Source organism: Olea europaea, unplaced genomic scaffold (assembly GCF_002742605.1).
Source record: "Olea europaea var. sylvestris unplaced genomic scaffold, O_europaea_v1 scaffold307, whole genome shotgun sequence".
NCBI lineage: Eukaryota > Viridiplantae > Streptophyta > Magnoliopsida > Lamiales > Oleaceae > Olea > Olea europaea.
In genome coordinates this window covers 874015-937322 of record NW_019249416.1, presented here as the reverse complement: position 1 = coordinate 937322, position 63308 = coordinate 874015, and the positions used below count along the sequence as shown (strand labels likewise).

The 63308-nt window shown below is 34.9% G+C and overlaps 1 protein-coding gene and 1 pseudogene across 1 annotated transcript; both read left to right on the top strand.

Annotated features, from left to right (window-relative positions):
- Positions 1-7052: 7052 nt before the first annotated feature.
- LOC111385036 lies at positions 7053-8095 on the top strand (annotated as a pseudogene).
- An 8561-nt stretch (positions 8096-16656) lies between these two features.
- On the top strand, positions 16657-18770 carry LOC111385030 (adenine/guanine permease AZG2). The gene has a single exon (XM_023009394.1). The coding sequence runs from the start codon at positions 16911-16913 to the stop codon at positions 18531-18533; it is 1623 nt and encodes a 540-aa protein (XP_022865162.1). The 5' UTR covers positions 16657-16910; the 3' UTR covers positions 18534-18770.
- The last annotated feature ends 44538 nt before the right edge of the window (positions 18771-63308 follow it).

The following is a 63308-nucleotide window of genomic DNA, read 5'->3' as shown; positions in this document are numbered from 1 at the left end:
GCCAAGAAAATGAGGAAACATTTCATTCATATAGCATGGAAAAGGTTGCAAATTAAGAACAAGTTTAGAGCCGATTACATAGAATTTGAGGTCAACAACTACAACATCACTCATTGACTTGATCACATATTTGTATGAAATTCACGGAAGTTTTCCTTTTCCTTTCACGCTCTCCTCTGTAGTTCATTTTCCCTTGCGGATACTTATGTTGAGGGGTATCTCGACATATTCTTGTTCAATTATTTGAGCACATTTCTTCAATATACACGAAAAATTGTCAATCAGATCTTTAGGCTTTGATTTACCCGAACAAACACATCTCAATTGTCCAATAGACTCGCCTTCAAATTGCAAAGGCTCTTCTTCCGACGACGAATAATCATTCCACTTAAAAGATTACTTGGATTTTGTGATGATTACCAATATATTGGTGCTGATTATTGATTATTTTTCTTTCACACTTTTTTTTTTTTTTGATTAATGTGTTTTGATTTAAATGAACAAAAAGCTTTATTGTTTTATTGTATGTATATGTTTTTTGACTAATTATTATTTATTTTATACTCATTTTCTCCAAAAACAAAGTCAAGTATCAATTCAAAAAAATACTTCAAACTTCCACTTTTGACGGCCTAATCAAGTGTAAAATTACACTTTATCAAATAGCAAGGAGCAACTATTAGAAGTACTCATAATTTTTGGTAGAAATTTATAAATATGAATATTACACATATTTTTTCATAAGAGTACAATATTGTGTGCAAAAGGCAATATTCAATTTGAAGTAAATGGCCTTCTTAAATGGTTAAATACACACAATTATCTTACTTTTGACCACTTTTATCATAAAACAAACTAGTAGTAAGTACTTATACAGTTTGAAAATAGTGACGGTAATTGATATTGTTAAAGAAGAATTAAAATTATTAAAAAGAATATATATGAATAAAATTTTATAAAAAATACAGGATGAGGTGTGATCTGTGATCCCTCCAAGCGTCAATCCAATACTTGTTATGGACCATGGCCACCGCAGCTGTTTCGAGGGGCAGGGCTCAAGCACCTTCCTGAAGAAAAGAATTTATAATTTTTTCTTTTTATGCTTGATGGAGGCTACATGAAGTTATATATAATTAAGTACTTCAAATAAAAATGAAAAAATGTATAATTTTTTTTTCTTTTTATGCTTAATAGAGACTACATGAAGTTATTTTTTGATTAATTTTTGGAGTTATAATATAATTATTAACTAACCATTATGATAAATTCATAACTAAGGGCATTGTTGTCATGCATATATATATATATATATATATATATATATATATATACACACACACACACCACCACCACCACAATTTTTATTTGATACACTACATTTTAATTACAATTAAACTCCCCAATTTTTGCTCATTATAACAATAATTTTCTTAACTTTTTTTTTCCCGTCGAATTCTTATCTTCAACCGTTCATTACTTCTCGCTATCATCGTCACCTATCGCTTGTCGCTTCCACCGTAAACTCACCATCTTATCATGAATTTCATCACCCCAATCGTTCCGTAAAGAAATTATTCACCATACTGTAAACTATTCTCTTCTTCCTTCCAATACACGAGCGAGTGCATATGAGTGAGAGAAGATTGAAATAAAAAGGGTGGCAGATTTTGGTCCATTCCATGTTAATCCAACCCACCCTCTCCACATCATTTCTACGTAAACCACACTATTTTAATCGGTTTCTCTAGTGAGCGCCCTTTTCAACTTTATTTGATGTTTTCATCTAATTTCAACATAATTTTACTCAAGGATTTGTGGTTTGCATATTTATTTGCATGTGTTGGTTTTGAAAATTAAAATTTTCAATTGTTTTTGTTCGTGGGTTTAGAGATGGCGGAAAAAGATGAAGCTATGGAAGCTCTTTGAATAGGGAGGCTGGGGATTTGGTAATCAACTCTTTTACTTCATAAATTTTCTTTGTATTTTATACTTTTTGTGTTGGTTTCAACCCCCCACCCCCTTCCTTTTTCGATGCAGAAAAGTGATGAAAAAAAGGTTTCTTGTTGGGTTTGATAACGGTTTGTGATTTGGGGTGATGAAATTCATGATATGATGCCGATTTTGTGGTGGAGGCGGGAAGCGGCAACAAAGGTGGCAACTGTGCTGGTGTGTTAATTTGGGTTGGGTTGGGGGTGGTGGTGGATGAACAATACCTTTTTTAATTTGGATTTGGTAATCAACTCTTTTACTTCATAAATTTTCTTTGTATTTTATACTTTTTGTGTTGGTTTCAACCCCCCACCCCCTTCCTTTTTCGATGCAGAAAAGTGATGAAAAAAAGGTTTCTTGTTGGGTTTGATAACGGTTTGTGATTTGGGGTGATGAAATTCATGATATGATGCCGATTTTGTGGTGGAGGCGGGAAGCGGCAACAAAGGTGGCAACTGTGCTGGTGTGTTAATTTGGGTTGGGTTGGGGGTGGTGGTGGATGAACAATACCTTTTTTAATTTAAAAAAAAAAAATTTTGGGGAAGGGGGGGGGGGATGGCTTTTTTATTTTTGACCAAACCTTTTTTTTTTTTATAATTCAAATTACCAATTTTACCCTTTTAAAATTGATTGAAGTCAATTTTTTGAGTTAACTAACGGTCAAACTAACAAAAACCATTCATTTGGACTTTAGGTATGAGTTTTTGAATAGTTTGGTACTATGCTTGCCACAAATTAAATGTTTGGATATAGTTTGCATAAAAGTAAAAGATTTGACATTGTGATTACAATTTTTTCATAATTTTATTGGACACGAAATTTATTCACTGAACTCTAAATGAATTTTGAAATACTATTAATAATAACTTTAAAACTTCTTATTCTATTATGAAAACTTCACATACGAAGTCTTCAATTGAAAGATGACAAGGTAACTAATGTATCCTAGTCATTCTCTGAGTTCAAGACAGTGAAAGAAGAGTGAATCGAGAAAGTTTAAAATACTATTTTCGAAATCAACTTTCATGAATAATAACTTTAGAATTTCTTAATATATCATTAAAATTTCATTATGTGAATATAAATAAATTACTTTTATTCGATTGCTTTTCTATTCTTACTTCAATTTGGAGATTAAAAATCCAATTATGAAAAGCAGAAAGAAATAATGTCTTTGGAATTACATGAGAAGGCATATGTAGTTTCTTCTTATTCTATTAGGATACAAACAATTGATTGAAATTATAGTGAATTTATAGAATTGATTTCTCAATAATATCCAACAATAACATTTGAAGTTACCTATAAACATTCAAACAGATTTTTCCTTTTTATTATAATTCTTTTTTCAGGTGTTATACTCGTCTTTGCTTAGACTATGTCGAGCCATGAACCTTTACAACTCTACTTGTTTGATACCTTCATTAGAAAAAAAAAACCACGTAAAAAATTAAGCTTCCATTTGGTCCAGATTTTGATAAAATTACAACTTTTAAATCACATATTTCAACTACACATTTTACGAGATATACCTCATATTTTACCCCTTTTTTTAATCAAAATTATCAAAAAATATAATTTTTAACTCCATCAAACATGAGCTAAAGAGCATGTTTGTCTAATAAAAAGTAACACGTAGAGTTACTTTTAAATAACTATTTGTCTTTGAATATGATTGAGTGATTTATTTTATTCTAACAATTAAAAGATTTATTTTTTAAATAGTTACTCGAACCTTGTTTGCACCCATTAAAAAGAGCGTTTTTTATTTTTTTGGAAAAAATGAGTTTTGAAATAGTGATTTTTTTTAAGAATGTATGATTGAAAAATAAGAAAAAAATTTGGTTTACATACAATATATTTTATTGTGAGAATATGTCGTTGAAAATAAGTTTTAGCAAAAATATTATTTTTGAAGTATGATTGACTTATTCTGTTGTATGTCACTTGTCAGAGGAGGGACGATGACATAGTATTAGTCGTGACTATTGGTGTTGTCACCATCCTAACAACACATGCACACTAGACACAGCAGTGTTGGCCGCAAAGAAACACTTAAATTGGAGCAAAAGGAGCTCGGCAAACCTTAACCAAGAGAAGTGCATATAAAAACTGGAAAATCCTTTCTCATTTTTCCGATGTGGGAGCTGGGCTTTTACATAATAACAAGGATTCTTAAAATATATTTTATAAGCCAACAAGAAAAGGGAAAAGGATTCCTTCTCAAATAATTCAATTATTGCCTTCTGTTACGCCTCTATCTGAACCACTTCGGAATCTCTACCACCACACACTCTGATCTACTAGATACCCACCCGAAGTGGTTCCTAAGTGATCTCCCCAATGTTAACGATCTATTATCAAACTGCGAGACATAGACGATCCTGCTGAACTGACTGAAGCGCCCTCACTCATGACGCCGAGGCGAAGTGCACTCCGAGGATTTCTGTCAGAAGATACGCCACCAATTTCAGAAGGTCTTTGCCAAGATCTTTTCTGCCCCTAAGGTTTAAATTGATTTGACGTCTCCATGAGGCTAGTTGATGTGACTTATCAACTTTATGTCAACTCAACTTGTGAGAAGCAGTTACCCGCCCACTCTACAGACGTGGCTAATTGACGCCTATAAACAGACGCCTCATACCGTCAGATGTATACACGTGCTCCACATCCAACGGTTCATCTCACCTATAAATATCCAAGGGTTGACAAGAGGCAAGGGTAATGAAACTCTTACTAGATAGCACTCCATAACAAGCGTATCTATATTTTCTCCCCCCCTTTATTATTTTGTACAACCCATGTGTACTGTTCTGACCACCTGAACCTAACTTGACCGTCGGAGTGTATACGGCTGCCACCACCCCCTCTGGTCCCGGCCGTATGTGTCTGACCGTGCGTTGATTGTGCGCAGAGAAGAATACGTGAAGTAGCTTTCGATTGGCCACGTGGAAGGTCTAGTTTTCGAGGTCAACACCTTCAATCCTAACAGATTTCCAGCAGGGAAGATTGAATTGGTAACTTACCGTCACAAATTTTTGTGAGTATTATTATAAATAAATTGATAAATAATATAACCGATATTATCATGTTAATGAAGTATGAAAAGTAGAAGATAATACACACATATTATGCACATATATGGATGAATATTATCGAGTTAATCTTACAAAAGAATAGGAGGACAATATAAGTTTGGCCACCACAACTCGACGAGGGTCGTGTCATATCACGAGATATCACATCTATGGCTTCACACAAGAGCTAAAGAACGTTAACCAAAATATGTTCAAACCCGATTTCCTTCGAGAGCTAGCACAAGTCCATCAAAATTGATTCACAAGATATTTAGAGCCCGTTTGGCATAATTTTTGAGAAGTCAAAAAGTAATTTTTGTCGAGCATATAGTTCATTTTATAAAAGTATTTCTTTTAGTTATAAAAGTTTCTAGAGGAACCTAACTTAAAGTGGTTTCCTCTAGAAGAACTTTCAAAAGAGAAAATTCTTTAAGAGGTTAGTTTTCAAACATTAATTAAGGTAACTTTCGTAGAAAGTCCTTCTACAAGAAGTAGAAGCAAAAGTAGAAATCCTGACAAATGGACCCTTAATCAAATTTACTAGTTTGATGACTTCGATCCAAATTTATCTTGGTTTTTTCTTTGTTTCTCTACATAATACTTGCTTAAAATGTGCTGAGAAAATAATTAGGTCAATAATGGCTTGGCATATATTATTCCATAAAAAAAAAAAAAGTATTGCCATAAGAATAGAATATACAAACTGACAAATTCTTTCGGAATAATGCATACTTGTATTCTACTAACGTCAGATGATTTTCAAGCTTCTTAATCCTTATCATCAACTATTTTTAATTTGTGAAATTGTTATTAAAAAAAAAAAAACACCCATAAAAAGCAAATCTAAGCATAACCTTTTTTGCTAGAAGGAAAAATACCTCTCCACGAGAAGTACTTCAATACAACGATCCTATATGCATACATAGTAAGATCAATTGCTCAAATTACGATATCTTGAACTACTCAGATCATGATATCTCGTAGGTTGAGTGGGTAAGAGGTAGAAACAGAGGGGTGGGCAAGTTTGTTTGGCATTCGAGTTGTCGTAAATTGAGTCCCCACCCCATACGACGAAGTCCCCTTCTCCCCTACATCATCCTATTGTTCGGTTTCATTGCCCTTACACCCTACCACATGTTCATCCCACGACATGCCAAAAACAGTCCGGGTTGTGGATGCAGGGGAGACAAGTACAAATGAGATTATCCTTCGAATAACCTATATTGTGTTGGCTTGATATCTATCTAATCCGTACATTAGGGATTACAATTGCAAAGTAACCCGAGCAGGGACGGATTTAAGATTAATATTGGTAAACTTTGTATTTAGACAGTGAATCGGGTTAATCTAGAAAAATTCTGTAATGCAACATGTTCTTTGTCAAGGGTTAAGCCCACGAGCCAGATCTCTATTGGGTCTCGGTTAATTTCTTTTCCTTCTATAAATTCCAAAGAGCGAAGGCTGACCAATAATATCGATATGGTTTAATGACTAGACCCATGGGTTCCGTTGTCTCCCGCTCATATTGTATTTGGTTGATCATTGATAGACAAATATTTATCTGTAATAGAGACAAAGTCACAGGGACGGATTTAGAGAGGGACTAGCTAGGCAGTAGTCCTCCCCTGGCTGGTCCAATTAAAATTTTTTAGGGTAATTTTCTTTTTTTTTTATTATTTTTTTGTAAAAACAGATTTTTAATGAGTAAAATTTTTTTTTCTCGTATTAACCCGGCTTGAAATTTTTTTAGCCCAATCTTAAATTCAAACCTGGGTCCGTCCTTGAACCCAAGCAAGGTTTGGGGGGCTTGATAGAGATCAAACTGCAATAAACCAACATTGTCCAATAAACTTCCTCTAACACGTGTGCAATATATATAATTAAGTCAAGTTTTGACCTCTCTTTATTTCTTATGTGTATATTGTTCTGAACCTATAAAATATGCGAGTTTCTTCAGAGTTCTTCACTCCCCAAGGGCCAAAAGCCAACATTTTCCACGCTTTCAATGGCTAAGATTCATCCTCAGACATCGTCAAATTCTTCTTCAGATTTAGCTTCAGAAAGAGAAACATTTACTATATGGATGAAATCCCTTGTATTTCATGGAAATGGTTGCACTGTCTTTAATTCCAAAGGTCAAGTTGTTTTCCGAGTTGATAATTATCAGAAGAAATGGAGCAGTGAAGTTTTGCTCATGGATTCCTGTGGCCAAGTTTTGTGCTCCATAAACAGAAAGGTAAATTATCATTACAGTCAAACTCACTTATTTTCATGTAAGCGCTTAACGTCCAGAGGAAAAATCATTCATGCAAACGAACCCTAATTTGTTGTTCGAGTAAACATGTGAATCAAAATTACTTGTTTTTGCACAAGTAACATGACTAGTTCGTACAATGAAAAAGTATTTATATGTAATTTGCCGACCCTTAATTTATGGAGAACAAGTTTTATAATGAATCGCATCAGTGAAATTCATGTCTTTTTTTTTTTTTTTTTTGGGGGACAGAAACTACGAATTTTCCAAAGCTGGGAAAGCTATAAGTGATCGATTCTAAGGCAAAGGAGGGAAAACAATGGTTCGAAGTGCAAAGAAGTCCCAAAATTTTCAGCAGAGACATGACTCAGACAGACTTTTGGCTGAGGTTAGATGGAACTTATTTTGTTGAACATAAGTTACATTTTAAAGAAAAAGTAACTTTTAAGTACATCATGACATGCTAAATTTTTTCGACGCATTTGCAGGTGATGCAAAAGCAATCGACGGCCGGAGTTCCTTTGGGAGATGATGTATTAAGTTTAGTTGTGGAACCCCAAACTGATCAAATGCTTATAATGGCTATTGTAACAGTCTATGGTTTGATCAACGGTAGATTGTAAAGCACGTACATTGGTGTATATGTTCTACTGAAGTAGACAATACAACACAATGGCATACAAGATTTAAATTTTCTCGTTTTTAATGTTGTCGAGTGTTGTTCACTTTTCAAGGCTACACATGCATAAAAGCATATAAGATTTTCTTTTGTTTGATGATTGGTGCTAAATCTGCTCATATTTGATAGTTTTCCTTTCACCTTCTCTCTCTCTTCTTCTTCTTTCTTTTTCTATTTTTTTTTTGGTCGGATTTTGTTTATTGTGTTTTGATTTAAATGAACAACAAGCTTTATTGTTTTGTATGTATATGAATTTTGATTAATTATTAGTTATTTTACGCTCCTCTTCTTCAAAAGTCGTTCAACATCGAGTATCAATTCACTAAAGCACTTTCAAACTTTCACTTTTGACGACTTATCAAATAGTAAGGGGCAACAATTACAAGTGCTCATATTTTTTGGCATAAAATTATAAATATGAATATTACATTTTTTAAATTTTTTTTAAAAGAGTACATTATTGAAAGTGCAATAGGCAATATTCAATTTGCAGAATTGCAGATGAGGCTGATAAATAAGGGGAAAAAACCACTTATATTATAAGTTAAGCTATTATTTTCTAACGTGGGATAATAATTGAATATTTATTAGTTAACAGTTGAATGATTCATTTCTATGGCGTGTAAAATTCGAAATTAAAAAAAAAAAAAAAATAGTTAAGAATAGCACGTTATTTTATAGTAATATTTTTACGTTGTTGAATAATAAGTAATAATAGTTCAAGTCATAGTTGCGAAAATTTTGTCTCATCAAAACTTAAGTAATTTGTTAAAAGACATTTGGCTTTTAACATTATTGGCTTTGCGTTACGAGGAGAGTGGCATGCCATTCTTCTTCAAGGATAACTTAATAATTATAAAATATTAGTCACGATTTTCACATCCAAAAATATTTCTCAAACTTAGGATTTTTTGTATAGTATAGATACGAAAATAGATATTAAAAAAGTCGAGATTCAACATAGACTCCAGCGAGTTAAATTCGACCTAAAGAAACACATAAATGTTGGAGGAATGATATTATATGGTACAAGTTCAAACATAAAAAAATAAATCATATTCATTGTAGTGACATAGTTCAATCTAATTAATACCTAGTTCTAAAATGTTGGTAATCATCGCAAAAATCGAAGTAATCTTCTAAGTGGAATTTGATAAAATAAAGTCGAATTAAAGTGACAAACGTAGCAAAACAAAAATTCTTCTCATTACTAAACAAACTCTTTGGCGATAAATATGTATATGAATTTTTAAAAGAGAAAATACATCAATATATCCATTCCAACATTTCAACGGCTATAATAGAATTCGGCTACACTAACAGAAAATGGATGACATGCACTCTGACAAATCACTCACATTCCGGGTGGAGCCCACTTTTTTTAGAAATTTTTTATTCGCGCGGCCCCCACACACATGTGAGAGGGTGTCAACATTTCTGTTACCCATTTTTTGTTGCAGTAGTTTATTTCTCGATAATAATATATCTAAATTTAATTGAAATATGAAGAATAATCCCCCCCCGCCCCCAATTTCTATGTCATAATTTGGAAGTCCAACTCTGAGAAAATATAGATTAATTAATTAAAGCTAATAAATTATTTAGATATACTTATATTCAAAGGATCAAACAGATTGTTCTAACTGAATGACGAACTAATCAAGACTAGTGATTTATCTAACGCATAACTAAAATTATTGTAGTAACAGGAAATTAATTTAAACAGTGATTACACGATATAACGTGATAAATACAGAAACAAAATATCCATAATCCACATGCCATGGACAAATAGTTCCCTATATCGAAAAATGACACAATCATCTCAAGAAATTTTTAAATAAAAGATTTAAAATAAAATAAAATCAAAAACAATTAATAATTTCCCTCGTTTTTAGCTTTCTGATGTGTCGAGGAGTGGAACTAAACTAGCGATCTCATTCTACCAACACTTTTACGATCGCACCCGAACTTTTTTCATAAATCAAAATAAGAATTCTTTTGTTATTTTAACGACTTAATGCCATCTCTATGTGTGGAAAAAATTAAGCACTATGAACCAATCGTGCTTCTCTTTCTTTTCATAACGTATTTGACGTTTTTCTTCTAGTTCAAGGCATAAAATAATTTTCTTGAAGGCTTCTCTTAATTAAAGGAGAAGATTGAGTAATACTATTTATAGTGAAGACTACTGATTATCGTCATACGTGATATACACATGACAGATCGTTAATGTAGAGTGACTACCGATAGCTATCACTATGAATGGACATACCAGAAATATGAAGTTTACATCAATTCAAATAATAAATCTTGCAAAGATTTTTAAAAAGTAACATTTTTTAAATGCAAAGCCAAAAATTGACATGAAGTGCAATTTCCTCTATTTTTAATTTATAAGAAGACACAATCAAATGAAAAATATTCCTAAATAATATTTGAATTGATTCCAAAAAATCTCGAATTCTTTAAAGTTGTCTTTCCCAATAAAATGAAAATGATATTAGGAGATATAATATGTAATTAAAAGATATTTAAGAAAAAACTAATAAATAAAGGATTTTGCTAGTTGTTTCGGGATTAGATCCAGGGCTGAGATCGCGCCACCTCGACCCTGGATCTAATACATGTTTCCGTCCGTGTTTTTGCAGCAGAACCCATAAATAAATATGTCTCACACATATTTTCCCAATGTAATTGAAGCTCATACATAGGATCAAATCGATTAGATAGTCTTTTTGTTGTCCTCGTAAGGTCTAAATCGACACGTTACCCCTTCAACTCGTGACAAGTAATAAAATTTGTTTCTATTCTAAACAAAGCACATAGAGTTTAATCAAAAAATTACATATTTAAATACGTAAAATTACAAATACCAGAGGAGTTACTAATGCCAGGCTATTATCATAACAGTAGTATGCAAAATAACAGGTTGCAAATTTATTAATATTTGCTTTTTACTTTTTTTATTTATTAGTCATTAATGGGTAGGGATGTCAATTAGGCTCGTCAGCTAGGCTTGAGGCTCGGGTAGAGCCCCTTTTGGGATCAAGTCGAAAGCTCAGATCGAGCCTAGACTTTTTGGCTGAACAAAAGCTCAGCTCGATTCGGGCCCCAAAAGAAGCTAGCACTATTTTACTCGAGCTGAGCTCAATCCTTGAGTTTTAGCTCGCAAGCCTGCTTGATTCGGCTCGTCGACATCCATATTAATGGGCCTCTTTTAAGTTTGTAAATTTTAGAACCCATTAGCAATTTAGGTTCAGTTCTTAAAAGGGCAACTGAAAAATTACGTAATTGCGAGTTTTCTTTGTTTTTCCATCTAAATCGGTGTTCATACATGAATCAACAAGATTATAATTTAAAATCAATTTTTAATATTTTGTTAAAGCAACAATAATTAATCAATCAATTCGCAATGTTCTTAGGAATTAACAAATTTCAATCTCTTGTTTCTGCATTATTTCACGCTTCTATCTTCACAATTACGAGAAATCTTGATCTTGTAGCAATTCAATGAAAATAAGATGGATTTTGTACCAAAAATGACCTCTCTGATGGGGGCATTATTTACCTATGAGAGGATTGATTGCAAGTGAGTTTTATTAGTAAATTGACTATGGTATCTCGTTCTAAAACGCTTACCATCCATTAATGAAAATCATACCCACCAAGTTTTGAGGCAAAATAAATTTATTTTGTACTTGAGAAGGCGTGTTCTATTTTCACGTAGAATTTATGTGAGATTGAGATCTTACAAAAGAAAAAGTCAAAATCCGATCATTTATCGATGCCAAATTTTATAGTCTCGAATGTATTTTTCATAAGGCTAATGATGGGTTATGTTAAAAAAAAAAAAAAAAATTGAAAGTAAATTTGTTACATTTCATAAACTTGAGGGCAAAAAATGTAAATTTCCTAAATAATTGGTATAGAAGTATATTTATGATTTAACTAAAGTACATTAATTATGCTATATGTACATCCTGATGACGTTATGGATGATATTATATATGATGTGTGAAAATTTGTGTCATTGATTTGAACGAATGTTGTTAGAATCAATGGCTCAAACTCTATAGTGCTACAAAATTATGTTTCCTTCCAGTTAATGCTATTTGTGTTCTTTTTTAATTTCCCTCCAATTAATGCTATCAAACTTTATATTCTTGTTGCATGATTGTTCAAGATTTTCCTATAGAGTCTAGCATCGGGACTTTTATCTCTAATGCTTGACTAAGCTTAAAAACAAGAAAAAGAATCATACATGTTTAAATAAGCCTTTTTTTTTTTTTTTTTCAAACGAAAAGTTAGTTATTTCATAGTAACTATTACTTTACAGTCAAAATAAATACTATTTCTGATGAAGGTTTTTATTATGAAAATTATTAGTTTTCGATTAGAAGATACTACCTTTAAATTTAACTTATGGAAACTTCTCGTGACCAAATTTGGTTACTAAGACATGTACAAGTCGTCCTTGTTCAATTTAAAGCCTTAAACCTTCCACCTAGAGAATTAACTTTTTAAAAATTAATTATATTTCATTTTGATCAATTAAAAAATCTATTCATTTTATACGCGAACTTTTGAAGCTTAGTGAAACGAATCCTTGGTGACCAAAATTCTTCATATACTGAATGTGACATTGGATCTCTACATTTTTTTCATCCTAAATTTTTCATATATAAATGTAATTAATGTATCTCCTTCGTACATGATTTCCCCATAATGGCCACTTCAATTTATTTGGGCCGATAAATCTTCCAATATGCTAGTTTTGACAACAAATTTCATTGCTAGTTTCCGTCATTGTTAGTGCACTTTCTAGTGGTGACAAGTGATTCGAGGCTTCGAGCAGACCCCTTGGTGCTTGTGAGCAAGAAAAGATAAAGAAATCAATAGAAATTGAACTAAGCAAATGAAACATGAAGAAATTCAAACATTATTGTCTTAAAAGAATAACCCATTAAGGATCAAAAGTCACAACAACATTAGAAAAATGAAGCGATATACGCATGCAATAAAAAATTCCTCATAAAATATATTTATCAGATCAAAAAAGACATGTCTAAATTGTACATAATAGTCCCTATCAATTTTCAATTTTTCCTTGTATTTATAATCACTAACTTTTTACATATTTTAATAAGTTCACAGGGGCTGCCAAGTCCCTCACTGTAGAGGGCGGGTCCCACATGTAAGAAAAAAAAAACTACGGTAAGTCGTACTGTGTGTGTATCCTTATAGAGACCTGCACTTCAAGCATGATTGTTTTAATAAAGTCGTCATGTTGTCCTCATTAATTAAATTTCTTTTCTTCAATTCAATGAAAAAAGCAAGAATATTATATTAATCTGCATTCTATTAATAAATGATTAGAATCTTACAAGAAACAAGGAATTATGCAAATTTTTTGAAAACATCGATACGTGCTTTAAACTATATTATATTTTACATCTTGTAAATCATTTTGATAATATGTTTAGTACATTAATTTAGACCAAATATGATAGGATGAAATAATAGAAATTTTCAATTCCATGAGGTTCACCAATCTTGATTATTTTTGCTGGTCGTGCTCATGTACACAATGATTTACATATACACGATGTGATGAAATATGATTAAGTTAGAATTTAAAAAAAAAAAAAAGAGAGAAAAAAAAAGAAAAAAAAACCTTTTTCACTCTCTTTTTAACATTCCATCTGTATGTAAATCATTATATAACTCTATTATGTACAAGTAGTATTATTTTTATTTTTGTTCTCTTTTTCTATTATTTAAATAAAATAAGAATCTTTGTAATTGATATTTTATTTATGTCTTCATTCGCAGTTTCTTAAGAATTGCTATTCGAATTATGTGTGTTTTTTTAAAAGATTACTAGGGTTCACGGTTTTTGTTGGCTTTTTGATTATTAAATAATAATACTTCGAGATTTAATCTCAATTTCTTGTTGGTTATTCGACATTCTTTAAATCAACGCATGTTTGGCTTCTGGAATCCAATATTATTAGAATCAATGTGTTATATTTTTCTTCGTGCCACGTAAATTCTGCTTCATCATGAAACAATTAATAAATTTGTCACATGCATCACTCTTTTAAGTATGTCTACTAATTTATAGTCTAGCGTATTAAACAAAGAAATTGTTCTCCTACTTAAAGGGAATATGATAAGATTGTCCACTTGCTGATGTGACAGGAGAATCTTACTTACGATTATCTTTAAATGTGAGAACCTTGAATAAGTTTTTCTTCAAAGTAGACAAAATAAAATTTCTTACCGTGGACAAGAGAACAGGAGTGATTAAACGAACTTTAGTTATTGTTTGTTGTCGTAATCTGTTTATTTATTCATTGTATATTTGAAAGGGAGTTAAATGAAAATTGAGATTTTTAGATGGTCCAGACAAGAACAAGTCTTACCATGATATTTGCTTTTGTTGATGGAATATTAGAGGTATACGTCTATTAGTCGACCATACACAAGATTACCAAAATCTTGCGAAGGATTATGAAATTTTCCTTGATTTTCCACCTCATGAAGTTTGAATAAAAAAAAAAAAAAAATTTAGTGTATCTAACAACCATATTTTCAAAGTAATATATTTTCCAAAGTGAATTATTAGCATGATGTGCAAATTACAAAATTTGGAGATAATAATGTTACACATGTTCAAACTACCTCTACAATAACACGGATTTTTGTTTTTGGTTTCTTTTTTTTTGTTCTTTCTTTTTTAAGAAAAGTAGGGAATTCATTCAATGAAAACAACGTTAGAAGCAGAGGATGAGCGAGATTATTTCATTCCCTAAATATAATATAGCAAGAACCACATCCTCAAGAGTCAAAACTCTGAACGCACATCCTTAACCAGCTATCTGTCATCACATTTTGCAACTAAAATTTAAATATTGTGGCGTTTGATGAATAAAAGATCGGCCCACAGAGCCAAAGCCTCCACCTAGTGGCAAATGCGGACATTTTGAGTTAGATGAGTATAATCAAATTTCTAAGTTGAACAAGTTTATATAGAAAAAACATATTTTTTCTTAGTCAGGATCCTTAAACTGAAATTTTTAATTTACAGCATTATTGTAGCATACAATTCTACATTTTATTAAAAATCTCAACTTTAGTATAAGGTAACATCTTTCACAGTCATCGTTTCCCTTTAAAACACCACTTTTTTAATGACTTATCTTAAGACTGTCTCTTACATAAAAAAACATATCACGAAATATCTTATTTGGCAAACAAATTTAATTAATTTAAGTAAATTAGATCACATGATGAATAGTTCTGTAGTTAAAAATTAACCAAGTTTAATAGCTGTTTCATAAATATAATTTAGAAATAATTCAATTAATAATTATAACAAACACTATACAAAGTTTGACTTCAATTTCTTCAATCAGGGTTCCACGACATGGGAATCTGGTTGTCTTTCAACAAACGTTTCATGTCATGAAAGTCCATTTATTTCAGTGGGTTTGGCCAAAAAACATCGACGGACAACTTTTGGTGGACGACATAAAATCACTAAAGTTTAAGACATTTCTTTTGTCTCTTGGCATCAATTGGTCAAAGTTTTAATGACAAGGACTGATACCAAACCAGTCAATTGCCAACCCTCAACGTCTTGGCTTTGTTATTATTTTTTATTTATTTTCTAATATTTAAAACTTATTTCATTATTTTTCTCTATATTAAATGAAAAAAGACGAGAAAAAGATATGATGAGCCATTTTTTCTTTGTAGTATCCAATGTTTTATATTAAATAAAAGAGCGACAAATAATTGGAGTTATTATTAATTTTAGATTGTCGTTCATATGTCACCTAGAATATAAAACACATGATGGCTTGGCATCATATTTACCTTCGTCAATTTGTTTAAGATTCTACGCTCAAGAATATTTGGAGATATTAACACAAACGATTTCTTTGTAATTTCATTTTCTTGAAAAAAAAAAAGAAAAAGAAAACACTTACGTGTGGCTCATGTTTATAAACAAATTATAAATATTCAAGCTACTTTTTTTTTTTCGTACATGTACTGTTCACTTATTTATCACTAATTTTTATTTATTTATAATTTAAAAAGTTAATTCATACTTTCCAAACATGTTTAGTTGAAATTCAGGTTTTCTTCCAACAAGAAGAAACATATCAAATCAACCCTAGACAAAGGGCTAATAATCATGAAGTGGTGTCCAGAAATAATCAGTCAAAATGATTATAAATAGTTGATAGCCCAATAAAATTCGTGATGGAGAATATTTTTATGAGCAAGGTATTGCGACAAAAAAAATTAAGTCTTATCCTTAATTCATTCAAGTCCATGACATCACATTCAATTGAGTCACATATTTAGTGAATATTTCAAATTAATTAAATCCGGAGCAACTCAACAAGGTCATAATGGTTTTGGTCAATCACATTTTTTAACATGTTCTATCGATATCAAAGTACTCTTATAAACGAGAACCGTATTACAAGTAATAACATATAATATTTTTAAGTAATCTTCTTTTTTATCCAATCCATTAATTCCATTCCAGGCGAACCAACATAATAAGATACAAAAATCAAGGTAACAAAAAAAAGTTTCCCTCATGGTTCTAAATTTAAGAAGATGCCCTAATTATACCGGCCATCTTTAGCAACAACCCAATTTCCTCGAAAGACATGATTTCTTTCTTTCTTTCCTTATTATTTATTTATTTTTCATTTTCATGCAATATCTGCACATTCAGTTAAAGTCAGTCCGCATGAAGCACATTAGACCAATATAATATCCCATAGGCAGCTTTATTTCACATGTAAATAAACACAATACATCCCACAAAGTTTCATCACTCAATTCTCCTCAATTACATATTGCATAGCAAACACTCTAGAGTGAGATGGGGAGAGAAATGTGTGCTAGAATTGGTAGTGGATTCTGCAATAAAATAAGCAAGCCATGGAAAAGAATGGGAAAATGCATAGATGAAGCAGTTGCAAAGAGCATCATTGGGAAGTATTTCAAGTTAGAGGCAAGAAAGAGCTCTTTCATCAGGGAGTTGCGCGCCGGCACAGCCACATTTCTCACCATGGCATATATTATAACTGTCAACGCCACCATCCTCGCCGACTCTGGCGGGACGTGTTCGGTTTCTGACTGTTCTGTGCCTGTGAATCAAACTGCAAGTCCAGATTGCATGACAAAACCTAATGCAGGTTACCAGAACTGTCTTTCCAGGGTCAAGAATGACCTTATTGTTGCTACTGCCTTGTCATCTATGATTGGCTCATTTGCCATGGGCTTATTTGCCAACCTTCCATTAGGCCTGGCCCCAGGTATGGGCCCAAATGCTTACTTGGCCTACAACTTGGTGGGCTTCCATGGGTCCGGGTCCATTTCATACAAGACTGCTATGGCTGTAGTCTTAGTTGAAGGCTGTGCATTTCTAGCCATTGCTGTTTTTGGACTTCGGGCAAAGCTGGCTCGGTTCATCCCACAGCCAGTCCGTCTGGCTTGTGCTGCAGGCATTGGGCTTTTCATTGCATTTGTGGGCCTACAGGCCCACCAGGGCGTGGGCCTGGTTGGGCCCGACCCGTCCACATTGCTAACAATCACTGCTTGCAAGAGCACAGATCAAGTGACTGGGGAGTGCACTGGAGGGAAAATGCAAAGCCCAACTTTCTGGCTTGGCTCATTGGGATTCTTAATCATGTCTTATGGATTAATGAAGAATATTAAAGGTAGCATGATATATGGCATACTTACTGTTACATTAATTTCATGGATTAGAGGTACTAATGTGACAGTTTTTCCTAATAACCCACTTGGAGAATCAACTTATAAGTACTTCAAAAAAGTGATTGATTTCCATAAAATTAAGTCCACTGCGGGGATAATTAGCTTCACTAACTTCAACAGGAGCGAAGTTTGGGTGGCTCTAGTGACATTGTTATACGTAGATGTGCTAGCCACCACTGGTACATTGTATACCATGGCAGAAATTGGAGGCTTTGTAAATGATAAAGGAGGCTTTGAAGGGGAATACATGGCATATATGGTAGATGCAGGCTCAACAATTGTGGGTTCGGCTCTAGGAGTTTCCCCAATTGCCACCTACATCGAATCATCAGCTGGGATCCGAGAAGGCGGTCGAACGGGATTAACAGCTGTGATCATCGGAATATATTTCGGGTTATCATTGTTTTTCACTCCTTTGCTCACTAGTGTACCTCCATGGGCTATAGGTCCATCTCTAGTAATGGTTGGAGTGCTGATGATGAAAGTAATTAAAGATATTGATTGGAACAATGTTAAGGAAGCAGTGCCAGCGTTTTTCACCATGATTCTAATGCCTTTAACTTATTCCATCTCAAATGGAATTATTGGAGGGATTGGCATATACATTGCTCTTGGATTATATGACCATGTCGTGGGGTGGATTAAGTGGGCTATGAAAATGAGGAAAATGATGGCCCAGGAGCAAAATCAAGTATCAGCAGATCATAATCTTGAAATCATCTGATTAATCAAGATCAAATAATCTCTGTCTGATTTTCAAGTTTTAATGGATGCACAAGCCACCTTGAGAGATCATGATCATCAAGAAGTGGACATGGAAATAAATTAGGCACAGAAAACTGACCTTTCAAGGGCACTTGTGCATTTCTTTTCTTTCTGTAAGATTTTCGTTGTAAAACAAGAATTCAATGGGTGTAGGCTTGACGCAGTTTATTCGTAATGGAATTCTCCCATTTTCCAACTCGATTTCTATTTTATTTTTATCGCAGAATAAATTCCCATTAAGATAAAGTAACTGCAAACTGCGGACGTAAGGAAAAATGGTATACAATCTATCTAGCGCCAAACAACTTGAGAATTGGTAGCAAAAGAAGCAAGCAAGTTAGTTTCTTCCCTTTCCCAGGTGTAAAGTGCCACGATCCACACCTTACTACCCGAAAAAGCGCTACAATATCAAAAATTAATAAAGTATATATGGTTGGCCTTCAAGTCCGGAACAAGTTGGAGAGCATCACACTCACCGGTCCTGTAGGACCGAATTCCACAGCCAAGCAGTGCAAAACCGGGCTCAGTTTATCAAAAACATCGACACCATTACTTGAGACAACTCCAATACCACCCTATGCCGCCACCGGTCCGGTTGCTATGGATTTGGAAGAAGAAGGTCAAGAAAATACCCACAATATATCAACCACAAAGATCACAGAGAGAGGGGGAAGGAGCGGCCGAGAGAGAGAAGCTCACAAAGAGGGTTTTTTCACTCTAATGGAGGCCGAGAGAGTGAGAGGAATATATGCCAAGAATATTGTCCAAAAAAGGTAAGTTACAATTAGGGCTAAGTGGTGGATCAACAAACAAGGCTCGACTCAAATAATTGGGCCTCAACAATAATAATATAGCCTTCCAAGAAATGATGCGGGAATCGTGAGCAACACTATAAAATAGGTTACTTCGAACGGTCCATAACAAAGTGGATTATGTTGTCTCGTTAATTGTGTCGATGTGCTAATCAATCATTAGGCCGAGGCCGATTGATAATAAATAACCGAGGTTACATCATCGCCCGGGGAGGTCGTTTCACAACAAAATTGTCTAACAACCTCCACCTTGGTGTCAAAGGACCTGCAAAGAAAATTGTTTCCCATTAGTGACACCTCTAATAGAAAATAATAAAATTGGAAATCATTTACCTGTACCAATGTTTAGAAGTTCCTTGCAACTCCTAAACTTTGCCAGTGGCAGTACCTTCATCCCCATGTCAGATGGGTTATAGTGGGTATGAACTTTCTCAAGTCTTACTATCTCTTGAGATACTATATCTCTAATAAAATGGAGTCTTACATCAATGTGTTTAGTGCGCTCGTGAAAAACAGGATTTTTGCATAAATGTATGGATGACTTACTATCGGAATACACTACCACATAATCATTCAGAACACATAATTCATGAAGTAGACCTCTAAGCCATAGAGCTTCTTTAATAGTTTTAGTGGTAGCAATATATTCTGATTCTGTAGTGGATAGTGCAACAATATGTTGTAACTGTGATTTCCAACTTACACATGAATTAGATAAGGTAAACACGTAAGATGAAGTAGATTTCCTACCATCCCTATCACCCGCATAGTCAGCATCTACAAAACCTTTTAATTTTATGCCTTCTCTATTAGCACTAAACTTTAAGCCTACGTTACTAGTACCCTTCAAGTACTTTAACAGCCACTTTAGCGCTTCCCAATGTTCAGGTCCAGGATTAGCCATATATCTACTGAGAGTACTAACAGCAAAACCTAAATCAGGTCTAGTGCAAACCATCAAATACATTATGGAACCAATCACATTTGAGTAAGGTACTCTACTCATGTATTCAACTTCACGCTCATTGCAAGGAGATTATTCCTTAGATAAAACAAAATGATTAGCAAGGGGCAACGTGACAGGTTTGCATTTACTCATATTGAACTTCTTCAATACTTTGGATATATATGGAGACTGATGCAAAAATAAAACAGAATTTGACCTATCTCTTTCAATTTCAATACCTAAGATTCTCTTAGCCTTACCTAGGTCTTTCATGTCAAATTCACCACTTAATTTTATTTTTATGTTATTTATCCATTTAGAGGATGATCCAATCAAAAGCATGTCGTCCACATAGAGCAACAAAAACAGATAATTATCATCAGTCTCATTGTGTTGAAAGTATAGGCAGTGATCAAATTTACTTCTTTGAAATCCTATAGTGAGTACAAAGGAATCAAACCTCTTGTACCACTGTCTAGGAGATTGTTTTAACCCATACAAGGATCTCCTCAGAAAACACACATAATTAGGTTTTGACTTATCCTTAAAGCCTTTAGGTTGATTCATGAAAATTTGTTCATCAAGCTCACCATGTAAGAAAGCAGTTTTTACGTCAAGTTGTTCAAGTTCCCAGTCAAATTGTGCAACCAATGCGAGTATGACCCTAATAGTGGTGAACTTAACAACTGGTGAGAAAATTTCATTATAATCAACGCCCTCCTTCTGTGTGTAGCCTTTAGCCACTAATCTAGTTTTAAACCTTAGGGGTTCCAAACTGCTAGTTCCTTCCTTAACCTTAAAAACCCATTTGCAATCAACAATTGATTTGTTCTTAGGCCTAGGTACTAGCTTCCAAGTATGATTCTTTTCCAGAGAACTCATCTGTTCTTTCATTGCCTTAAGCCATTCATTAGATTGATCACTGCCTATTGCTTCTTCAAAAGTCTTTGGCTCTTTTTCAGCTAGTTCCTCATAACTAGCCTGGGCAAAAGCTAATTCAGATTCAAAACCAAACCTTCTAGGTTCCCTTGACTGTCTCCTCTCTCTATCTCTAACTAAGTTATAGTTAGCTAAGGGATTCTCTTCCTCATAGTGTTCTTCTGTCACTATTTCGTTACTATTTTCAACTTCGGGTTCTTGAGTTTGAGTTTCCACCTCATTTGAGACAGTAGGGCCAGGTGGACTGAGTTTTCCTAACTCCACCTTAAATTGGTCTCTCTCTTCACCCGATTCTACTTCACTCTCGGGTTCAGTTTTCCCTTTAATACGCGGCATTTCTTTTTCGTTAAACGTGACATCTCTACTTATGATGATCTTAACTTCGTTTTGGCTTCTATCCCATAATCTATAACCCTTAACACCTTCAGGGTATCCTAAGAAAACACACTTCTTAGCTCTAGGTTCCAGCTTACCCTCACTTTGATGAGAAAAAGCTGTACAGCCAAAAGTTCTAAGTATCGAGTAATCACTCAGTTTACCCGACCATCTCTCATGTGGAGTATCACCATTCAATGCAGCAGAGGGTGTAAGATTAATCAAATAGCAAGCTGTCATAACAGCCTCACCCCAAAATGACTTGGGAACACCCGAACTGATCACCATGCAACGTACTTTATCAAGTATAGTTCTATTCATCCTTTCTGCTACCCCATTTTGCTGAGGAATGTAGGGAACAGTCTTATGTCTAGTTATACCGCTTTCTTTACACATACTATCAAATTCTTTATTGCAGAATTCTAGGCATTATCAGTCCTTAAAAATTTGATTTTCTTGCCAGTCTGGTTCTCCACTTGTCTCTTCCAATTATTAAAACTATTGAAGGTCTCAGATTTATCCTTCAAAAGATAGACCCACACTTTCCTAGTGTAGTCATCAATAATAGACAGGAAATACCTATTACCACCCGATGTGGGGTTACTGGCAGGGCCCCAAAGGTCAGAGTGCACATATTCGAGCATGCCTTTAGCTCTATTAATACTCGTGGAGAAAGAAGTTTTGTGATGCTTACCAAGCACACAATGATCACAAAATGGCAAATCTGGCACACAGTCATTACCAAAAGCACCCTTTTCATTAAGTAGCTTAAGTCCCTTGACTCCTACGTGAGCAAGCCTATTGTGTCATGTGTGTGTGTGATCAATCTTGACAGAGGATATAGAGGAATTCATATCTCTAATCACTTCCTCAGTAGTAATGTATATATCGTTTTTCTTAATTCCTTTAATGGAAACTAAAGCACCCTTGATCATTTTTAGCATACCATTTCCAATTTTACCAGTAAAGTCATCCTTCTCAAGTCTCCCTACTGAAATCAAATTCCTAGACAATTCAGGAATATATCTAACATCCTTTAACGTATACACAAAACCCGTGTCAAATTTTACGTTTATGTCACCAATTCCAGCGATAGTATAGGCAAAGTTATCACACAGCACAACATGCCCAACTTTAGATTCATGCAACTTACAAAACTAGTTCTTTTCAGACGTCACATGAAAAGATGCACCAGAATCAAGTATCCACTCATGGATGCGGGAATTAGTAGTTAGATTTAATTCAGCAGTGTATGCAGCTGGACTTGTAATCATATAGACCTCACCACCACTTATATCAGAAGTGGATGCTAACACATTTACCTCATCTCTCTCCTTAGCTTTTAGCTTACCCTTCTCCTTATGACAATCCTTTATAAAATGCCTTGTGTTTCCACAACCATAGCATTTTCTCGCCTTAGTTCTAGATTTTGATCTGGACCTACCTTTGCCCTTCTTTTTCCCTCATGACTATTTTGCCTAAATTGAGTTCTACCCTGCATCATATGTACTTCACCATTCCTTTTATCATGTTTTTCAGCCTTAATTTTCATTTCTTTACTTCTAAAGAATCTATGACAATTTCAGGTGTTAACGTGTCTCTGCCATACTTAATGGTATTCTTAACTTCCTTATAGGAATCAGGGATTGCATTTAGCAAAATTATAGCCTTATAAGTTTCGGACACAGTCTCATCACAATTAACTATGTCTTACACCAATTTGTTAAACACGTCTAGATTGTCATCAAGATCCTTTGAAGAATCCATTTTGAAACTGAAAAAACGTTCAAGCAGGTAAAGCTTATTAGGTGTAGACTTAAGCAAATACAAGTCTTCTAATTTCTTCCAAAGTTCTTTGGTGTTTTTTAATTTACCCACCTTTCTTAAAACAGCGTCAGACAAGTGTAAGATAATTGAGGTATAAGCAAGCTCATCGGCTTCTTCTTTTTGTTCTTGTGAAAAATCAGTTGAAAAATTGCCTTTAATGGCTTTTGAAACCTTTTGTTGGACTAAAATACCCTTCATTTTTTGTTGCCAAATAGCAAAGTCACCCTTTCCGTTAAAAATTTCCAAATCAAAACTATGAGTTGTCATCTTCACACAATAGCCAAAGAATGCACAAACCACAATCAAACCACACAAAGTAGTCCTAGGGGTCACAGATAATATACTCCGTTCTAGATTCTCAGGGTTTCGTAAGACTCGTGGTCTTAGATCAAGGGAATGTTCGAAAGGGTAAAGTCACGGTATTTCTAACGGAATAAGTAAGCAGCGAAAATAACAATGCAGCAAAAAATACGTCTAGCAGATAACTAGTCCCACAATAATTTTGATCATTAAGAATTACAAAACTGATTTTAAACCCAAAAACAAATACTCAATCAAAAAGGATCAATTAAGAGCACATAACCCTAATTCTAGCACAAGCAATGGTTGCCAAGCAATGACAACCCCCAACCTATTGTCACCCCACACGGTGACGCGCTAATGCTGAAAAGTTAACGGGTTAAGCCAATTTACCAGAGCGGACGTGTCTGAGTCCGTATTATCGAGAGAGATGCGAACCTACTGCTTTAGGACCGCAATCTTGGCCTAAAGTAATTCAGTAGATATATGCAGATTCAACCGTCGATCCACCGGGGGCAAAATTGTCTAACTTTTTCTGTATAACCTGAAACAGAAAATAAACAGTGTCAGTGCGTTCAGGGGATTAAAATAAGCAAACTGCCCGAAGGAAGCTCGCCCGGAATCGCCGCCACGCGCCGCCGTCGGAGCTCCACGAGCCGCCGCCGCCACGCGCCACAGCCGAGGGAGCGCCTCAGCCTGCTGATCCCGAATATGGGTTCGGTTTCGCCGGAAAGTGGCTGGATTGACCGGAAATCAAGGTTGCAGCCGCGGTTCTTCAATCCCAAATCGCGATTGCCGCCGATTTTTGCCAATTTTCAGGCCGGGAAAGCTTCTACTGGCTCTGATACCACCTGTAGGACCGAATTCCACAGCCAAGCAGTGCAAAACCGGGCTCAGTTTACCAAAAACATCGACACCATTACTTGAGACAACTCCAATACCACCCTATGCCGCCACCGGTCCGGTTGCTATGGATTTGGAAGAAGAAGGCCAAGAAAATACCCACAATATATCAACCACAAAGGTCATAGAGAGAGGGGGAAGGAGAGGCCGAGAGAGAGAAGCTCACAAAGAGGGTTTTTTCACTCTAATGGAGGCCGAGAGAGTGAGAGGAATATATGCCAAGAATATTGTCCAAAAAAGGTAAGTTACAATTAGGGCTAAGTGGTGGATCAACAAACAAGGCTCGACTCAAATAATTGGGCCTCAACAATAATAATATAGCCTTCCAAGGAATTGTGCGGGAACCGTGAGCAACACTATAAAATAGGTTACTTCGAACGGTCCATAACAAAGTGGATTGTGTTGTCTCGTTAATTGTGTCGATGTGCTAATCAATCATTAGGCCGAGGCCGATTGATAATAAACAACCGAGGTTACATCATCGCCCGGGGAGGTCGTTTGACAACAAAATTGCCTAACAGGTCCCAATCTGCGAACCTGTTTCCTTTTCATATGCAGCCACGCACGAAGAGCTAAAGCAGGTAGTTTGGCTGGCATAAGCTACTATAATTGTCCTTCTTGGAGCTGCGGAATGCAGGCTCAAACCAACCCATGACAATCCCGAAACAAGAAGTATCCTTTCTGGTCCAGCGGTCGGCACAGCCCTATTATGGATTTTGAGCTCCATTGATAAACTGAGAGAGGGACGAAGCCTAAGAAATTTAGCTGTCAGCATTCCGTGTGCTGCCCACCCCCATACTTAACACAATTTCTGTGTGTCCAATACACAACAGAGCAGCATGGAAAACATTTCAACATCCTCCCCGTCACAACACTGAAAATCCCCATTAACATCTCCACATTGTCGTCATGAGCACATGATATTATCATGCTCCAACGGCCAGAAGCTTTCCTGACTGTCTTGGCGTTTACACACCAGAACAAGGAGATGAACAATCATCTCTTGAGAATTATCATCACCTGAACACTTCTAAGATGGCACAAACATAATTCAAATATGAAGAAATAGTAACAAAAACGATGAAAACAATCTACCTGACATGCTTTTGTGGTGCCCAAAAGATTTGTTCAATAGATTTATATAGAACTCAAAAGAAGCAAATTTATGTATTGTCTTCAAATATTAAGCAAATCATCAGGAGAATACGAAATCCGATTGGAGTTTTCTCATGTAATTATTTTTCTCAAATTTATGATAACATTCCATGCGATTCGCAAACCCCAATCCTCCCGCCCTCTTGTAGCGCCGTTTGTCAATCATGTTTGAACCAGACTAGGCACACAGTGCAGGCATTGTGCGATCTGCTTCAGGAAATCTTCTTTTTGATCAGAATCAGCAAGACCATCGCTAGAATTTGGCGTTCAAATTTAGCCCCTGTTTGAGTCCCATTTCTTGGAGATTATAATGTTTTGAATAGTGTTTTTTTGAAAAATGAGTGGTTAAAAAGAAAAGAAAAGAAAAGATTTTGATTTACGTGTAATATTATTTTATTGAAAATTGTGTGGTTAAAAGTAGGAAAGAGAAAATTTTAATTTAATGTAATGAGGAATAACGGGACTCAAACGGGGGCTTATAATACTCCAAATACACTTTCCAAAAATCAGCCGATACAAGATCAGGATATGTACTGCATGATTGAGGAGAAATTTGAGGATGCTGTTTCTTTCCTGTATATTTTTTGTTCCATCCAGAATTTCTCAGTGAAATATATGAAATTTGACAAATTTTTTCATGGTATCATAGCAAGCTTCTTGCTAAATCATTTTTCAGCTTAAACTGCAGGAATATTGGTCTTCTTATTGGCTGTATTATGCCGAAATTTTGTTCTTTGTGGCTTTAACTAATTGCTTGAAAGAAGTTTCGAGATTATACATTCAGCACATATTAGTGTATGTTTGTCAAAGCTTATAATGATAAATAGTGCATTCCAATAAATGTGTGACTAAAAATTAGGTAAAAAAGTTGAGTCCTATGAATTTTATACATAAAAATAGAGTTTGACATGCTTATAAATAATTATAAGCTTTGACAAACATGCACTTATACCAGATCAGCCCATTCCAAATTATTGAGGCTGGTTCACATGTTTTTTAGTCCGATAAAACTGCATTTTGGCCGATTTATACCAGTTCAATGCTGATTTCTTCATCATTAGCCATTGTACCCTAGTTTAAACCATTTCTTAACTCTTTCAAGCTTTTATGTGACATTTTCAACATAGTGGAACATTCGTTTGCTATCTTATTTATCAATTACCTTCAACCCCAATTGTAGTTCCTTTTTTTATTAGTTTTGGCACACTACTAAAAAGTAGCTTTTCACCTACGGAAAATTACCAACGGATGCAATCCGTTGGTGATTAGAAACGGATTATTCGTTGGTAAAAGTAATTCACTTTTAGCTGCAATAATCAGCAACGGATTTTTCGTTGGTAAAGATGATATCTCTTTACCAACGGATATTCCGTGCCTAATATAACCGTTTAATATTTTGATCTTTTACCTACGAATATTCCGTTGGTAATTAGAAACGGATTATCCGTTAGTAAAAATAATATCTCTTTACCAACGGATATTCCGTTGGTAATTAGAAACGGATTATCTGTTGGTAAAAATAATTCAATTATCCCACATCAAAAGTTTACAACAATATCTTTGTAGTTGCCCACTATAAATTTGTGGTTCAATAAGGAGTTAAACAGTATTTTGGTCTTTCAATTCAGTTGGCTAAAAACTTAAAAAAAAATTATAATTATTAAATAAATAATAATGATACTAATAATAAAAATAAATAAATAATTTTTTTGCTATACGGTTATTTACAACATTGATTTTTACCAATTGTAATGGTAGACATTTACCAACGAAAAGTCGGTTGGTATTGGTTAAGACTTTTACCAACAAAAATTCCATTGGTAAAAGATTCACACTTTACCAACAAAAAATTCGTTGATAAAATGTTTAATGTTTACCTACGGCACGATCCATTGGTAACTATCAGCGACCCTCAAATTACCAACAGATTTGTGGTTGCAAATATTCCGTTGGTGAAGATTATTAGCAACGGATATTGAGGCTTTACGAACAGAAAATTCGTGCCTGAAGCTCTGTTATTTAGTAGTGGCATGTAAGTATCTAATTCTTTGTGCCTTTGCACACCCGACTTGCTAAAATGTCCCTAGCTTTTCGAGTAACTCTTGGATCATTGATTTTAGAATCACAGATCATATGACTAGTCTCTATAATTTGTTTGTTTTCATCTACCCAATATTTGGACCGACAGAAAGTTAAAAATTGCAGTATGTTCAAGGACATATGCAGAAATACATCCCACATACACTTGAGTTCTTCTATGTCTACTCCAAAACAAGAAATTGAGCTTCGGAATAAAAAAGTTAGGTCATCCAAGAGTATTCTGAAAATTAAGAAAACACTGAGGTGATGATTGGTTCTGTATAAGCTAGAGTTTGGTTTAAGGATTAGAGAGAAGAAGGTAACTCACTTCCTCTCCTTCACTTTCATTATATAGAGAAAATCAATAATACACGTATGGAAATAGAGTACAAATATGGAAACACAATAAACCCAATTGTATCTTGCCTAATCTACGTTATTCTACTTTTATTTATTTCCTTGACAAGTTCATTGGTCAATGGTTGCTATAATTTGGGTATGAGATGTTGCTATATATTATGGACATGAATTATGGACGAAAATCACGGTTAATAATTCAAGAATAATTAACTAATCAGTTCCTTCCTCTATATCAGACACACTATTACCATGAAGAACCATTCCATTTCTTGATCTGTTTACATTTCTAAATGGATTCATATCCTGGAATTTTGCCTCTATCAATACAAGCTTCCCATATTCGAAAAAGGTTGTTTTCATATTTTTTTTCTTTTTCAAAAATAAGTATATCCATACTCTTCAATGTAAAAGTATGTGATTATCCAAACATCATCAAGCACATTTTTCTACACAATTTATATGAAGAATCACAACCCTTTTTATTGATCCATAGTGATGTTTGGTGTCCTCGTGTAAATATGTCACTGGCTAGATGGTTCATTACAATCACGGACGATCATTCTCGTGTCATTTGGGTTTCCAAATATTTGATCAGATGATCAACTCCCATTTCAAGCCGATACTCAAATTCTTCGAATTTAATTAAAAGAAAGCATTTTCCTCAATTCTTGGTTTATTTCACGCAACATGGATTATTAAACATAATTCCCGTGTTAAAACACCTTAACAAAATGGGGGGTACCCGACAAGAAAATTAGACATCCTGAAGTCCGGTAAAATTGAACCCTAAAGCTCTTTGTTGTTGTTGTTGTTTGTATTTTTTTTTTTTTTTTGATGAGATATTCTCCTTCTAAAAAAGGTTACAAGTATTAACACCCTCCAACACGAAAAACTATTGTGTCCACGAATATTGTCTTATTTGAGAGTACCTTTTTCAGCATTAAAAATTCTATATAGAGGGACAGGGAAGCAATTAACTGCTATCAGAATGAGCTTAGAATTGATTTGGACAACATTGAAACACTTCATTACATGTCTCTTTTTCGTGGAAAAATGAATGACTTGGCACAAAATATGCTTTTGAGCAGGGGTGGAGCCTTATTATATACCCGCACTGTCAGGCCCAACCCAATAATATATATATATATATATATATATATATTTATTTATTTATTTATTTATTTATTTTTTTAATATTAGCAATGGCCCGTCCAATCCCGAGGTCCGAGGTGAACTTAATTGGATGTTTTACTAAGGTTAGATACAAGTTGCTAATTTAAAATCATGTATTAGTTATTAGTTTTGTGAATTGCATTCTGCATATAGGTTGTGATTTGTGAATTTAAATTGGAAGTTGTGCTAAGGTTGAGAGTATTCTACTTGACTTTAGACATAGTTTGATTTGGGCTTCACTTATTTTTACTTCCAATTACTTGTTTTTGGTTTCGATTACTTGATAATTGTTGGAATTAATTGAATTTGATTTAGGTTTAAAATATTAAATGTAATATTTAATGATGTGGGCCATTGCAATTAATTTGGGTGAATTGGAAAAGTCTCCAATATAGGCCCATATGTTGATAAACCCATTTTAAATGTTTTTTTATATGGAAAAGAGTCCCACATCGAAAGTTTACAAGAAAATAATCTTGTTTATATAGTGGGTTGTATGAATAATATATAATTTAATAAGTTACTTACCACTTAGCTAACTTTAGCTAGCCAAAACTCGCACCGCTCTCCGGACCCGGACCCTGTCCCGGCACGCGCACGTCGCAAAGTACGCATTGGGTGCTTTAGAGGCGTTCTTGGCACTTCGTACGTACGCATCGTCGCGAGGAGTTGGGGAGCCTTACAGCTTTAGACGTACGCGTGGCATCCGCATGGCTGTGACTATTCAGAAATTGGTGAATAGGCATGATGAATAGACACTTCACTTCATGGTTCAATCTGAGCCGTCAGATCATGAAAATAGTGCGATCCAATGACTAAGACGAATCAGACCAAGTGGTGCACCAGTTCCTGAAATGTCACACACTTGTTCCATGAAACACTTCAATCTCTATAAATAGAGACCTCCAGATTCGTTTTTTGACACACAAAATCAATTACGAATTCAATTGATTTCTAAATTCTTCTCTCTCCGCATTCTGCTCTAAAAATTCTCTTATATTTCCGTGATTATTTCGTTCGAGTACGATCATTCATTGGTTCGACCGACAAGGTTGGTATTGTGCATATCGACTTTGGAAGGAGCGTTGTATCTTGGGAGACAGACGTCCATAATCCCGTTTACACTTCATTGGGGGGCAAAATCTGTCTTAAGGAGATTTGCTTATTTTATTGGCATACATCGCTTCATTTACTGTTTTCTATTTTTCTCCTTATTTTATTTGTTCTTTTGATTGCATTAGTCGAATTTCCGACAACAATCTTAAGACAGATTTATTTTTCTCATTACTTCTACATTTCTATTATTGATTATTTTCTGTAATTGTGGTCTTATAGAAAATGGCTAGTACATCAGATAATAATACTAGCGTTGCGATTGGTACTGTTGAGAGCAATACCTATGCTGTGATTGTGCCAAATTCTGGTTCCAATCAATTTGTCATGCCACCAGCTTCACAATATGAGAAACTGGAAAAGTTCAATGGCACAGATTTCAAACGTTGGCAACAGAAGATGCTATTCTCTTTGACAACATTGAACTTAGTAAAATTTCTGCGTGAAGAATGTCCTGCACAAACATCGGAGAATGCTACTGATAAAAATACTCAGTTAGCTTTTGAAGCATGGAAACATGCGGATTTCTTATGCCGTAATTACATTCTCAATGGATTAGATAACACTTTATATAGTGTGTATTGTAATTACAAGACGACTAAAGAACTGTGGGAGTCTCTTGACAAAAAATACAAAACCGAAGATGTCGGAACAAAGAAATTCATTGTCGGCAAATTTCTAGATTTCAAGATGACTGATTCAAAGACAGTTATGAGTCAGGTTCAAGAGATACAAGTTCTACTTCACGATATTGAAGCTGAAGGTATGACTTTGAGTGAATCTTTCCAAATTGCTGCTATGATTGAGAAACTACCTCCACTATGGAAAGATTTCGAAAACTATCTCTAGCATAAATTGTTCGACTTCGCATTGAAGAAGACAATCGGGCTGCAGAAAAGAAGAATAATGTCCGCAACATGGAAGCAAAGGCTAACATGGTGGAAGACTCGGGGTCTAAGAACAAGAAAAGGAAGCGTTCTCGCTCATCTATGGACAAAGAAAAAGTCAACAATGCAAAATGGTTTAAAGGTAACTGTTATACTTGCGAGAAGCCGGGACATCGGGCTAAAGACTGTCGAAGCAAAAAAAAGGATACACAGAAAAAGAAAATGCCCCAAGCCAATATAACCGAAGTGGATAAAATTTCTACGGATGATGGAGACATCAACCTATCTGCTGTTGTTTCTGAAGTTAATTTGGTATCTAATGCCAAGGATTGGTGGTTGGACACAGAAGCCACTCGTCACATCTGTGTAGATAAGAGTCTATTCGCTGAATATAAGACTTTGAATCATAATGAGTGTTTTTACATGGGAAATTCTACAACATCCAATATTGAAGGGATTGGAAAGGTTATTCTGAAATTCACATCGGGGGAGGGAACTAAACCAATAGGATGCAAATGGATCTTTAAAAGAACGTTAAGATCTGATGGTTCAATAGACAAATACAAGGCTCGACTGGTTGCAAAAGGATATCGTCAGAAAGAAGGAATTGATTTCTTTGACACATATTCTCTAGTAACTAGAATTACTTCTATTCGGGTTTTAATTGCTATTGCAGCCTTGTACAACTTACAAATACATCAAATGGATGTTAAGACTGCATTCCTGAATGGTGATTTAAACGAAGAGGTACATATGGAACAGCCAGAAGGTTTCATAGTAAAAGGACAAGAGAACAAAGTTTGCAAACTAGTTAAGTCCTTATACGGTTTGAAGCAAGCTCCTAAACAATGGCACGAAAAGTTTGACAGCGTCATGATTAGGAATGGATTCGTCATAAATGGATGTGACAAATGCGTATATTCGAAAAAATTCGAAAAGCCATACGTACTCATCTGTTTTTATGTTGATGACATGCTTAAATTAGGGACTAATATAGAAGTCATCAATAGAACAAAGAATATACTTACCAATAACTTTGACATGAAAGATATGGGTGAAGCAGACGTGATTCTAGGAATAAAGATATCTAGAACATCAAATGGAATAGTCTTATCTCGAACCCATTACGTTGATAAAATAATTGAGAGGTTTAAGACTCATAATATTAAAGAGACGAGTAACCCATTTCTTCCACATATAGTTCTTCACAAGAATAGTGGAAATGGGAAACAGCAGTTAGAATATTCCCAAATTATTGGTGGTTTAATGTACCTAATGAATTGTACAAGACCTGATATAGCTTACGTGGTAAGTAAGCTGAGTCGTTACACAAGTAACTCAAGTAATCAACATTGGGATGCATTACTTAGAGTTTTGGGATACTTGAAAAGGAACAGAGAGTATTCATTACATTATGGAAAATATCCTCCAGTAATTGAAGGATATAGTGATGCCAATTGGATATCAGATACAGTCGAGTCAAAGTCTACCAGTGGCTATGTATTTACTCTCGGTGGTGGTGCTATATCATGGAAATCTTCTAAGCAAACGTGTATAGCTCGATCTACTATGGAATCTGAGTTTATTGCTTTAGACAAAGTAGGAGAAGAAGCAGAATGGTTAAGACATTTCATAGAAGATATTCCTATATGGCCAAAGCCTTTATCGGCTATTTGTATTCATTGTGATAACTAGGCCACAATAGCCAGAGTTGAAAATTTTGTGTATAACGGTAAGTTTAGACATATAGGTCGTAGACATCACACCGTTCGACAGTTGCTCTCAAATGGAACAATATCAATTGATTTTGTTAAGTCAAAAGAAAACATAGCAGATCCGTTTACTAAACGATTATCTAGAGAGCGTATAGACTGCGCATCGAGGGAAATGGGTTTAAGCCTAAAACCCAATGAGTCATCTTAGTGGAAACCTAACCTGGCAACTGGAGATCCCATGGACTAGGTTCAATAGGAAAACCAATTATGAATGACTCTATAAGAAGCACTTAGGAGTTTAACTCCTTCCCATTTCTATGATGCAAAAAGTGCTGACTATGAAGTGTATTAAGGATAAGCTTTGCTTTTAATGATGACTACAAATGGTACAAGTAATTACAGTAGGGTACTATTTATAGTACATCACCTATGTTAGTACGAACTTGGCCGGTTCTATGAGAATTTACTTAGGCGAATTCTCTAAAGCACTCACAGAACCCAAGTAGTTCAGGGCTGAAATAATGAACACAATAGAGAACCAAGTTTGATATGAGAGATACTGTGTTTGGTCTATTGTCTGAGCTTGCAATAACGGCTGACAGTTCAAAACGTTGCGTTCACTGATTAGCCAAGTGAGTTCGATAGAATCTTACTAAAGAAGGTTCAAAGCAAAAGCTACCTATCTTGATGTGTTATCTTTCAGATAGTGCTCTTCTTCCGTCTTCCTTGATTTGAGTCGACTTCTTCCATTCATGTGGGGGATTGTTGGAATTAATTGAATTTGATTTGGGTTTAAAATATTAAATGTAATATTTAATGATGTGGGCCATTGCAATTAATTTGGGTGAATTGGAAAAGTCTCCAATATAGGCCCATATGTTGATAAGCCCATTTTAAGTATTTTTTATATGGAAAGGAGTCCCACATCGAAAGTTTTCAAGAAAATAGTCTTGTTTATATAGTGGGTTGTGTGAATAATATATAATTTAATAAGTTACCTACCACTTGGCTAACTTTAGCTAGCCAAAGGCTAGTCACCACTAGAGTGGTGCTTTGCACCACTCGTACCGCTCCCCGGACCCGGCACGCGCACGTCGCAAAGTACACATTAGGCGCTTTAGAGGCGCACTTGGCACTTCGCACGTACGCATCATCGCGAGGAGCTGGAGAGCCTTACAGTTTTCGGAAATGGACTCGTGGTTCGATGACGTGGCAGCGCAAGGCTTGGTGATTTGGCATTCTAGGTGGCGCACGTGTGGTAGGTCGCGTCCCTTCGTCCTGCGTGGCGGTTAGACGTACGCGTGGCATCCGCATGGCTGTGACTGTTCAGAAATTGGTGAATAGGCATGATGAATGGACACTTCACTTCATGGTTCAATCTGAGCCGTCAGATCATGAAAATAGTGCGATCCAATGACTAAGACGAATCAGACCAAGTGGTGCACCAGTTCCTGAAATGTCACACACTTGTTCCATGAAACACTTCAATCTCTATAAATAGAGACCCCCAGATTCATTTTTTGACACACAAAATCAATTACGAATTCAATTGATTTCTAAATTCTTCTCTCTCCGCATTCTGCTCTAAAAATTCTCTTATATTTTCGTGGTTATTTCATTCGAGTACGATCATTCATTGGTTCGACCGACAAGGTTGGTATTGTGCAATATCGACTTTGGAAGGAGTGTTGTATCTTGGGAGACAGACGTCCATAATCCCGTTTGCACTTCATTGGGGGGCGAAATCTGTCTTAAGGAGATTTGCTTATTTTATTGGCATACCTCACTTCATTTACTGTTTTCTATTTTTCTGCTTATTTTATTTGTTCTTTTGATTGCGTTAGTCGATTTTTCGACAACAATAATAATGTTATTATACAGCGATATCAAAGTATAAAAACTTGCGAGGAGCGTGCTTAATTATAAACTGTCATTTTTAGGATTATCGCGATTTGTTTTATATTTTTATCATCATTAAATTCATGACCAAAACTCAATGTTCGACGTGGGTTAAATTATGCCCGCATTGAACAAATTCCTTGCTCTACCCCTGCTTTTGAGTATGCTTATTTAAACGGCAGATAGAAAGTGACCACTGTGAACAAAGCCAATATCATGAAGCTCGCCGATGGTTTATTCTTTGAATCTTGTCTGGAGGTTGCCACAAAATATCCTGGGGGATCAAGTACAATGAGATATTATGGATAACTGCCGCGTGCAACTGGTTTCCAAACCCGAGCAATTTGATACCATGGAATGTGACTTGGATTTCTCTCAGTTTTTGCTTGTGCTTTTTTTTAACTTCTCTTAATATGTTGCCATGCGTACAAATGGTTAGATGGCTTAATGTCAATCAATGTGCTCTGAACAAAACCTTGTTATCACCTACAAAAGGTGCAACATAAGAAAAATGAGCTTTCTAGCCAATGCAGAGTAGAACAGATATACCTTCACATTGTCAAAGGAGTATAACATAAACATTGAGTAACAATTCATGCTAAGGCTTCTATTTTTAGGTGTGACCATTTCTGATTATTCCATCAAGTCACAAATTTCAATAACAGCCAAATTCCAAACAACAAAATCTAATTCACATGACAATTAACTATCACAACAGACATCATCATAAAACAAAGCTTAAGATATGCAATTATTTCCGTTCGGCGAGAAGACAACAATTTCTCAAGCAAAAACTAAATCATTGCATGAATTAGATGTAAGTGTTATGCTCTAAATCCAATCGATTTAGATTGTAAAAACTTTTAATATGTTTAATGTATTTAATTATGGCAAGATCTATTATTTATTTAAATTAATTTTTTGATAAATAATATTAAATAATAGAGTCCGAAGATCCAAGTTTAAGTGATTTGTTAATCACAAGGAGTTGTGATTGTGAGATACAAATTACATATGATTGGATCTTGAATAATTCGTGATCATAAGTAATAACGAGATACGGATATTGTTATTATAGATAGACCATCACGTGTGGCATTTCTTATTTTTGAAGTAAGTAGCTGATCTCATAAGCCAAAATGTAGTGACACTTAAATGAACACGTGGATGTTTTGTTATAGAACAAAACATTGGAGACTCGCTAAGAGATTTCACATGGATAACTATCTGAGTGTCAGTGGTAAATCTCTAACGTTCGGTAGTGAAATTGGTCCTTTGACTTGAGGTCATCATAGTGCTTTGTATGAGGAAAGTCATGCTTTGACGGTGTTGGATGTTGCACCAAGGGTCGTTAATACGACATCGTTCGGGTATGTCAAGAACTATATGAAGGTTGTGAATGATCAATAGAGGATTCGTTACTCTTAGATAGTAAGAGATCGTGATATGCATTTCGTTCAATTAAATCAATAACGAAATCATTAGCCAAGGTATACACATAAGTCAAAAAGGAGTTTTCTACTCATATTGACTTAATAGTAGAGTGAAAGATATGATCAATAATCGAGATTGACACACTTTCATATCTCGTAATTGATCAGATCATATTGACAAATGGATTATAATTTCATGGTAAACGAACATGTTTGGTTTTGTCATACCACGTGACATTTTTCGTCACATGTGTTGCCCTGATACATTGCTAGATGTCAATCTGGGACGACAAGTGTGAATTTGTGATAAATTAAAAGGGTGTTTAATTTATTAATTTTGATTAGATTAAAATAATATTTCACGTCATTAGTCATCGTGGTCGGGAACCTGATGGGTCGCACACAAAAGAGAATTGGAAGATTGCAAATTGTCGATTAATTAATTTAACAATCGTTGGATAAATTAATTAATTGGATTGATTATTTATAGTCCCAAATTAATTAATTGGATTAATCAATTCACGGACAGGATTTAATTAAATATTGGACCGGACCGGACCGAGCCCGTTTGGGCTTATATAAATACATAACTAGGGTTTTAGATCTATAGAGTTTTCATAATTCCTGCCAGCACAAGAGGAGAAACCCTAACAGTTGCAGTCTATTCTCTGTGTGGATTTCATTGGAGGCTGGACAATTAGACAGCCGTGGGAGGCAGATTCAAGTTGCCGGAACAAAGATAACGCAAAGGAGTTTGCAAATTCAAGAAAAGGTATAATTCTTATCACAGTTCTTATCTAAATATAAAGATGAATCCTGGTGGGAATTGAAATTATTTTTATTTCCGCTGTGCATGTTTAAGTAAATTCTCAACAGTAGTATCAGAGCCAATTTTGTATTTGTTAGGAATTGTTTTACATGTTGATTAAATTAAAAGTTGATTTAATCATGTTTATTCCTGAATCTAGCAATTATAGTGTTTAATTTTATTTCTTCAAAATCTGATTTTGAAAAAAAAAATATTCTGGATTGAGCAGTAGCCGCGCGCCACCGCCGCACGCATAACGGCATGCTACTGCTTCTCGACAGCAGCGCCGGAGCAGCGGTCTGCAGCGGCGCCTACAGGAGCTGCTAGGCAATGGGCGGGCGGCGCCGACTAATAAATTTATTTATTTATTTTTATAGGATTTTGGGAAAGGTTGGAGACGGGGCTCCTATTGCAATTAGTGTAATTGCAAGCCCCCGCCTGCAATTTCATTTGGGGTCATTTTGAAAATTTCAAATTCCTGGCCTAGTAAGAAATTTGCGAAATTGAGGGATTTGGCTTTTAATTTTAGTTTGGGTCAATTTGTAATTTCGAAAGATGTTTTAAATTTGCATTTTAAAATGGTGTTTTAATTGGGTTTGACCCATACCCTAATTTTGACCCAAAATTAAAATTTATTTAAAATTTGACGACTTTTATATTTTTGTTAAAATTAGATTTTAAGTTAAATATTTAATTTTGACCCTAAATTGAATTTTTATTTTATTTGAGAGTTTTGTCCTAAATTAAAATATTAATTCAATCTTATTAGAGTTGGACTCTAATATTATGTTAATTAAAATTTGATTTTAATTTATACTACTTCCCCAGTGCAAATTAGAGTAGGACTCTAATTTACTGATTAATTAAAATTTGATTTTGATTAAATTACTTCGCCCAATAGTTATGGAATTAGAGTTGGACTCTAATTCGGGATTTAGTTAAAATTTGATTTTAATTAAATAGGCCCGCCAATTAAGTTAATTAATTAATATGATTAATTAATTATTTCGATCCAAAATTTTAAATTAGTTTTGATGACTATAATTGCTAGATTTATGAAACATTGCATATAATATTAGATATTATACATAGGAAATATTTATGTGATGAATGTTTAATTATGGATGATTATGAACTCAACCATACGGATGTGTAGAATAGTTGATTTACTTCTTATTGTTTTATGGGTCTGGGAACTCTTAATTGTTTTGGACCTGCGAGTCCGTTATTATTATTATTGTTATGGGCCTGCGAGCTCTTTATTATATTGGACATGCGAGTCCATTGTTATTGTTATTATTATGGGCCTGTGAGTTCAATTTCTTTTAGGCTTGCGTGCCAACTATATAGGATACATGTTGTAGCTTGACTAATTGAAGGCACAGAAGAGGTGGAAACCATGGAGATGGTGCATTGATGTTGATCCAATGTTGTACTCCTTAGGAATTGACCAACCAATCTTCCCTTTGGCTCAGGAAAATTAAATAAAACAAGTTCATAATCAGCTTGTTGAGTACACTCAAGGTTGATCTATTATGGATATGTTTCACACTATGAAATATTTAGAGGCATGTTAAGTTAACACATAAGGTGTGTGAAGATAAAAGAGTTGTCAGCTTAATGATCTGGGAGTTGTATGGAGATACAATTGATAATAATATATACCCAAATATTTTATTAAGATTTGTTGAGTACACTCAAGATCTTGATACAACGAATGGGATCCCAGCCCACTGGGAATCAAATGTGGATTCAAATAATTTATGTATGAGGGTCATGAATTTATTTTAAACAGTGGGAGCACGTTTAATTAAAGTCCATATTGAATTTGTGCATATGCATTATAATACATATTAATTCTATATTTTTCGTCATTTACAATTTTTGAATCATGAGTAATCATATGAATTTGAGAGGCATACTAGATGCCAATAAACTGATCGGACCAAATTTTTTCTATTGGCACCGCAATTTGAGAATGGTTCTCAAGCATGAGAAAATTAGGTATGTCCTTGAGAAGCCCTTTCCGAAGGTGCATATTGAAAATTCCACTCAGGAAGAGGTGGCTGCTTATAACAAACATAGTGATGACTATAACACTGCAGCATGTGTGATGCTTGCAGCTATGTCACCTGAGTTACAGAAGCAACATGAGGGTATGGATGCTTACACTATGATTTTTCATTTCAAGGAGTTGTATGATGAACAATCTCGCGTGGAGAGGTATGAGACCTCTAAACAACTATACCGGTACAAAATGGCAGAGGGATCTTCAGTCAGTGTTCATGTGTTGAAGATGATTGGTTTCATTGAGAAACTGGGTTCATTGGATTTTATCATGGATCATGAACTAAGTATTGACTTGGTTCTGCAATCTCTGCCAGATAGTTATTCACAATTCATTATGAACTTCAATATGAATAAGATCGAATGCACGCTCCCTGGGTTGCTTAATCTGTTAAAAACTGTGGAGCCCAATGTCAATGCTAGCACTAGGCATGTCTTAGCTATTCATTCCTCCAAGGGCACTAAGAGGAAAATTAAAGGAAGTTTTAAGAAAACATCCAAAAAGGCTAAGGGCAATAACAAAGCAGTCAAAGCAGGCAATGACAATACCAAATCTGATGACCCATGCTATCACTGTGGAGTGAAAGGTCATTGGAAGAGGAATTGCAAGGCTTACCTCGCTAGCTTAAAGGGAAAGAAGTCTTTTGAAATTTCTACTTCAGGTATTTTTGTTATCGAGGTTAATATCTCTACTTCATTAGCTTCTTGGGTATTAGATACCGGATGAGGATCTCATATTTGTATAAATATGCAGGGACTAAAGAGAAGTAGATCACTACAAAAAGAGAAGTTGACCTGCATATGTAGAATGGAGCAAGAGTTGCTACATTAACTGTAGGGACATACTTTTTACCACTGCCTTCGGGCTTAGTATTAGAATTAGAAAATTACTATTTTGTTCCTGCCATTACTAAAAACATTATTTCTATTTTGTGTTTGGACATGAATGGTTTTTCAATTAATGTTAAGAACAATCGTTGTTCGTTTTATAAAGATGAGACCTTTTATGATTGTGGTGTGTTGCAAAATGGAATTTATATTCTTGATACTGAGTCATCTATTATGAGTATAAAAAGTAAAAGGCATAAAAGTGATAATCTAAATAATACATACCTTTGGCATTGCAGACTGGGTTATATTAACAACAAACGCATTTCCAAGTTACATAAAGATGGATACTTGGGGTCAACTGATTTTGAATCATTTGACAAATGCGAGTCGTGTCTGTTAGACAAAATGACCAAGTTCCATTTTTACTGGAAAAGGAGAAAGAACCACATAACTGCTGGGACTAATACATACTAATGTATGTGGACCCATGTCAATCACCACCAGAGGTGGTTTCTCTTACTTTAGCACATTCACTGATGATCATTCTAGATATGGTTATGTGTATCTAATGAAATTCAAGCATGAAACATTTGAAAAGTTCAAGGAATTCAAACTTGAAGTAGAGAAACAAACTGGTAAAAATATTCTCACGCTAAGATCAGATCGAGGTGGAGAATATTTAAAGGGAGAATTTTTAGATTATCTAAAAGAGAATGAGATTCTCTTGTAGTGGACTCCGCTGTATACACCGCAACATAATGGTATATCTGAATGAAGGAATCGTACATTGTTAGACATGGTGCGATCAATGATGAGCCATGCAAAGATCCTAAAATCATTTTGGGGTCATGCACTAATTGCGACGTGCTACACACTTAATCATGTCCCATCTAAATTGGTCTACAAAACTTCATACGAGCTATGGAGAAGAAAAAGATCAAACTTATCTCACATGAAAGTTTGGGGCTATGACGCTTATGTAAAGCGAAATGAATCAGATAAACTTGAGGCTACATTTGATAAATGCGTATTTGTGGGATATCCAAAAGAGACAATTGGATATCAGTTTTGTAATCCCGTTTAAAAGAAGGTGTTCATCTCAAGACATGTCATATTCCTAGAGAAAGAGTTTATTCTAGAAGAGGGTAGTGGGAGCAAAATAGAACTTGAAAAAGTTCAAGAATCCACAGATACTTGACCAATTAGATGAACCTGAGTCTGATCTCACACCTGTTGACGGACAGACTCTTGATCAGGATGTAGAGAACCCTGAGGACACTCTAACTCAGTGTAGATTAAGTAGGATCGTTCGACCTCCTAGAAGGTACGAATTCACGATTACTAATCAAGTATTATTAGTTGAGGATTATGAACCTACAAATTACGCAGAAGCGAAGTCAAGCAAGAAGCCCTGGAATTCGAAATGAACTCAATGTATGAGAACAAGGTTTGGACCTCGGTCGACCTTCCAAGAGGGATAAAACCGATAGATTGTAAATGGGTTTACAAGAAAAAGGTCGAGGTGGATGGAAACGTCCGTACATACAAAGCAAGGCTAGTAGCGAAAGGTTACACACAAAGACAAGGCGTTGACTTTGATGAAACTTTTTTGCCTGTAGCCATGCTAAAGTCCATTCGGATTTTGCTTGCAATAACTGCATACCCTGATTATGAGATGTGACAAATGGATGTCAAAACTGCTTTCCTTAATGGAAACTTACAAGAGGAAGTGTACATGACACCGCCTGAAGGTTTTCAATCCAAAGGAGCCAACAAAGTATGTAAGCTAAATCGATCCATTTATGGATTAAAGCAAGTCTCAAGGAGCTGGAAGCTTCATTTTGATGAGATAATCAAAAGGTTTGATTTTATCAAAAATGAAGATGAACCGTTTGTTTACAAGAAGACAAGTGGGAGCGTGGTCGTATTCCTAATATTATATGTCGATGACATATTATTAATGGGAAATGACATCCTGATGCTTCAATCGTAAAATTATGGTTGTCAAAAAATTTGTCCATGAAAGATATGGGAGAAGCAGTGTATATCTTGGGAATCAAGATCTATAGAGATAGATCTAAAAGATCACTAGGTTTATCTCAATCTTTGTACGTAGATAAAATCTTGAAAAGATTTAATATGGAAGAGTCTAAGAGAGGTTTATGTCCCATGTCACATGGGATTTACCTCTCAAAAGATATGGGTCCTAAAATACATGATGAAAGGAATCGCATGGATAAGATTCTTTATGCTTCGGCGATAGGATCAATCATGTATGCAATGCTATGTACAAGACTAGATGTTTCATATGCTCTAAGTGTTACGAACAGGTTTCAAGCAAACCCTGGTGAGAAACACTGGATAGCGGTTAAGAACATGCTTAAATACTTGAGAAGAACTAAAGATGTGGTCTTGATCTATGGAGGAAATGAACTAAAGACTCATGGGTATATTGATGCCAGCTTTTAATCTGACAAAGATGATAGCAAGTCTCAATCAAGATATATGTTTACTTTCAACAATAAAGCGGTTAGTTGGAAAAGTTCCAAACAGGAGACAACCGCTGATTCAACAACAGAAGCTGAGTACATTGCTGCTTCTGAAGCAGTGAAGGAAGCTGTCTGGATCAAGAAGTTTATTAATGAACTGGGAGTCGTTCCTAGCATTATTGATTCCATACCTTTGTATTGTGATAACAATGGAGCCATCGCACAAGCGAAGGAATCGAGGTCTCATCAACGATCCAAACATGTGCTAAGGCAATATCATCTCATCAGGGAGATTATACAAGGAAATGACGTAACTTTAGAGCGAGTTCCCACAAATGACAATATTGCAGATCCATTGACAAAGTCGTTGTCACAACAGAAACATGATCGTCATGTGGACGCTTATGGTATTAGATACATGAGTGATTGAATCTAGTGCAAGTGGGAGTTTGTAAGTGTTATGCTCTAGATCCAATCGATTTAGGTTGTAAATATTTTTAATATGTTTAATGTATTTAATTATAGCAAGATCTATTATTTATTTAAATTAATTTTCTGATAAATAATATTAAATAATAGAGTCCGAAGATCCAAGTTTAAGTGATTTGTTAATCACAAGGAGTTGTGATTGTGAGATACAAATTACGTATGATTGGATCTTGAATAAGCCATGGTCGTAAGTAATAACGAGATACTGATATTGTTATTACAGATAGACCATTATGTGTGACATCTCTTACTTGTGAAGTAAGTAGCTGATCTCATAAACTAAAGTGTAGTGACACTTAAATGAATACGTGGATGTTTTGTTGTAGAACAAAACATTGGAGACCCACTAAAAGATTCAACATGGATAACTATCTGAGTGTCAGTAGTTAATCTCTAACGTTCGGTAGTGGAATTGGTCCTTTGATTTGAGGTCATCATAGTGCTTTGTATAAGGACAGTCATGCTTTGACGGTGTTGGATGTTGCTTTACCAAGGGTCGCTAATATGACATCGTTCAGGTATGTCAAGAACTATATGAAGGTTGTGAATGACCAATAGAGGATTTGTCACTCTTAGATAGTAAGAGATCGTGATCTGCATTTCGTTCAATTAAATCAATAACGAAATCCTTGGCCAAAATATAAACATAAGTCGAAAAGGAGTTTTCGACTCATATTGACTTAATAGTAGAATGAAAGATATGATCGATAATCGAGATTGACACACTTCCATATCTTGTAATTGATCAGATCATATTGACGAAGGGATTATAGTTTCATGGTAAACGAACATGTTTAGTTTTGTTATACCACGTGACATTTTCCGTCACACGTGTTGCCCTGATACATTGTTAGATGTCAATTTGGGACAACAAGTGTGAATTTGTGATAAATTAAAAGGGTGTTTAATTTATCAGTTTTGATTAGATCAAAATAATATTTCATGTCGTTAGGCATCGTGGTTGGGAACCTGATGGGTCGCACACAAAAGAGAATTGGAAAATTACAAATTGTCAATTAATTAATTTAACAATCGTTGGATAAATTAATTAATTGGATTGGTTATTTATAGTCCCGAATTAATTAATTGGATTAATTAATTCACGGACCAGATTTAATTAAATGAATTAATTAAATATTGGACCGGATTGAGCCAAGCCCGTTTGGGCTTAGATAAATACATGGCTAGGGTTTTATATCTATAGAGTTTTCATAATTCTTGCTAGCACAAGAGGAGAAACCCTAGTAGTTGCAGTCTATTCTTTGTGTGGATTTCATTGGGGGTTGGACAATTAGATAGCTGTGGGAGGTATATTCAAGTTGTTGGAACAAAGATAACGCAAAAGAGTTTGCAAATTCAAGAAAAGATATAATTCTTATCACAGTTCTTATGTAAATACAAAGATGAATCCTGGTGGAAATTGAAATTGTTTTTATTTCCGCTGTGCATGTTTAAGTAAATTCTCAATATTAGATTAGTTTTGCTGTTTCTTATCACTCAAACTCCAATGGAGTAAAGGTGATTAATATACTAAAAGTGATGAAGGGACTTTTGAGGATGACTACCTTCCTTTTAACGAATGGTGTGAGCATGGAGAAAAGTTCTTCTAAGGACTGCTTACTAGAAGAATCTGGCTTTCCTGTGGTAGCACTTCTTGTTAAGCAGGGCTTTGCAGAAAAAGGTGAAAATTTGTGAAGAGTGCTACTTTCTTTATCTGACAATTACAGGTACTCTGAATGCCTAAAAAGATGTATGACTTAATTCGGAAAATTGTTAGCATTCCTCTTATCAATTGATCGGTTAGAGGCCTTTTATGAATCACTTAGCAAGCAATATAGCCGCTTTCAAGCCAATGTAAATACCATACTGTCTAGTATTCATTTCTCTCTAAAGGCAAGCTAGCCTACTAAGTAAGTGCTTTAATCAATCATTCCTGTCGATGAAGCAAGAGAGGAAAAGCAACAGAAGAGGAAGCTACTCCAAATGTGAAGCTAGAAACTGAGGGCATTCTCCCATCGTGTTAGTCCATCTAACCAAAAGTTCAGGTAATATTTTTAAAATAATGATTTTATATCATTGCGAATTGACTTTGAGTCATACTTAAACTAAGAAATGAAAACAACTTACTGTGCAGGTGATAAGAAGTCAGAGAGGAGGCAGTCTTGCACGCTCTCGCTCGCTCCAGCAAGAGTGAAGCTTGCTCGAGTGTGTGTTAATTGACACCATTGGTGTGTCCCAATGCCGTTTTAATTTGTTTTTATTGAATCTTTTAGAGTCTAATTCAAATTATGAAGCAACTATTCAGAGGTGAAAATAGAGGTTGCTATTGGTTTTAATTATACCTTCGGGGTTTGTGTGTATTGAACAAATTGAGTCTGGTCTACAAATACTGGATTTGAAATGACTGCACAAAGCAAATGACAAATTTTGTTAGGAGTCCACAATTTTTAGTCATGTAGGACTTTATCCATTGGCGTTGCTGCCCCTACCCTGTACCCCTTTGTATAGTGGTCAGCCATCTCTTGCCGATGAGTCATCAACCTGGCCATGTGTTGTGTCAATGCTTCAATTTGTTGACAAAGTTGTACCATTTCTTCACATTGTTGAACATCAACCCACACGAGCATCATGAGCCCCACGCCATAGGCAATCCTAAGCCAAATCTTGTTTTCCTGAAACAAAGGTTCAAAAAAAAAAAAAAAGGTGCAGGGACTGGAAGCTGTTTTAACAAATGGAACATGTCTTTATCTTGGAATACGTCTTTATCAGAATATTTTTTCTTCTTACTTCGTGTTACAAGAAAATACCCAAATCGACTCAACAAAGACAGAAAACTCTCAGACACAAAGGCATCAAGATTTCATCGATTAGGGCTCAGATCTTAGCATTGTACCCGTCTGTACAATGTAAACCTCATAAACCAGAGTCCCAAACCATAAAACACAGAGGCAGTCACTTCAATGAACCAAGAACACTCAAGACCTAACTGAGAACTCCCAACAAAGCTCAACGAACAGTCACACAGACTGTAGGGACACACAGAGGCTACAAAACCAGTAGTTTAATGGCATAATCCCAAGATTTACAGAGAAGAAGAAGAAGCAGAAGACACACAGTCACGAAGAGAGAGACCCAGAAGGTTCGAAAGAAAATCATGAAGAGGCAGAGAGAATATGACTCGAATTAGGGTCCAACGAGTCTCAACCCTCGTTTATATATTATTGGTAGCCACCGTAGATTTTATGTTAAGTTGATCAAACGGTCCAGAGCGACTTGCATAGTTTAATTGGTTTGGGCCGGGTTTCAGCTGGTTAAACATTGATTTATTGGCAATGGGCTGAATAGTATCTGTTGGACCTTATATCATCATTGCCCCAAATTTGCTGGACACACAAAAGGTAATTTTGGGATCACAGCCCAATAAATCTTCCCCTTGATGCCAATGATCCAAACTCACACAAGAAAAAAATATATAACGAAAACTTTAAAGCAGTTGATATAATTTTTCCAGATCACCAGCACCAAGTCAAATAAAACCTGCACAAACACAAAGTTTACCCAGTATCAATTCTTAAGAATTACAAACATGACTTAAACTTATTTAGAGGAAGTACCTTAGTACCCATATCAGCTGGGTTAAACTGGGAAGGGATTTTCTCAAGCAAAATAGTTTCTTTTTCAACAATATTTCTAATAAAGTGCATTCTCACATCTATGTGTTTAGTTCTTTCATGAAAAACTGGATTTTTACATAAATGTATGGCACTTTGACTATCAGAGTAAACAACAACAGGTTCAACAAATTCATTTACCTCACTTAGAAGACCTTTCAGCCATAAGGCCTCTTTGATGGCCCCAGTTGCAGCCACATATTCTGCCTCAGTAGTTGATAAGGCTACAATTGATTGCAATTGAGACTTCCAACTTATACAAGTATCACACAAAGTAAACACATAGGTAGTAGTTGATTTCCTGTTATCTCTATCACCAGCATAGTCAAAATCTACGTATCCCTTTAAACTAACTCTCTCTTTACTAGATTTAAAACATAAGCCTAAGTCTGCTGAGCCTTTCAAGTACCTTAACAACCATTTCATTGCATTCCAATGTTCTGGGCCAGGGTTGGACATAAATCTACTTAAGGTACTTATAGCATGTGCAACTAATGCAAGCATGACTCTAATAGTAGTATATTTCACTACAAGAGAAAAGATTTCATTATAATCAATACTAGGTTTTTGGGTAAACCCCTTAGCCACTAATCTGGCCTTAAACCTAAGGGGCTGATTAGGTGGATTTCCTTCTTTAACAGTATAAACCCATTTACAGTCAACTAGAGATTTATTTTCAGGTTTAGGCATTAAGCACCAGGTCTTATTTTTCACTAAGGACCTCATTTCTTCCTCCATAGCAAGCTGTCATTCCTTAGAGAACTGACAACTAATAGCCTCCTCATAGGATTTAGGTTCCTTAAAAGTTAAATCCTGATATGACAACATAGCAAGTGATAAATAGTCTTGCATCCTAATAGGCTCTCTTATTTCTCTTCTAACCCTATCTCTAGTTAACTGATAATCACTTAAAGGGTTCACTAACTCACCAGTAGGTCCTTCAACTGTTTCATCACCTGGTTCTTCCACAGTTTCATTTTCCTCTTGATTTTCAACTGTAAGATCAGGTGAAGTTTCAAGTTCTATCTGCAGCCTAGTATTCTCTTCTTCTTGGCACTTAGGCTCCTTACTAGAGGCCTTCTTTTCTAAGCAAGGCATCTCTCTTTCATTGAAGGTCACATTCCTACTGTTTATCATCTTAAAACCCCCAATTTCTCTTACCCAAAGCCTGTACCCCTTCACTCCTTCAGGATATCCCATGAAAACACATTTCTGGGATCTAGGTTCAAATTTTCCTATACTTTGGTGTGCATATGCTGCACACCCAAAGGTCTTTATGTGTGAATAATCAGCCAACCTACCTGTCCACACCTCCTCAGGTGTCCTACCATCTAATGCACTAGTTGGGGTCCTATTTATGATATAAACTGCTGTCATAACAGCCTCCCCCCACAACACCTTAGGGACACCTGAACTAAACATCATACATCTAACCTTATCTAGAATTGTCCTATTCATTCTTTCAGCTATACCATTCTGTTGTGGAGTATATGGTACTGTTTTATGTCTTAGAATGCCATCACCCATACACAATTTTTCAAAATCAAAATTACAAAATTCTAATCCATTATCTGTCCTTAGAATTTTAATCTTTTTATCCATTTGATTTTCAATCAAAGTCTTCCAAGTTTTAAATTTTCCAAAAGTGTCTAATTTTTGTTTCAAAAGAAATACCCATACTTTTCTTGAAAAATCATCAATTAAGGATAAGAAGTACCTCTTCCCACCTTGGGAGGTGGTGGATGATGGACCCCACAAAATCAGAATGTATATACTCTAGGATAGATGTAGTCTTATGTTTTCCTGTACTAAAGTGAAGTCTATGTTGTTTGCCTAAGGTACAGTATTCACAAAAGGGAATTTTGGAAATTACATCACTATCAAAGGCACCTTTCTGACTTAAGATTTGTAAACTTTTCTCACTCACATGGGCTAACCTATTATGCCATTTCAAAGTAGCATTACTTTTAGCCATAGAGGATTCTGCAGTGTGACTCAAAATACTAGCCTTAGTGACATAGATTCCATTTCTTTTAATACCCTTGAAAATAACTAAGGATCCTTTAACTATTTTCAAGAAACCATCTCCAAATTTTCCTTGGAGACCTATGTTATCTAAGTTCCCAATTGAAATCAAATTTCTATTTAAATCTGGTACATACCTTACCCTTTCCAAGGTAAAGGTGTACCCATTATCAAATTTTAAAGTCACACTGCCTATCCCCAACACCTTATAGGCTGCATTGTTACCCATAACAACCTCACCTCCATCTAAGTTCTTAAAGTCAAGCAACCAATGCTTTCTAGAGGTCATATGAAAGGTACAACCTGAATCTAAGATCCATTCTACACTCTAACTTGAATTATCTGCATAATTGGCAGAGTTTAAATCAGATGTAGACTCAGTCACAACATAAACATCAACAGTACCCTCACCTAGAGGCTCAACAAAGTTTCCTTCATCAATTTTAACCTCTCTTTGCTCATTTTTCTTTTTAAAGCAGTCTTTGATGTAATGCCCTGTTTTACCACAGCCATAACATTTTCTAGCACCATTTCTAGACTTTGACCTTTGTCTACCCTTTCCCTTCTTTCTAAAGGTATTATTTCCCTGATTATTTTGGTTACCCTGATTATTACTAGATCTAGACATGATCTACCTCTTACAAATAGGTTCTCACTTTCCTTGCCATATCTCTCACATCTAACTTCCAAATCCTTGCTTCTTAAAGCATCAATTACTATCTCAGGTGTTAAAGACTCTCTACCATACTTAATAGCTGTCTCAACATCTTTATACGCATCAGGTATGGAATTTAACAAAATTACAGCCTTATATTCTTCAGATACTTTATCCCCAGTATTAGTTATATCTTGTACAAGTCTATTAAAAGTGTCAAGATTATCATCTAAGTCTCGGGACATCAATTTTGAAGCTAAAAAAATTTTCCAACAGAAAAAGTTTATTTGGTAATGATTTTATCAAATAAAGTTCCTCAAGTTTATCTCATAAAGTTTTTGCATTATCCAATTTTTCGACCTTTCTTAATACTGTATCAGACAAGTGAAGAATAATGGAAGTATAGGCAAGTTCATCATATTCAGTCTTTTGATCATCAGTCATAGTAGCAGGATATTCATCAGTTATAGCTTTAGATACTTTCTGTTGAACAAGAACCCCTCTCATCTTTTGTTGCCAAATGGGGAAATCTCCTTTTCCATTAAAAACTCCAAATTCAAAAGTTTCCGTTGTCATTTGAAGTTTTTAATCAATATTAAAAAAAAAACTTTTAGGGTTAACGTTCAAAACATAAAAAAAGTAACAGGAAGATATTCCACAGAATGTATAACAATCACAAAGTATCACACAAAATATGAAAAAATATCAATGGATATAACACAGTGAATATTTAACAGTAACCAATCAGAGGAATAAGGACCACTTCAGTATGCAGTGGTGTGTCTTGGGTTCACCAGGATTCCTTGAGGCTCAAAGACCTCAGGTCAAGGCTCAACTCGAAGTACACAGTAGTGCAGTGCAAAGTGTACAGGGTTTAAGACAAAAAATTTCAATTAATAATCACAAAGATTAACTTGCAATATACAGGGATTAAGAATTAGTCACACAGATTAACCAACAGACTATATACTGAAATCAAAATTTAATCACAAAGATTAAACACTTGCAGAACACTTTAACTCAAAGCATATATGCAATATTCAAGAAATTTCAGAATGCCAACATCTTAAGAAATACACAAATTTTTGACATTAAGCAATAAATCATGTATTTCAGTTAAGAAAAAATTTAAATAAGTTAAGAGAAATCGACCGGCAGATGAAGTTCACGCAGAAAGCTTAATATCTTTCAAGCCAGTTCACACCGGTGAATTCGAAATCAATATTTTCTGCAGGAACCAACCAAACAATGTTAGTTCATAACGAAAAATGCAAGAAACCTCAAACAGAATCAAGATCCGTAGCTGAACAGATCTAGGGTTTCAGTTGACTGTTCGTCTTCCAAAAAATCTGGCCATGAAAATTTAATTTTCCACGACCGGTAGTCGGAGACAGGGACTCGAATGGCCTAAACGGCTCTGATACCACTGTTACAAGAAAATACCCAAATCGACTCAACAAAGACAGAAAACTCTCAGACACAAAGGCATCAAGATTTCATCGATTAGGGCTCAGATCTTAGCATTGTACCCGTCTGTACAATGTAAACCTCATGAACCACAGTCCCAGACCATAAAAAACAGAGGCAGTCACTTCAATGAACCAAGAACACTCAAGACCTAACTGAGAACTCCCAACAAAGCTCAACGAACAGTCACACAGACTGTAGGGACACACAGAGGCCACAAAGCCAGTAGTTTAATGGCATAATCTCAAGATTTACAGAGAAGAAGAAGAAGCAGAAGACACACAGTCACGAAGAGAGAGACCCAGAAGGTTCGAGAGAAAATCATGAAGAGGCAGAGAGAATATGACTCGAATTAGGGCCCAACGAGTCTCATCCCTCGTTTATATATTATTGGTAGCCACCGTAGATTTTAGGTTAAGTTGATCAAACGGTCCAGAGCGACTTGCATAGTTTAATTGGTTTGGGCCGGGTTTCAGCTGGTTAAACATTGATTTATTGGGCAATGGGCTGGGTAGTATCTGTTGGACCTTATATCATCATTGCCCCAAATGGGCTGGACACACAAAAGGTAATTTTGGCATCACAGCCCAATACTTCGGCCAATTAGTGATACTTTCTCTGTGGACTTTCGGAAATCCATTTCTTGGAGCTTGACACCCAATTGAGGGCATCTAGCATATTTTTTCACAATAGCAGGATCAATATAATTGACTCCATTGAGTTTCCCTCCGTATAACTCAGTAGTTATACCTACTTGTTCAACACTATACTCGCCAATTCGTTGATTCAGGCGAATACCAAATTGAGATCAAGTTTTAAATAAAAAACTCATTCTAGTTTATGTTTGTTGAAAAATATCAAAGAACAACGAAGTCGACAACAATGTTTAAATACTTCAAAAGCTAGGGAAAAACTCTGATCTAAAAGCCAAAAACGACCCATACTAGAAAACAAAAAACTATAAGTAGCAATTTTTAACATGAAATAAGCTATAGCGCCAACTGAACAATGAATTAACCTTGGCTCCTGAAGGCCGATCATTCCAGGTTCTCCTTCTGTCTCAAGCGCATCGACGCCTAAGGCACATAATGGTCATGAATACTTCTTGGTAGCCCATTCTCACCTTTTTTTCGGTTGAAGCTGCATTCTAAAAGGTCTAGAATGAAAAGAAAGTAGCTGTAGCAGGTTTTATTCTATTTAGTGTACCTCTATAAGATAGAAGTTTCACCTCGAGGACCCAAACTATGTGGCAATACTATGCTTTACATTACCACGAATGGTCTTGTGAACAATATAATTAAACCCTATACATCCAACACCAACATCCTCTTTGTCATTCTGACAGCACTATAGTGAGGTTACATAACATCATTGTGTTTCTCAAATGAATCTTTTAAACATCAATGCCACAATGTGATGAAAACTATATGACTTAAATTTTGATAAATCGATCAAATATTAGAAATAGCTCGAATTACAATATTGAACTTGAAGAGCAAACTTACATAAGCAAATAAATTTTGGTTGAACTCTGAAAACTATGGCTATTATATACATTAGAAATGTGACAACAAATTTGGGGATTAATGAGTGTCTACTGACAAATTTTGTCCTAACCCTAAACTAATATTATTATCGAGCTCCTGTTTGATAGCCATTATAAAAAGAAATTGGGGAAAATAATGTTTTGAATGGTGATTTTATGGAGAATATATGGTTAATAAGTAGGAAAAATTTGGCAAAATATTTTATTATGTGAATGTACAGTTGAAAATGAGTATAAGAAATGAAGAGTTTTGAAGTAAAGAGTGTCAAACAGGAGCAGAATATGTTTACAACATATTGCATTTCCACCGCTCTGATTTGTTGGAAACGTCGGTGGTTTTCAACGATAAAAATATTAAGGCCCCGTTTGATTGCACGAAGTTTTTCATGGAATTTGGAATTCGAATTCCAACTTCCACTTTTGACCTGTTTGATTGAAAAAAATTTCCAGGGAATTGATTTTCCATGAATTTCTAGGTACAACACCTTAAAACGTGATTTTCCACCTTTTATTTTCCTAGGGGTAGGTGGTTTTTGGTTTTCCACCTTTTTTTTTGTTTTTTGTTTTTTTTATAATTGTTGGCAATGGGAACAAATTCTAAAAACAATTGTAAAAGAGGATATCCCTGAAATTGACAATTTTCATGTAAAATAAAATCAAACGAATACTAAAATATAGATGATTTTTTGATCTTTTTTTCCTTCTTTTTTTAGTTGGCAATGAAAATAAATTCTAGGAACAATTGTAGAAGTGGACATCCTTTAAATTGACAATTTTCATGTAAAACAAAGCCAAACGAACACCAAAAACACTTTTACTTCATTATTTTCCACATGAAAAATTATACCAGTCAAATACAATAATTTACAATTTTCAGGAAAATAAGTTCTAGGTAATTCAATTCTCTGGAATTCATTTTCTTTCCATCCAAATTCCATTTTCCCAATCAAACAGACCCTAGTAGAATGAGGAAGAAAATCTCTATATGAAAGCATCTCGACTTTTTTTTTCCCATCTATAAAATGATAGATTTGTTTGGATTGAAAAATACTACACCGTTTATAGAATCAACTCAACTCCTGATACAAAACATGTATCATATTCTAAACGAAGAACTAAAAGACACACAAATAATTCAAAAGACAGATAATCATAAACTAAGGTAATATTTCCAATACAGCAACTCAAACTACTAGAATCCATTGCAGAGTTGATATCTACTCTAGACAAATGCAGTTTTCCTTGTAAAATCTCTTCCCATCCATCCACCAATGCTTTAACACCGTATTCTTCTTGGTAGAATACTGGCCATAGTCTTTTGTTAGAAACCCTGAGGTGGACAACCGTCAAGCCCTTTCTGTAGTTCTTTTCCAGGAAGTACTTGTGACGCGTCATTTTGCAATCCCTGCACATATACGACCAAGTATGATATGAATATCGAGAAATCTCAAATGATACTGAAACGGTCTAACACCACACAATGAAGGAGAGCAAAGGGGCATTTGATAATCACAAATAGATTGTATTAATGCTAATACCATGTGCTTGCACACCTCCAGTTACATCCAACAGCTACTAACAAAAAAATGTTTGCATATATTTTTTACCACTCATAATAATTTGTTCCCAGAACTAAAGAGATGAACCTAGGAAAATGTAACAACTGTTATATGATTCCATTATAATCTTGGATTTTTTCAGGGAAGAGTACAAAATAGAGAGTACATGATATTACGAGCTTAATTCAGATTTTCTGAGTTCGGAGTTTCAGGCTAGATAAGAGCAAAGACTTATATGTACAAAGTACCGTCATCAGCATTATCTCTGATAAAGCCTGAAAATACATTTAACCAGTTTCACATATTAAGGATCAGCTACTCGATAGGGCATTTCTTATTATTATTTCTGTTCGAGTTTACCAAGCGTCAACAAGTATATACATAATGAGTTAAACATAGAAAACTAATGTAAAAACTCAACACGCAAAAGAAATCAAAGAAGTCCAGTATTTAGTTTACCATATGTGTTATACAAAGATATGAGCACAAATATATTCAACAAGTATATACATAATGAGTTAAACATAGAAAACTAATGTAAAAACTCAACACGCAAAAGAAATCAAAGAAGTCCAGTATTTAGTTTACCATATGTGTTATACAAAGATATGAGCACAAATATATAAAACAATTAAGAATGAGTTACAAGAAAATATTCCAGAAACATTATTTGTTTTGCAGCTCGTAGAAACTCAAACCAAAAGGCATCAGATGGAGATCCTTTCATTTCAGGGCTCAGACTCATGGAAAAACATAGGATTGTACCCGTCTGTTTGACCCACTCGATCCCCCCAACCCTAAGGTTTTCCTCTATCAGATTAAAGGAAACCACAAGGGTAAAATCACACACCAAACCCTTACCAATCTCTTAGTATTTGGTTTCACATAGAAGTTTTACTCAGAAATGAATCCAATCAGAGATTGGAAGTTCACGAAGAAGAAGAAGGGTTTTGGAAGAATCTCGAAGTCTCAGGCAGCTGCTCAAGAAAGAAAAATGACGTTCCAGCTGATTAGGGCAAGGGATGGATTTATTTATACCCACAAGAGGCAACTATTAATCAAGGTTTCATCCAACGGTTAGGGGCTCCCAAGAGAAATTGAAGAAGGCGTGTTTCTGGCTGCGTTAAAAACGTCTCGCCACAGAAACACGCTTTAAACCTATTTGGGCCAGGGTGGATCGGGTCAATTATTGGGCAAGAGCCTACTAATTATAAAACCAGTAATTGGGCTTTAGCCCATTTTTGTCATCACAGCCCCTAAAAAGGCCATTGAGCATCACAGCCCAACAATATGCATTAAACATTTAAACTCCTCACACGTGATAAGTTATGAACAACCATACCTGATTTCTTGAGAGATTTCATCACTCAAGTGCATACTGTAATGAATAAAAAAAAGGTAATCTGAACATAAGATATAGAAAGGAAATGATTACAAAAATATCTTTATTGTATTGTTTCTTTTGCCCTGTAGACGGCTACACACGGCTTTACATGTATAGATCTATAAATGCAAAGTTACATGCTATAAAATATTATTGAAAATCAAGAAACTCATCAAATCTGAATTTTCACTTTCCATACAATTAATCTGGCATGCATGGAGAGCAAAATACACTGACTATCTGAATGAGTTACCGAACATTAAGCCCCCTCTTAAAAATGACTAATAAATGGAGCACATAATCAATACTATCTATTAAGGAAAGAAAACAATACATAGAAATTAACTTGGCCATTAGAGATTGGTGAAAACATGAATATTTAGTATGAAGTGATATACTAGAAAATGTTAGCCCTGTGCCACCTTGAAACAGGGAATTTTGGCATCAACTGATACAGATTTCCTAGTGCTCTCTGTGTATTTCACTGTGGCAGCACACTTCTCAGCAGAATTTTTCTTCACAGATGGCTGTATTTCTGCATCATTAAATGAATATTCCTTTAATCCATAAGATGCAATGCATATATTCAAAACGAAAGAATTGAAAATCTAAGTTAGATATAGAATATCTTAGTTGAAGCATTGAAGCAACTACCTGAAACTGTGTTACCACGGTTTGAAATGGGTTTATTAATTAAGTTCACATCAAACGTCTGATGTGCATCATCTTGGTCTGCTAATTCTTCGTCAACCGTATTTATAATCTCTCCGCTGTTAAATTCCGTTATTTCATTTCCACATGTTCCGAATATATGGACAACAAAGTGGGATCCCATTATGTAATGGAATTCCAAAACTTGCCCAGTTTTAAGGCCATGAGATAAGAAAAACTCTGTCCATCCCTTCTTGAATGCGAGAGTATCAACGACACTGGATAACGTCACAGTCCACTGTTGCCCACTTGTATCTTTTAGATAAGTTTCTTGTTCAAGCAAGTTCCCTACTGTAGCAGCAAAAGCAGGAGGCAAGCACTGCAAGAGAATAATAAGGTTTAAAAATATGTGTACTTACCAACCAATATTCCAAGTTTTTAGATGGAGTAAAATTCAATGTGAACTTAAGGTCGCATATGTTGAAGTTCATAAGACTGGCAACATAATTTGAGTTAGTTTCTATTCTTGTCATTTTTCTCACCCATTCAAACATTAATAAATTAAAATAATTTTTAAAATTATTCTTTTACCAGATGTTCTGAAATGTTCTCCTCCTCGTTTTCATATATGATTTTGAAAAATCGAGTGACAATAGGTGATGAATCTTGCTGTGTTGGATAACTTGATGTGTACTCATTACGACCACGACCACGGCCACGACCGCGACCGTGACCACGACCACGATTGTGACCGCGACTAGGACCAAGTTCAACACCAACACCAAGATCACGGCCACGACCACGACCACAACCGCGACCACGTCCACGTCCACGTCCACGTTCTCGACCACGGCCACAACCACTATCATGATGGACCATCTCTTTTTCTACAAATTTAAACTTGTTCCATTGAAAAAATCCACTTACACAACACGCAATATATAAGGACTAAGAAGAACAGTCAAATGTTTCAATCAAAGGAAACTAACAATAAAATACTCAGAACTGAAAAGAGAAACAGAGAAAAGATCATAGTAATAATGATACTAATAATAATAATTAATTATTCATTTTTTTTTTTTTTTTACATTGGTCGTCTCAAAAAAAAAAAAGAAACAAAAACAAAAAAAAAAAAAATTGAGTATTAATACATTTAATAGTTTCTGCAAAGAAATAAACAAATTCTTCAAAACCCTAAGTTTGAGACACCTCCAAATTATTGGTTGCTTATAACGGACCCAATCTTAAAGTTTATATAAATTTTAGGGCAACTTACAAAAATACCCTTAAAACTAAGAATCTTTTGAAAAATCATATGAAAAAATTTTTAAAATTAAAAAATGCTATATAAAATTAAAAAGTGACATAATGTCACTTTTAAAAATTTAGTGTCACTTTTATATTAAAAATGACATACAATCTCATTTTTATTAAAAAGTGATGTTTGCCACAAAAAAAGGTGATAGAAATTTCAAGAAGATGACCGAAAGAAGTAACAAATACCCAAAAAAAAAAAAAAAAGGTGAAAAATACTTTAAAAGGTGATAGAAATTTTTTTTAAAAAAAGTGACAAATTTGAAAAAATGACACAAATTTTAAAAAAAGTTACACAGATTCGAAAAGGTGATAAAAAAAAAAAGTGACAAAAAAAAAAGTGACACAAACTTAGAAAAAGTGACAAAAACCGAAATAGCATAATCCATTTGTACAGCACTAGTAATCATATTCTTAACATAATTAGCCATGAAACTCCTCTTTATACATTTGACATTATTTTACAAATAGTCACCGAATCTCAAAAAGTCTTCGGAAATTAAAAAATTTATTCACCATGCAATACACTAATAATTGATGAATTTTACACTTCGAATTCAAAGTGACATCTGAAGTCAAGGGAAAGAGCAAGTTGTCCATCACCAAACATGGCACACCTGCAATGGAATCAAGATAGAAGTGATGGACATCTTTACAAAGTCCCTCACTCCAAAAGCCTGTAAGTTTCCCCCACTCCTCTATATCAGGAATGAGCAATTTTTTGGGTGGAATCAAATATCTCCACCTTCAAAAACCAAAGTAAAAAGATATCTCTTCGACCATGAGTAGTTCTTTGACACTGTTTGTTCAGGCAATAATGATATTTGAGAAAGAGGAAAATAGATTGCTAATGAAAAAATAACAATCACCTATACTCAGGTTTTTTGACATATTATACTAAATTGTATAGACTTCCACTTGAAAATGATGAGATACAACTTCAAGAGCCTAACACTTGCTACTTTGACAGGTTTCATTTAGCAAGCATATGAAGCACACCATTCTAGCTATAAACTTATATAAGATAGATCAGCTTTGACAGGTGAATCACATTGTGGTGTTCATAATACATCAAATTCATGTTGAAAAAAAAATGAAAAAAAATGAGAGAGAGAGAGAGAGAGAGAGAGAGAGAGAGAGAAGAAGAAGAAGAAGAAAGAAGAAGAAGAAGAAGAAGAAGAAGAAGAAGAAGAAGAAGAAGAAGAAGAAGAAGAAGAAGAAGAAGAAGAAGAAGAAGAAGAAGAAGAAGAAGAAGAAGAAGAAGAAGAAGAAGAAGAAGAAGAAGAAGAAGAAGGATCAATTATGATAGTATTGAGGTGGGATGAAGCTTTCTCTTTTCCATAATGTTTGGGAGTATCGGGAATCTGGATCGGGGGTTTTGATTTGGCTTGGCTTTTGGAGGGTTAATTTAGAACGTACTAATTACGTGATTAAAGGGTATAATTAGTTAATAGGGTATTATTCAATTTCCTTAATTTTGGACGGTAATGGCTCTAATTTTCCTTAAATTTTAAAGGAAGAGCCCCATTTCTCTTTCATTCATTAAAGAAAATAAAAATAATTAAAATACGTTTATTTGCTAGTTCCCATCCTCATAAAACACACATGTATCCAGCCGATGAAACATAAACACATATAAACACGAAAAAATCCCATGAATTCTTACTCTTACATGCACGGATAATCGGAAACCTCTTCAACCTTCATGTACAAACAAAAAAGATCGAAGGCTTTTATGTAAAACTCAGAAAAATAAACATAAAATAAAAAGCAAAGAAACAAATCTAAACATAGAGGAAGAACTCACTTTGGAGATTAATGGAGAAATCTCTTGCTTTTCTTTCCGATAGAAATTAAGCGTCTTGTACTCTTTTCTTGTAAATTGCGAGTGTATTTAAGGAGTAGAGTTGGCCAACTTTTTCCTCATTATGAGTTCACCAGATACGCCAAAGGAGTTTACCAGATTCTTGTCCATTCTCACCTCTTTGAATTTGAAAATTTTAATTATTTTACCGAATTAGGTAGTCGTAATTAAGAAAAATAAATGACAATTATGATTGGATTATGTGAGACGCCTAGAAGGTGTTGGGAATTAAACTTGATTCATGAATGATGAAAAAAATTAAATTTGATACATGAATTACTTTATTTAATATTCATGCATTTACTTAAATCATGTATTCAAATGGTTCTTTGTATCTTATTATTCATAGTATGTAGGAAAAGTCATTAATTAGTCTATTAAATTCATACAATGTATTTAGGATCCTTTTTACCTGTAAAAAGTCTTGTGCTTGAGACATTTTATTGAGCCAAACTATAGAATACAAATATTTTTTTGAGAATTCTCTAAATTTTTATCTCTAGTCTTTCATCCCATAATTTTTTTTATTTCCAACAAAGTGATATCAGAGCCATTTTAAAGATGAATAGTTCATTTCCTTTTGCTTTTTCCAAACTAACAAAAGAAAATTATGGACACTGAAGCATACGCATGAAGGTATTGCCCGGCTCACAAGAGGCATGGAAAGTTGTAGAGAAAGACTATAATGAACTAGAGAATGAAGGAGTTTAAAGTCAAGCTCAAAGGAATGCCTTGTAAAGGTACCGCAAGTTAGATCAACAGGCTCTCTCTATTATTCACATGGGCTTAGATAAAGCCATGTTCGAGAAAGTTGTGTCCTCAACAAAAGTTAAGGAAGCTTGGGAGAGTCTCAAGAAAAATTTCAAGGAAATTGAGAAAGTGAAGAAGGTTCGCCTCCTTCGTGGGGAGTTCGAATCTCTGCATATGAAAGAGTCATATATCACTATAGTGTTCTCCATTGTCAATCATATGAAGCGGTACGGGGAGAATGTTGAAGAAAGTTGTGTCATCAAGAAAATTCTTAGATCGATGGACTCAAAACTTGAGTTTGTTAATATTGCCATTGAAGAGTCTAATGACTTGAATACCACAACCCTTGATCAACTCATGGGGTCCTTGTAAGCATGAAGAAAGATTGAAGAAGAAAGGAGAACCGGTGGCTCAAGTTCTCCAAACAAATTTCTCCTTGGGAAGTCAACAGAAAGAGCAAGGACGATCTCAAGGAAGAGATCAAATTCATGGTTGAGGTCTTGGTCATGTTCACGGAGGAAATTACGGTCCTGATAATAAAAAGAAATGATGGAAAATAAAATTTGAATAATGAAGGAGTTTTGACCCGAAGCTGTTGCATGTACCGTGTATTTGTCTAATCTTTCCCCGTCGAAGAGTGTTCAAGACGTGACTCCACAAGAAGTTTGGAATGGTAAGAAACCTAGTGTTTCTCATTTACGTGTTTTTGGTAGTATTGCCTATATTCATGTGCCAGATGAGAAGAGATTAAAACTTGATAAGAAAAGTGAGAAGCTTGTTTTCATTGGTTATGATGCAAACTCTAAAGGCTATAAGTTTTACGATCCTTGCAATGGAAAGATTATTATTAGTAGAGATGCGAAATCCGACGAAGGAAGTTCGTGGGATTCAAATGTTCCGAAAAATAAAGAATACGTGATTTTTCTTTTGAAGAAGGAGACTCTAGCCAAAACACAAGTGAAGATGCCATTCCACCCCATTCTCTTACTTCTCAATCTCCTCATGATAGTCCCTTCGAAAGACCGAGTTGTATCAGAAATCTTGTAGAGATTTATAAAGAAATTGAAATTATTGATAATCCATCTTTGTTTTGTTTTTTTGTTGACACCCAGCTATTGAACTTTGAAGAGGGAATGGAAGACAAGAAATGGAGGCATGCAATGGACGAGGAGATCCGAGCAATAAAAAAGAACAATACATGGGAGCTAGCATCTCTTCCTGAAGGGCAAAAAGTAATTGACGTAAAATGAGTGTACAAAGTAAAGAAAAATACTCGAGGAGAAGTGGAGAAATACAAGGCAAGATTTGTTGCCAAAGGCTATAGCCAAAAGCATGTCATTGACTATGATGAGGTCTTTGCCCCCGTTGCTCGCTTGAAAACCATTCGATTAATCATTTCCTTAGCAGCTCAAAATAAGTGAAAAATTTATCAAATGAACTTCAAGTCTGCTGTCTTGAATGGATACCTTGAAGAAGAAGTATACGTTCAACAACCATCGTCAACAAACATGAAGATAAAGTTTTGAAGTTGAAGAAAGCTCTATATGGTTTGAAGCAAGTGGCTAGAACATGGTATAGCCGGATTGACAAGTATTTTCAAAATCATGGAATCATTAAATGTCCACATGAGTATGCTCTTTACGTTAAAAAGGGTGCATTTGGAGGTTTTATGATTGTGTGCTTGTACTTGATGACTTGATCTTCACCAGCAGCAATGAAAACATGTTTGATGAATATAAGATAATGATGACTCAAGAATTTGAGATGACTGATATTGGACTCATGTCATACTACCTCGGAATTGAGGTAAAACAAAATGGAGATGACATTTTTATTTTTGAAGAAGCTTATGCAAAGAAAGTTCTTAAAAGATTCAAAATACAAAATTGCAATCCGGTGAGTACTCCCATTGGGTTTGGAACAAAGATTTCAAAACATGACGAGAGCATAAAAGTGGATCCATCTCTCTCTATGGACAGCTTTTTGGAAGCTTGAGATATTTGACTTCTATATGACCCGATATTCTTTATGGTGTTGGTCTTGTTAGCCGTTATATGGAGGCACCAACTTTAACTCTCTTGGAGATTGCTAAAAGGATACTTCGCTACATTAAAGGTACCCTTGATTATGGCTTAACTTATTCTTCTTCTACAAATTTCACGTTTCATGGTTATAGTGATAGTGATTGGGCTAGTGATATTAATGATCGAAAAAGCAACACTGGATTTTTGTTTTTCATGGGTAACACCGCTGTCACTTGGTGTTCAAAGAAGCAACCCATTGTGACCCTTTCTACTTGTGAAACTGAATATGTTTCCGTTGTACCCTGTGTTTGTCATGTCATTTGGCTACGGAAATTATTGGAGATACTTCATATACCTCAAAACGAAGCTACACCAATTTATGTTGATAAAAAGTCAGCTATTGCTTTGGGTAAAAATCCTATGTTCCATGATTGAAGCAAGCATATGATACGAGATTTCACTTCATTAGAAAGTACATTGAGAACAAAGAAGTTGAGCTTGCTTATGTGAAAACCAATGATCAAGTAGCAGACATTTTCATCAAACCATTGAAGAAAGATGATTTTCCAAGATTGCGTACTTGGATTGGAGTTATCAAAAGGGAATCAAGTTTAAGAAGGGGTGTTGGGAATTAAACTTAATTCATGAATGATGAAAAAAATTAAATTTGATACATGAATTAGTTTATTTAATATTCATGCATTTATTTAAATCATACAGAGTATGTAGGAAAAATCATTAATTAGTCTATTAAGTTCATACAATGAATTTAGGATCCTTTGTACCTGTAAAAGGCCTTGTGCTTGAGACATTTTATTGAGCCAAGCCATAGAATACAAATATTTTTTTGAGAATTCTCTCAATTTTTCTCTCTAGTCTTTCATCCCATAATTTTTTTATTTCCAACAGAACGCTCTAATAACGCCGGTGAATTCGGGTATGGGATGCAATACTACAACTTTTATGATTACCAAGTTTACGCTCTAGACAATTTATTAATTTGACCTTATGTGCAGAATTATACTAATTAAAGCAACAAATCACTTTTAATTAGTTTTCTAAATGATTAAACATACAAGTCCATTTTTCCAATGTTTGAATGCCGCAATTGTAATAATATGGAAAATAGTAAACAACGCACAATTTGTTGATAGATAAACCCATTGTGGAAAAAACTTCGAGACCAAACCAGTTACTTGTACTATAGTCAATCAGAGTTATAAT

Bases quoted from the DNA above. Each gene is read 5' to 3' on its own strand.
- LOC111385030 (XM_023009394.1), top strand. From the start codon at position 16,911: ATGGGGAGAGAAATGTGTGCTAGAATTGGTAGTGGATTCTGCAATAAA.